At 40.4% G+C, this 72,089-nt stretch overlaps 2 protein-coding genes across 2 annotated transcripts; one reads left to right on the top strand and one right to left on the bottom strand.

The window, feature by feature from the left end:
* The first annotated feature begins 10,277 nt into the window (after positions 1 to 10,277).
* On the top strand, positions 10,278 to 18,225 carry LOC117430730 (FMR1-interacting protein NUFIP2-like). Its single transcript, XM_059001225.1, has 4 exons — positions 10,278 to 10,586; positions 12,730 to 14,430; positions 17,019 to 17,051; positions 17,638 to 18,225. The coding sequence occupies exons 1-4, from the start codon at positions 10,448 to 10,450 to the stop codon at positions 17,688 to 17,690; spliced, it is 1,926 nt and encodes a 641-aa protein (XP_058857208.1). The 5' UTR covers positions 10,278 to 10,447; the 3' UTR covers positions 17,691 to 18,225.
* Positions 18,226 to 26,189: 7,964 nt separating this feature from the next.
* On the bottom strand, positions 26,190 to 71,233 carry LOC117430731 (serine/threonine-protein kinase NLK). The gene is made up of 11 exons (XM_034051110.3): positions 69,516 to 71,233; positions 53,911 to 54,040; positions 52,856 to 52,911; positions 45,050 to 45,156; positions 43,717 to 43,802; positions 41,239 to 41,448; positions 40,272 to 40,373; positions 30,684 to 30,770; positions 29,299 to 29,497; positions 28,399 to 28,492; positions 26,190 to 28,003 (listed from the first exon to the last, which is right to left on the bottom strand). Exons 1-11 carry the CDS (start codon positions 69,962 to 69,964, stop codon positions 27,949 to 27,951), a joined length of 1,575 nt encoding a protein of 524 aa, XP_033907001.1. The 5' UTR covers positions 69,965 to 71,233; the 3' UTR covers positions 26,190 to 27,948.
* Positions 71,234 to 72,089: the final 856 nt, after the last annotated feature.

The raw sequence follows: 72,089 nt of genomic DNA, 5'->3' as shown, positions 1-72,089 counted from the left end.
GAACCATTCGTCTAAACTAATGGATTACCAACTGGGACAAGTAAAAGGAGGCTTCTGGGGGTGATTTACTAGAGCAGGGCTTTCCTGCTGCAAAGGTGCCACTTAACTGGTTTTGAGATCTGTCATTTTCTTTCTCTCGGACATTCTTTGCACCATTCTTTGTGTGTGTGTGTGTTTTTTTTGTTCTGCTGAACTTCACATTTAAAGACTCAGTATTAACACTTTTAAAACACGGAACTCAGATGTCTGAACCACGCGTGATTTCTAATTGAATGAATGTTTAATTGTATTTTTTATTTTTATTATTGACTGCACATTTTCAGTTTTGTTGGCATAAATTATTTCAAGGTGAAATCTGTCAGTCGAGTGATTAAACAGCGTTGCTGCAGGAGGTCCTTGTTTTTTCATCAAACATTCTGCCAAACAAATTTTTTGGAATTGCAAAATCTATATGAACTTTTGCAGGGACGTTTGCATCATGTTTTCATTGCTGTGCTGCACAAAACTAGGTTCCTCCAGCCTAGCGCATAATCCACTATTGTTCCTAGTTTCTTGCAGAGAACCATTGCAAAATCTGTCTGCAAAGCGTATGTGAACCCATTGGCTAACTTCAATCATTAGAAAACCATTAGCACTAAACATTGTAGGCCATTCGCAATAAAACAGGACAGGACTTGGATGTCCAGGGAAGAGGCTGCATTGCTGGAAAAAAAACCCCTTCTCCTCCTGCTTGCGCACTATCATTAAAAGAAGGCATTGCTGCTCTCGGGGAGGGATTTACAGCTTCTGTCCAAAGAACTTTCCTTCTAGCAATTCAGTAACAACCGGCAATCCTGAGGTTAAACCATTACCTGGCAATCAGGACTCTAATCATGCCCATTGTTGTTTCATAATGTGAAATAAGAGGTGGCCAGGACCCCCGTGCAATAGGTCACAAATTGGGCTGATTGGCCCTGGACACAGCAGCCTGATAGCCCAGTTCCTGATAGCATCAGCCGAGGAGATCTAGGCTTGCACTGAGCACCCCGCCCTGCAGCTAGGAGAGCAGCACTGCTTCCTCCATGGGACTCTGTTCTGTAACTGCATGGCGGGACACGCAGGTAACAGTGAAGAGAGACGAGAGCAGAGCTAAACAAAGTCTTCACTTGCATTAATGTGCACTGGTACTGCTGCAAAGGATGTGAAGGAGTCATGCCAGCCTACTCCTGTCAATCATCCCTCTAAATGTCGTTATGCATCGTTACCATGTCAATCTTTTTGCACGATCTACACGAAGTACACAATTGTATCAGAAAAGGGTTTAGGGTTAAGGTTCTGTCATGCAAAACCAATGTACACATTAAGTGCATTGTAACTGTGCATAATATCATTGTAATTATGTGTAAGTGCACATGGATTTAGTAAGTAACTACTATGTAAATACACAGTCATTAGAGACACCATGTAAAGTGGTACAGAGTACTGAACCTGGGACCCCAGACAACATCAACAAGAATCCTGATTTATTTTGCAGGACCATCTTTGCATTTCTTTTTTTGCAAAAAGAATAACAGATAAAGAGATACAAAATGAAGTACTTGGAAAGGGCAGCCCTGGACTAGATGAAGGACAGGACGATGTTGCAAATCAAGGGGCGTGTCATTGCACTGGTTCTGATTCTAGAATTTTATGGGATTGTTTCTGGGGTTATGGTTCCGCTGAATCTTTCGTTAAGTAAAAAAAAAAAAAAAAGTTCTGCATTTGCATGCAAACCGTGTGGATATTATTTAACAGTCTGTCAATACATATCCCAATACAAATTGAGCAATGAAAGATTACAACATAAATAACATGTCCCTCCCTCACCTCCTTGTGCAGCAGAATGAAATGTAATCAGCAGGTTGTGTAATTGCTACTCAGTACATTCTAGACAAGGCTTTACACTCTGTAATTTGTTATTAAGCAGCAGAGTCATTATCATTGCATACATGCACTCGCACACTTGCAGTTTGAAATAAGCAAAGAAGAGCATGCACCCTGGAGAAAGGCACGCACATGAATCTCACAACACTTGCAAAACTAGCAAACCAGCCAATATTTGTGTGCAGCGACCCCTGTACGATGTCTCAGTTTATACTGCTTGGAAGCACCGGCCAAAACAAAACCATGTCTGGGCTCTCCACGGATGTCAATTCTTTGTTGTAACTTCTTTAAAGGTATCAAAGGCAGGACGTTTCAGTTCTTCCTCAAGTTTGTTCCAATGCCTTTTTTCCATTGCAGCCTTTTGCGCTTGTTTCATAATCGGGGCTGTAAAATTGTTACCTTGAATACCTGTCTAATTACCTGTGCTGATAAACACAGTTCCTCTGTCGGGAGGGAGGAGGAACCATCATGGTCTCCTTAGCTGTCTGCTGTCCGGATAATTGCAGGCTCCGTTACCGCGGCTACAAGCGTGGGAACGTCAATAGAATCACTATCATTTTCAAAGTGGATACAAAGAGAGCTGAATTCCAGCGCACAGCACCGCCCGGGGCAAACACTCCTCCTGGGACATGCAGCGTTCGGAGAGGAGCACAGGGGTCCTGAAGAGCTGGAAACTCTTAACACTTTGCACCCTTCCAGACAAGCACTGCGCTCAATCTACACAGCAAACAACATTGATTTACTGTGCATGTGTGTACCACGTTGTAGTTTGTTTGTTTGTTTGTTTGTTTGTTTGTTTGTAGGATAATGCTGCCCCCTGTGGGTTAGGCGATGTAGTGCGATAGAAGCGATATGGAATACCGGATCGTTCTCTAATGGAGTTTTAGGGCTGTGATGTTCCAGCCCCCACTAGATACATGAATGCATGCCATATCCAATAACACTACATAAGACATGCATTTCCATTCGAATAGAATAGCTCCAATATTATTCATGAACACGATGCTGTGAGTGCAAGTGTATCCTCTCTAAAGAGTGTAAAACTCGGCACAGAGTTACCAAATCAGGACAAGAATCTGAGGCCTTATATAACAATCACATGAAGTCGGTTTCAGAGAACCAAGACTGATGAAGTAGTGACGCTCCCACTGTTACAGGACAACACTGTCCCAATAAAATGCATTTCTTTGTAATAGTTATCTAGTTATCCTATTGCTAGTGGAACTACAATGCTGCGTATAATTCGTGAATATATCACAGGAGCTGCCCTTTCCTTCTGTTATCTCATCTGAATTCATCCTGTGCAGGACGAGTTCTGGATGATTAATGAAGACAATCTATCAAGAGAGAATCACCCTGTCAATGAGGTGCAACAGCACTATCAGAACAGGTGAACAAGAAGATGTGTCCTGCATATACCGCTGGGCACCGAGTCACTTAGAAAAGTCTCCCACAGCAAAAGCACAGCAGAGTGTGATCAAGCAAAGTAAAAGCCTGGTAAAGCATAGGGAAGCATTGTAAAGCACAGAGAGGTCTGGTAAAGCATAGGGAAGCATTGTAAAGCACAGAGAGGTCTGGTAAAGCATAGGGAAACATTGTAAAGCACAGAGAGGAATGGTAAAGCATAGGGAAGCATTGTAAAGCACAGAGAGGTCTGGTAAAGCATAGGGAAGCATTGTAAAGCAAAGAGAGGTCTGGTAAAGCATAGGGAAGCATTGTAAAGCACAGAGAGGTCTGGTAAAGCATAGGGAAGCATTGTAAAGCACAGAGAGGAATGGTAAAGCATAGGGAAGCATTGTAAAGCACAGAGAGGTCTGGTAAAGCATAGGGAAGCATTGTAAAGCACAGAGAGGTCTGGTAAAGCATAGGGAAGCATTGTAAAGCACAGAGAGGAATGGTAAAGCACAGGGAAGCATTGTAAAGCACAGAGAGGTCGTAAAGCATAGGGAAGCATTGTAAAGCACAGAGAGGAATGGTAAAGCATAGGGAAGCATTGTAAAGCACAGAGAGGTCTGGTAAAGCATAGGGAAGCATTGTAAAGCACAGAGAGGTCTGGTAAAGCATAGGGAAGCATTGTAAAGCACAGAGAGGTCTGGTAAAGCATAGGGAAGCATTGTAAAGCACAGAGAGGTTAGGCTTAAATTGTGCAAAAAAAAAGTACACATTAAGTAAATTGTAACTATAACATTGTAATTCTGTGTAAGTACACATGTATTTACTAACTCCGATGTAAATGCACAGTAATTAGAGACACTTCATGGAAAGTGTTAGAGGTAAAGTCATTAATCACATTAATGTACTCTGTATCGCTACATAGTCAACATTAATAGCAGACATCTGAGACTATAAGCGAGGTAGTGTTTAAATTGCAACGCAGCTGCAGTGAAGCTCATTCACAGATAACCCCTTTTATCACAGAGACTCCACCATCCGTGCGTTACCTATCACCCGATGAACTTCTAACTTTCAACTAACCCTCCTGCCATTAAAAGATAAAGAGCTTCAAAAGAGGAGAAGGTGTTGTTTGCGCAATGTAATGCAATGTAATGTAATGCAGATCGTAATAATGGCCGCATCCTTTTCATGTGGTTTTTGAACGCCTCGTTTTTTCTCTTGGCCCCTCTAAATTCTCCACACCGCAAACATCTCCAAACCCGATTTCATACGGCTGTGATCTGAAAGGTATAAATCACAGCTGAGCCTGGAATAGTCACACTTCACACCTATAATTACCGCACTGATGTTCAGACGCTTCCTATATTAATTCATAATGGAAAGGATTTAGCATTGGAGCCCATACCACAGCACTGACTAATGCAGCCCAGCGCACAGACAGCCCGTTTTACATTAACTCTGATTTAGGGCCCGGCTTGGCTGATTTATTGACCCCTATAGAAAGCTTGAAGTGTGTAGTTAGAAGCATCCTTGCCCCTTTCTTTGACAGATGACAAGAAAGTAATAATTATCAGTCGCCAGGAATAAATCAAGGCTTTTACTGCAAAGCCAGTGACATCCTTGAAGAAACAACAGGTTTTAAAGGCAGTGGAGCCTGCCTAGCAGCAATCCCTGGGGTTTGGAAATCTTGCCCCTCTAATGAATGGTTGTTGGCTGCTTGTTATTAGAGGCCTGTGTAATATTTTATAGATACATAATTCCACAGGTATAGTTAGCCTAATAAGTAAGTACAAGTCCTGTTTGCTACTCTTCCCTTGTCAACGGTATGGTAATGAATACTTACAAAAACAAAAAGAAAAACGTGTTTTATGCATGTGTTTACTTACATTACCGTTTCTCCAAATGTTTTATTTTGTATGTAGTTCGATTTCTTAAACTGTGTTCTAAGCGATACTCTTAGAAGCTCGAGCGTGCATTATCAGTGACCCCCGCCCTTCTCTTGTGTTTCAGATATTTCGATTCTTTGCTTGTTCTGTTTATAAGACTCACCAGTGTAGATCTAAGGTTGCTTCTGGGTTTGTAATCCCTGCTGAAGGTCCAGTATTCATGTTCAATGCCTTGGTTTGCACTCTCTTTGGAGGTATTTTCTAATGGGTAGAATCACAATATTAACCAGCAGAAAATGTTTTGCAATAAATTACCAGCCTGGGCTGCAAAGATCCTTTAGAAGAAATGCAGTTTGAAAATGATGATTGAAATAGTTTTTTGGCTTGGCTGCCTAGTGTAATAAATCTTTGAACCTGGCCGAGGCGTGTGTATTCACAGGGTGCTTGTTTACCGAAGAAAGGACAGCAGTAAAACTCTCTGACATTCAAATTAAAAACTGAGAGATACCATATTGTAACTTTCAGGCTGGGGTTTAGTCACAGAATGTAATAGGAAGAAGAAACAACAACTGGAAAGAATGCCTCTGGTCTTGTGGTTTGGAAGCCTTTTAAGAACAAAGACTGCCCGGTGTATGGAATGCGTTTGATCATGGACATGAGAAGAGACAGACAAACACGTTCTAAGGGTTAACCTTGAGCATCCCAGAAACTACAGCTGGGTATTATTACACAGCTCTGACGAAATGCATTTTCTCACATATTTAAAACTTTTTATTAAGCATGAATGTGGACATATCAAAAAGTGGAAAAGTGGAATCCTGGTTGTGCTGAGTTGCCTGTCTTGGCTGTATTGGCTTTCGTTCTCACATGGGTGGATGGAAAGAAGACTCCCATTGCATAGTGGTTCAATCCATTCCTGGGTTTACTGTGGGTTTAATAAGACACACCTGAGCTTGTAACTTATACATACCGTGGCTAATCAAGCTCATAGCAAAACCTGAAACGGACTTAACTGCTATGCAATAGGAGTCTTATTTCCATCCCTGCACCTCATCGGATTTCAGAGACTGAGAAATCACAGGGCAGACTGGCAAAACAATGTAAGTACTGTGTAAAAAAAGTAACTAACGTCCACGCAAAGTTTAAGGACACTTAGGCAAGCGGTCCTGATGAGGTCTAGACTTCAGCAGCTCACAAGCTGGTCACCAACATGACAGTACCTTTGTGAGCCTCATGAGAAAGAGGACTGCATGTTTGAAGCCTTGGTTAGCACACCTTTAATGTACCAAAGCCAGTTTATTAAGGGGACCTGCCAAGTATGATTCTCTGTTGCTGTTTACCTTCTGCAGTAAAGCACGCCCTTGGCAACAGATCCACAATGGCTTCATCTCTCCGGCTGCTAGAAACAGGGTTTCCTGTCTGGGGAGGGGCCCTGTCTCCCAGCCTCCTGCCTTCACCAGCCGCTGACTCACACACACCCTTTCTCTTCAGTTTGTGTGATAGAAACACCATCAACACGGTGAGTGATTTATGAGGGCGATGAAATATACCTGCTTTGCTGCTGGAAGTGAATCATTAAAAGATAGCATCGGTATGAAACGAACAACGAGAAAGCCACTAGAAAGGTTTTAGCCATAACCGCTGTTGAAAAACGCAGAGAAGTGTTGTAAAGCTGAGAGGGTATAACTCTGAAAAGCATGGTGAAAACCATTGGAAACACAGAAGCACAGCAAATACACAGTAACAATGAAGAGGGCGCGGTACACTGTAAACACACTGGACCCTGCAAACGGACAACAGTCAGCAGGTCGAGGTCAAGATCATTCAACTAAATTTCTGTTCCAATATCGAAAATAAATGATAGAGCTATACCAATAATTGACCAAGCAGAAGCTAAGAGAAGCGTGCGTTCCCTATAAGCACTACGGTACGGAGTCACAGCCTGCCCAGGCCTCTCCTAGGTGTATTCCAGCCCTCTACTTTGGACTAGCCTTCATTTTCACAGAGCCACGGAGGCTGATTTATGATCTTGCTGACACTGTGGCCGTGCCTACATTAGTCACGACACAAAGAGCTACTACATGTCCTATAGTTACTCACAGCGAATGATGGAATGTAATCCCCCATCCCCCCCACACCCGGCAGTTTCCATGTGAAAGTCCTGAAACCATTCTTATGAGAGGGGTTACAACTCAGTGTCTGTGTGCTGGAGTTTAGAGCCGGAACACTGGGGACTACCAGCATTCCAAAAAAGAGCTTTCTTTCTTCACCATGCTTTACTACACCATGGTGTGTGGCTGAAAAAACTTTTAAAGTGTGTATCTACCTATCTATCTATCTATCTATCTATCTATCTATCTATCTATCTATCTATCTATCTATCTGTCATTCACTGTATATGGTTATTGTTAGTTAGACAGAATTTGTATAAGAAAATCGTATTTAAATGATGTTGTTTTCTGTGTTACATATATAAACTGTACAATACATCTCAAGTACAGCAGCATTGTAGTAGGTGTGTCCTATTTGTAATATCCTATGCTAAAAACATGAGGTTTGCAGCACATTGCTGCCCCCTAGTGGATATACTAATGTTAGCACATGAACCTGTGAAACAAACTCATTAGATTTCCAACTGTTTTTATTTTGGTAAATATGCAAAATAAATACATCAATAAATAATAATGCTGAAGGAGTTTAATCCCCATCATTGTTTTTCAGATATGCATTAAGGCATTTATAAAACTAGCAGTGGGAAGATGATGGATGCAGAGGACTGCGACCCCTGAACAGGATGTGGGCACGGCGCAGGAGCCCTTCCTAAATCACCGGGCTCAAACCAGTAAGAGATGAACAAGACTGAGGTATCTCCTGGAGTCCAGCGGGAGGCTCTCTGGGAGTCAGAGCTGTTAGTTCAGGGTAGAAGATGCCGTGTTAGAAATCTATTCATGACATGTTTATAAAGAGGATGTTTATGATCAGGCTTTCTCGCTGTTTATTAAATATGCGCGGTGCTCTTCATGCGGCAGCATTGCAGCTGGGGATGAAGTCTTCTTCTCCCTGTTTGCTTCAGATAAATAGTACCTGCCTTCAGGTATTGTTGTTAAATCACACAAAATGGACTTGTCTTCTAAACAACGACCTTTTAATGACATGACGATATTCCACATGCTGGTGAACCCAGAGCTCGCTCTAGATTAATGTTGCATTATCTTGTTATGCTGGTATAACTTTTAGTACTAATCCATTAAGTTATTTATTATCTTAATTGTATCCAGGCAGCAGTGTGGAGTAGTGGTTAGGGCTCTGGGCTCTGGACTCTTGACCGGAGGATTTTAAATCATTAGTTAGCTCTCCCTTACCGTTACAGAGCAGTACCACTATCTGACCACCAGGGGGTTAAGAATGTCACCTTCAAACTCAGTTAAAGGTGTAACCAAGTTTAAACAACATCTCCTTCTCATTGTCTCTCAGTTAAGGGAGGGATCTAGGAGCATGCTGTATATTTCAGATCATATATAAACGGAGCCACCCAGGCCATGCTGCAGGCTTACAAACCGGCTGCATCTGTATTTTCATGAGCTGTAATCAGAGACAGACTGATAAAAACAAAGATAGAGCTGGAACACGAATGCGCTGGATACAGCAACAGCACGATGCAGCCTTGGTCTTGTATCACAGCAACATCTGTGCTGTCGACAGGAAATTGCACAAGTCGGGGATTCATGTCAGGCACTAGCAAGCTAAATTTAGCAACGGCAGAACTTCAAGCAAGACAAGAAGAAAGCACGGCAGTTTCAAAGAGTGTGGATGCTGGCTAGCTCAGCGCTTATCTTAACTCATGGATTGCATTTACTGTGTATGGCATCTTCTGTTTCAGTTACCCTGTGGAGGTTTTTTAAGTGTACCGCACCCCTGTGGCTTCAGAAGGCTCTCCAGTGTGTCTTCTCTCCAAGTCCAGCTGATACACCAGAGTGTAACTGTTAAGCTGTCCCGCCCAGCCCACATGCAATGAATCAGAAAGCAACACCACACAGGACAAATGTAGTATTCCTTTACTCCACTGGGGGCAAAGCATCAATCGTGTCTACAAAAGGACTGATCTGAAACTGATCACTTTTACAGAAAAATCCAGTGGAAACACTGAAATATTTTTCCATGTCATGATTCACTGTTTGGTAAGGCCCTGACACACATGAACCAGCAGGAGTGAAACGGAACATTGCAGTTTGTGATGACCTCAATCATCTCTGATTGACGGTTGCATTTGTACTTCTTATGTAGCCCGACAGTCCAAACATGCTGTTTTATTTTCCTTTTTCCTTGCAACGGCTCCCCTGGGCCCCTATAGTATTTTACCATCCTTGCATTTAGGGTTTTACAAAGAAGTTTCAGCAAATCCCTTACTAGGGATGCTACAAAGATAGGGAAGACCCCCAGTGTGTTCTGCTGCTTGACAGATGGCAGGTGCTATGTCAGGTATTATGGGAAAGGGTGCTGGCACTGTATCTGAAAATAGTACAACCCTGCCAACTCATTTGGTACCAATATATAAGTGAACACTTCAGCAAGATTATCTTCACTTGTAACACTAGAGTCACTGAAACACACACACCCACACAGAGACACACATACACCCACACCCCACACCACACACACACACCCTTTGTCATAGGTCATACTGTGCTAAAATTGAATACTGATTGTCAAAGCATTCGGTCTCAGTGCTAAGTTTGTACATTAAAAAAATGTAAATTGAATTATATAAAACTACTGTATAAATAATAATAAAATGCATTTAAATAGTTCTTTTTGCGTGTGCAGTACCTACCGGATATAATTGTGTTACTGTACTGGTTGCTGTATTAACCGCAGGATCAACACGTGTGCGCGCTCTGTATTCTAGCTGTGACACTGATGGCTTACAGTAACGCTGCTTCAGTTAAACTCTTGCAGAATGGAGTCAGGAGTAGAGTCTGCTTTTGCAAACCTCCAGCAGTTTTTTTTTTTGTATTATTATTATTTGTTTTACAGTCGGCTTGCTGACGTTTGAGCCCAACCCTAAATGCATGCGAGGCGGCGGAAGAACATATTATTAGTAAAGATACTGTTGGAGCGGCGGCTCTTCTCTCAGTCGCTAGGTTTGTGTGGTTGGGCAGCCCCAGCAGTCTCCACTCGAGCTCAGTCAGCGACCTTTCAGTGCGCTGACTGGAGCCACAGATTCAGCTTTCCTTTTTTTTTTTTTTTTTTTTTTTGCACTTCAAATGGAGGAGCAGTCCAATGTGCAGGAGCTGCACTGCCACTATGGAGAAGAGAAAATCCACGGCCGCCCCCAAAAAACCCTGAAACATGAACAAAACCATTGCCAGTACCAGCGCCAGGAAACGCACACGAAGAAAACAGGTCGGCAGGTTTAGTTTTTTTTTTTTTTTAGATTGAAGAGACAGAAAACAGGGACAAGGCAATTGAAGTGGAAACTGAATGTGCTTGCGTGGAACAGCAATTAATACTATGGAGATTGACCTTGTTGCTCCGATCTTACCCGATTCCAACTCGGTTTGTGCACCTCCTCCTTTAGGACTGTGCGTCATTTGTATTAAAAGCGGATTTAAACGCGTTTTCTGGTCGACACAGTCAGTGTTTTTATTATAATTATTATTACTAGCCGGCTCTGCTGGAATGCATGAGAGCTGGGCTGCTCGCGACTACAGTTTCCTGTCCGCCATGTTGGAGTTCCCAGCACCGGGCGACCAAAAAAAAATGAAGTATTTTATTTATTTTTCAATTTTCCTGCCATCGTTCCCCTCAGATTTAACTTACACGTTTTATAAGATGTCTGTTAATTGTAACATGGGTGCCCAACGTTTCAGCGCTGTGTTGTATTGTCACCGCCGCTGTGTTTTTGAAGTAGCTCAGCCCTTATTATTATTATTATTATTATTATTATTATTATTATTATTATTGCTAGGCGGGCCTGTTGCTTTCATTAATGTTATGTAGCGGAAAGCAAGGTTTTGCTATCGTCTTTGTGCGGGTATCAAAACTGTTTTGAAATTTAAAATGTGTCCTATGTATTTAGACACGGTGTATTTGTCAAAGGAGAGGTCTTACGTGTCGTGTTTTTAAACGGAGAGGAGGCCAAGACATGAGGTTTGCTTTGGTGTGTGTGTTTTTTTTTTGTCTGCTTGTTGCCTCTCAACCAAAAGTGACACGAAATTTGTTAAATACAAAAACGAACTACTTCTTAATGTTTACTGTGTGTAAATTATTTTTTAATTCGGTGACCTAGTTAAGTTTTACTGCTAGTACAGTACTAGAGGAAAAATAATAATAATAATAATACTAAAAAAAGACCGATTATATATTTTTTATTTATTCTATTTGCTGGCCCCAGACCACGACAGTAAGATCTAGAAAGAGACGCAATGGATGACCTGACAAAAGTGACAGTATCTGACCCCGTTATTAAAGCCGTGGATGGTTACTTTAAATATAGCAATACAGCGCCGTACCTGCCCTTTTACAGAAACCAGAGTCCTCGTATTTTAAATTAGGTTGAAATTAAATTTACTGTGAAACTACCTCCCGGCTTTTGATTAGAATAACAACGTTTTAGTGTGCCATTCCTGTAATAAATAGTTTTAATTAAGTTATTCTCTTTTTGCGACCCAAATGTGTGATTTTTTTCTGAAGTCTAAACAAATAAAATGTCCCTTTTTGCATTCATGTACGTACATTTGGGAGCAAAATATGCGCCGTCAGGTGGAGTTAGTAAGCAGTTTTCAAGTTCCATTATGGGGTCGGTGTTCCTTTGACACTGTGACTCCCACAAACGATCTCCTGCTAGTTATTCATTAACCAGTGGACAGGAAAATAAATTCACTGCATTGCAGGGCAGTTACGCTTTGCGATAAATACATTTTCTGTTTGTCGGAACCTTTTATTTTATTTTTTTTACACAAAACAAACTTACAGTGTATCATGTAGGTAGAACTCCTAAAGTCATGCTAACTTCTCTAACACTTCCCCCCCCAAACACAACTGTTAAAAGTTTCACAACTGCAGTGGAACAGGGATATCAATGTTTGGGATCATGTGGTGCACGTTGTCATCCTTTTACTGAGAGGGCAAGTTACTGTTCTGTTGTGCATTTCAGTCTCTCCCCTTCCGTTGTTTTAACCTGTCTTTGATCTATCTGCACCAGATTGTTGGCATTGATTTCACATAACCAGATTAAACTGGCTTCGTCCTACACTAGATGAGCACTATACATGCTTTTGCTTATCCTGTATTTCATTTCTGTCTTATTTTTAAAGGTTTCTCGATTTCATCTTTAATCTCCAATTAAAAAAGGCAATGTATAAGGTTGTCTTATTTAAATCGAACCATGATGTTGGATCCATTTTGTTTACTTTTATTAATAGCTTGGGGAAACCAAATAAATCATGTAATATACTATTTTATTTGTTCTATCAACCTTTCTGATGACTTAATATCTCTTTTTTTACATCCTTCTAATGTTTTTTTTTTCTCATAATCTGTTTAGGAAATGGAAAACTAAACTGTAGCACTGGAGAGAGAGACAAGGTTGTTAAACTTCAGGACTCCAGCAGCCTGCTCTCCTCTGGCGTAGGAAATGGTAACACACATCGCCTCGACACTACCTTGAAACCCAAACAGACCGCTCCAGCAGTCCGGGTCAGCTCCCTGCACCTCAAAGTGGGAAGCAAAGCCAACTGCAATCATAAAAACAGTATGGACAGAAAGAATGACAAGCCCTCTGAGAGCAAGCCTCGGGGGGGCAAAGCCGTGGACAAGAGAGAGGCGGTGTCCCTTCTGAACGGAGTGGTGGCTCTCAATTCCGGTTGCATTACAAACGGTTACCCCGGCAAGCCTGCCGCGGACAACGATGGCAGCGGATCGGAGACCGGCTACACCACGCCCAAGAAACGGAAAGCGAGGCGTAACAGCGCCAAAGGCTTGGAGAACATGACCCTGCCGCTGGACAGAACCATGCAGCAGGAGGAGGAGGAGGAGGAGGAGGAGGAGGAGGAGGAGGGCGGCGGCCTTCATACAAAACGAGAATCTGAACTGTGTAAACCAGAGTGCGTTGAGAAAGCGGACAGGTGGCTGGAGGCCAGTGGCAGGGCAGTGAGAGCCAAGCCAGCGACAGCAATGGCTGAGATTCAGAGGAAGAACTCGGACGCTAAACTCCCTGCTGCTGCTGCTGCTAAAAAGCTGGAGGACAGGCCGAACAAAACCAGGCCTTCCGTGGCAACTAAAGACGACTCGTGGACCTTATTCAAGCCGCCCCCAGTCTTTCCTGTGGACAACAGCAGCGCCAAAATTGTTCCCAAGATAAGTTATGCAAGCAAAGTTAAAGAGAACCTCAACAAGGCAGCTGGGGAGGCATTCCTCACGCACGTCCCTGGAAGACTGGCCCAAGTTCCCATGTCCGCTATGAAAGCCGTCGCTTCGGCCGGTTTTACCAACGGCCCGCTCTCCAGAGATGGGCCTCTGCTTCATTTTTTAAGCACCGCTGCTAGTACCCTAACGACCTCCTTCCCAGGGGGAGGGAGTGTATCGTTGTCCCCCGACAGCAGCAGCACCCCTCCTTCCACTGCCACTGGCGAACAAAAGAAACCCAGCCTTTTCATCTATCCTTCAAATATGCAACCCGTGCTTCCCGGCGTGAGCCCGGGGGACCTGCCTGCCTCCGCACAGACAAATCAACAAAACCTGGGGGACATTTTCCAGAACCAGTGGGGGTTATCCTTCATCAACGAGCCGAGCTCCGGCCCCGAGGCGCGAGCCGGACGGTCTGCCGCGGGCAGCAAAGCCGGCGAGGTGACTTTTCAAGGGGAGTGCGCTGCTGCTTCGGTGTCCCAGGGTGCCCAACATCTCCTTCCCTCAGGACCGGCGTTTCCAAAGGCTTACGAACTGGAGAAACGGACTAACCCTCAAGTAGTTAGCAGTGCTTTAAAAGCGTGCCCAGCGGCACCCGGCAGCGCGCGAGGCCCTTCCTCGTTGGAGGTGCACGGTGGATTACAGAGGACGATTGAGGCGGTGAACCCGGGTGCGATAGTGTTTGCTTCTTCTATGGACCTTGGTGCTGAATCGCCTCAGGCTTCTCCGACGAACCCTATGTTGGCCTTGGCCAAAGAACAGAGATACCAGAGAGGCTCAGACAGAAGAGGCAGCTGGGGGGCATTTGATGTTAAAACTGCTGTTATTTATCACACTAAAGGTAATGCTTCTTTATAGAAGATTGGTGGGGGGGGGAATCATTGCAAAAACATAGAATAGAAGAGGGTCCATGAAGGGTGATAGTAAAAATGGTACTTGTACATTATCTTTCGACTTTGAAAGGGGTCTGATTTTAAATTAGATATATATTTTATTTTTTATTTATTTGTGCATAATCATGACCAACCATCACTCTCGTTATATTTTGAGCAACTGTATTGCGTCCGCTATGTCTCTGTATGGTTTGAATTGCATACTGGCAGCCGATAGCGTGTCATTTAATCATTCTTTCTAAGGCTAATAACCTACATCTTAGACTGCTTTTCTTTAACGTTCTTCAGATACATCAAGGTGGACCTTGTATTTTAAAAGTTTAGTAATGGCTTGTAGTTTTATTTTTATAAATTTTTTTATACTTATTATTTCTTTCTTGCTACTTAAATGTTATTCCTATATTACAGTACTCGGTATTCACAAGTGTTCTAGAATTGTCTGTGACCAGAGTGGAATCTTCCTGCTCAATTCTTATTGGTGCCAGCCTGCCAACAATCCCTGGCGGTTGGATAGACTAGCTGTCAATCAAAGTGTGGTATTCTTTAGACCTGGCCCACTTGCGTTTGAGTTATCAAGTGGGAACTGGTGCTTGGTGCAGCACTGCTCTGCAGTCAAGATGAGATTCAAACTACTTTGAAAGTGGAGGGTGAACAATAGCTAATGGAAAACTAAACAGCCTACAGAAAGAAAGAACAAAGTTAAAGTGAATCAAAGAAATCTGATTTTAGTTTTTAATTGCATGTTAGCTTTGACTTGAAATAGGTGGTGGAGGAATTAAAATCATTTTCACATCGTTAAACTAGCAAGATAGTATTTGACATTCGCGTGCTGCGACTCGCCTGCAGCTAACTTCTTACTAGTTTTAGTAGATCTCAGTTGCTCCCTTCCTCTCGGCGCTCTGGTCCAGAGGAGTGTTTTGCATGCTGTGGTTGAGGTACAGTGTGTCGGGACACTAGTAAACACTCACATTTGTTTTTTCAATTGAAATACTCAACAGAGTTACATGAGTATTTCATGCTGAGAGAGTCATAGGAGCTAGACGCTGGTAACGGACAGATTTCATCTGATCACTGAGCACCGGCACACACTGCTGTGAAGGAACCCTGACAAAGGGCTCTATCCCATTGATCTCTCTCCCGTGTACTGTACCCAGTTTGAATAACCACCCATTGCTGCAGCTTACTCGAAGAAGGGGGGGTTGTTTCCCCTATTTGAAAAGGTTATTAAAACTTTAAGAGAAACACAACAGCAAATAGGTATCTGTATTTTTTAAAATTTATGCTCAGTCATTTCCTGCAGGATATGTGTGTGTTTATTATTATTATTTTTTTATATATATATATGTATAGCATGGCATGGAAATGTTTTTTTGACCTTGAGTTTGCAAGATGTGCAGAAAGATGGGGTGGGGCCGGGTGGAGGTCTCTTTGAGTGATTAGTTTGAAAAGAAACGGAAATAAATTGGGGATGAGGCTGGGTTCAGCTTTTTAGCTGATTCCAGATTTTTTTTTTTTTTTTGCTGTCGTATATGTTTTGTTCTGATATAAACATGCACAGTTCTCTCGCTGCGTGTGTGTTTCTGAGAACATTTGCACCGTGACTTCTCTGCACCGTCGGCTGTTCTTCTTTGTTTGCGTTCCTGATTAATAATATTCTGTCTGAGAAAGTGTCTGAAATGGTTCACGTGGTTGCCTGAGCTGTAGCAATCGCTCCTTTTTAAATGCTTGATTCACAGTTCGAGACTGCGCGATTGGGGCGAGCAGACTGGTTTTTCAGCTGAAGATAATGGACTTTATTATGTCTTTGAAAGGGGGAAGTTGCTAATGCAGTGGCTACATCCTCAGCATTTTGTGCAGATCTATCCCATGCAGCAGGCTTTTTCTCAACAGCTGGCTCTTGACCTGCATACAGGGTTTAGGGCACCGTTTGTACAGATCGCTTCCTTCTAGGTGTGCTGCGCAGATCTAGGGAACCCTGACACTGTGGAACTCTTGCACGGGTTCCGCTGCCCAGGTTCTGGGTTAGGGGAACCAGTCCCATTCTGGGTTTGCAATCCCCAAGCCCAGGCTTAAATACTTGACTTCCCTTCAATATCGTTACCAGACTGTAGTGCTGCTTGTGTTCCGCTGTATAACGCAATGGGAATCATGACCGCACTGCCATATAACATGTTTGAAAGCATGCTGTGCTTTTTAAAACGACACAAGGTTATTTTTTTATTTTTGTTGCTGTTTTAGCTCCCATCTATTGATGCCTGGTCGTAGATTTTAACGTTAAATTCAGCACACGTTTTATAGAAAAGCCTGTGGGGTTGTCATGTGAAGCATTGTGTTCAGCCGCAGTGCCACCCTCCAGCAATGCTGACCAATCTTCCTATAATTTATGCTTGTGAAGTTCTGTCAAGTGTAGACAAACGTTAACCGTGCTTCAGAAAGATTTTAAATTCAGCAGCTAGGTTTTACTAGAAAATAAATGTTGAGTTGTGCTTTGCATAATAAAGCAGTTTTTGAAAACTTTCTTTTTTTTTTTTTTCAGAAATGGAATTTATTTTGAACTTGCAAAAACAAGGTAAGTTGTATAATTTCTTGGCAGCAAAAGATAACGGACTTGGAATTACTGAGTCATGTTTTTCCAACGCCTTTTTTGTGGCACATCAGGGTTTCGCTGTCAGGTACATGAAACGATGGCAATGGAAACATTTACTTGTTAGTCAGTGTATGTTCAAGCATTATCAATAACAGCATGAATGGAAAATCAATTTCGGAAATTAACACCATACAGTACATGGGTTGTAGACTATTCAGTCTCCACTGTAATACTAAACCAAAAGTGGTACTAATACTGCTCTTGCACAGCGGCTATAATACTGCTATTGCACAGCGGCTATAATACTGCTATTGCACAGCGGCTATAATACTGCTATTGCACAGCGGCTATAATACTGCTATTGCACAGCGGCTATAATACTGCTATTGCACAGCGGCTATAATAGTGTTCCAGGTATTACTAGAAGCTGGATTAGCCCCAGTATATAGGTAACAAGCTCAGGTGTGCCTTATTAAACTCCTAGTAAAACCAGGAATGGATCGCAGTGGGAGTCGTCTTTAATTGCTGTCCCTGTAAAACTCTGGTTTTATTTCTTTTTCTCTTACAGATCCAAAAAGAATAATCACTTACGATGAAGCCCTGGACCTGCCAGACCAATGAGGCTGAAGACTGAAGACACTTGACTGTTTTTTTTTTTTTTTGGTTTTTTTTTATTGTACCTTATTGCAGCAGTACAGCTGTGTTGGGAAGTTACTCCTTCAGCTGTGCAGTGGAACCTAGAAGAGGAATCTCACGACAGATACTAAAAACTACAACGTGTCATTTAAAAAATAAGACACACACACACACACACACACACACAAAGCATTTAAAAACAAAAGGACAAGCACACCGGCTTGAGCTCGCTTCAGACGGTTTAAGGAGTCGTGCACGAAATGCTTTAACTTTTAAATACGTGAGCTCTGGTTCCAGTGCAAGGGCTTGTGGTGGAAGCAGATGGTCTGTTACTTGTGGTTCTGAAAGTACTTGCTGGGGCAGCAGTGCGCCTCCCAGGGAGCTGGTCCGACTTCACAAGAGGAGGGTCTGGGTGGTTCGTGGAGAGACGAGCGACTGACCCGTCCGGCCGAAACGGGATGCTCCATCTCTCTTCTTCTCTTTTAATTTTTTTATTATATATATATATATATATATATATATATATATATATATATATATATATATATATATAGTTATATATATATATATATATATATATATAGTTATATAGTTTGACCCCTAAAAAAAAAAGTAACATAATATAATTAAAAGGTCGATCACGTTGAGCAAATAGAATGTTTTATTTTTTTTTTATGTATCTATAAAGGCCTTGACGTTTTATAGATTTCAAAATGTGATGATAATGTGGCAGGAGTCTAGCCGTCCTGTCTCTCTTGCTGCGATTGAAAACAAAAAACTAAGCCTTGGAACAGAGGAGGAGGAGGAGGAGGAGGAAATTGTCTTAATTGTCATTTTGGAAAGAAGGTCGCTCAGTATAATGCTAACGTTGCTGGTCATCTTGATTCGGTGACGCGTCGTTCCTCTGCACTGAACTCCAACGAGAAGAGCCTCGTTCACTGTCGCAGTTACCGGAGAGGAGCGAGAAAGCGAATGAAGTGACACAACACATTCTGATGCACAATTCTGTTTGTTTTCTACGCCATTATCTAGAACAACAACAAAAAAAGCCCTGCTTTGCTGTAGATGCTCTGTGTTACACTTGTGTTTAAATTTGAATGTGCATCTTTTTCCCTTTTCTAGGGAAGGGAAGGAAACTACATAAAAAAAAAAGTGGGGCCCTTACCAACTAGTTTAAATATTTTCAAGCAGTCTTAGTCACGATAACCAGAGTTTACTATAAAGCATATTCTAGCGGTCAGTGAGCGGTCAGCAAAGCTACTTGAATTTACTGCACCACCTTAACCTGCTGCCTCCTCCTTTGTGATGCAGCGTGTTTTTAGCAGCTTGCCGTCAGTAACAAAACAAAAAAAAAACTGAGCTTTACAAAAAGACACATTTTAGTGGCAATAGATAGAAAGAAATAGGGTATTGAGCAATTAATAAAAACTAAACCTCACTAGCTTGAATACTATAAAAAGGTTACGGGGAGGGTTCAAGTTTATGAAGAGCTGTTATTACTTGAAAACATTCATATTTACAGCCCCCCCCCCCTTTGTCTCTCCCTTTCGGTTTTATTTCTCCATTCTTCTTTCTTTTGTTGGGAATGTTCTGTGGGAGAAGATAATTATTAGTAGTGGCAATAGTGTTTTGTTTTTTTTAATAGTTTGTTTCTAGAGATTAAAAAAAACAAAAAATCAATTAGCACTTTATTCTAATGAGAAAAATATAATAAAAATATATATATATGTAAACGTTATGTATTAGTTGCAAATTGGTCTAAAATACTGACCCCTGCTGGCAATGGCTGTGAGCTGTTGATAATTGGGAGGATTTGAATAAGTCACTCAGGTAGAATTAGGAAAGCCATCGCTCCAACGAAGAGACCAGTATGAAGTTTTCTTGCCAAAAAATGTTTGACTCCCAGTCTGCTGATTTTTAACACCACGTTTACTTGCCCTAATAATAATAATAATAATAATAATTTGAGCGATTCAGCTTGTTTGAGTTCACATTGAGTATTCTGTGTTTCACGCGATTAGACAAGCTTTAGCTAGTGTTAATCGGAGGCTCTCTTTTTAAAATTTATTAAAAATAAATAAATAAAATAAATGAAGTTGCGTAGCACCAAGTGTATTAACATATTACTGAGGAGCAGGAATTAAAAAAAGAATAGATGCTTAAATAAATATAGAAATCTGAACTGTTTTTAAATGTCACTGTGAAGTACTTTGTTAACCAGATACTCTCCCGGCCAGCATGTTCAGGTTGTGTTTCTACCTATAATTTCACAAATGAAAGTGTTTCAGGCTGATCTGGCATTTAAAAAGGGTTAACCCTTCACTGCCCTGGGATAATGACGAATTCTTTTGTATTGTATATTCACGCCTAATTATTTTTGTTTCTTTTTTTCTTACTCTCGCTGTCTCGTCCTCACACAATTCTCCAATGAGCACTTATTTAAACAAATGTGTGTGTTTCAATTGCAGTTTGTTTATGACTAACTAATGTATTTAAGAAAAACAATGCTAAATTGTGTTAATTGATATAGGTATAACAAATTAATCTTTTTTTCAATTACTGTAGCGTAAAACCAAATTCAGTGTGGCACACCTTTTTTTTAAAAATTTTATTTTTTGAATGGAGGTGCATTTATACAACAAAACAAATGGAATGTTTGATGTGTGAACTCTGTATGATCGCCTGGGGCATACGTTTCCTGGTGTTCAGAAAATCCTGTTATATTTCGTGCCATGTTTTGATTCACAGAGCGCTTACTGTTCAACAGCAAGTTGTTTTCCAAGTGTAATCTTTCAAAACGGCACAACTAAGCAAGTTATTTCCGTCCTGCAGTTGTCCCTGTTTTGGAACAGCGTGGCGTCCTGCAGTTGTCCCTGTTTTGGAACAGCGTGGCGTCCTGCAGTTGTCCCTGTTTTGGAACAGCGTGGCGTCCTGCAGTTGTCCCTGCTGTGGAACAGCGTGGCGTCCTGCAGTTGTCCCTGTTTTGGAACAGCGTGGCGTCCTGCAGTTGTCCCTGTTTTGGAACAGCGTGGCATCCTGCAGTTGTCCCTGCTGTGGAACAGCGTGGCGTCCTGCAGTTGTCCCTGTTTTGGAACAGCGTGGCTTCCTGCAGTTGTCCCTGTTTTGGAACAGCGTGGCGTCCTGCAGTTGTCCCTGTTTTGGAACAGCGTGGCGTCCTGCAGTTGTCCTAGGAGTTACAGGAGTAGTGTTGCTGTTGTTTGTCTGCATGTAGTTGACGGGAGCGCAGCCTTCCCATAACCCCCCCCAGGTTACCAGCCACAGAGCCTGCCTGCTCCGGGCATTCCGTTAGTACAGCGGCTTCCAACTCCAGTCCTTGAGGTCCGTTCCAGTCCAGGACTTTATCCAGCCAAGTCCCTGAATAGTCGATTGATTGCTTGGCCAGTTCAATGAACCTGTTTTTATACAAAACCTGCCCTGGAATGGGTGTTGAGAGCCAGAGTTGGGAGCCAGTTGGCGAGGGTCTGTAGGGCTCCCTGTTGGCACATGTCCACCTGCTATTCACCAGCTGATGTTGGTTTTGAATTGACAGATAGAGTAATCAAGAAGTTCAAGCCATTCCAGACTTTACTAGTGTTTAATTAGCCACCAGTCAGTGGCTGCTAGTGTCTGATTAGCTCAGGTGTGACTAATTAATTAATTGAGATCATAGTTGCAGTGCAGGGATCCTCTTTATCTGTAACCCTGATTAAGCTATTGCCTGATTTTTGTATTTTTTAATCAACTCTTGACATCTGGTGACTGTTGGACTGAGAAGCAGTAGGCAGGCAAGTGATAATAATGTGGAGCCCTGGTCTGAATTTTTTCTTTTGTTACGTTTGGATAATGTTATCGTGATCTTAGCAGGTAACGATTGCCAGTTTGCGCTCCTGCGTGTGTTTTTATTTTATTTTAATTGAAGCAGTTTCATGCTGTTCTTGTAACTGTAGACCTGGGTTCAATAGGGTTTGTTTTGGGGGGGAAAACTCAAAAAATGCACCCTGTAGTTTCACTCTGTGTCATTTAAAATTGTACGTTTTTGAATGAAATCATCATCATTATTATTATTATTATTATATTTTTATATCAAGTTGTCTTCAAAAGAGACTCGATACAATACAGTGCAATGCAGTTTGCTTTTCTGTAGCCCTCTTCATGCAGAGCATCCCAGGGCAGTGAATCCAGCTCAAGAATAAGCTAACTCGCAGGTAAATGAACACTGGGTGGAACTACACCATGCTGTTTGGGGTTGCCATACATGAAACCAAACAGATGCAGGTCTGTCTTACAACCTGGAATTGAAAATTATATATATATATATATATATATATATATATATATATATATATATATATATATAATGTGTGTGTTAGTAATATATCCTCCTTCTTGAATATAATCTAGTGAGTTGCATTTCTTTTTAGATTAAAATGTATTATTATTTCAGCTAACTGGTTGGTAACCGGTAATTGTGTAACCTGAATGCTGATGTGTCTGAATAATTTGACTTGACTGAGATCCAATGCACAGCATACTTATATATTTTTTTTTTTGGTGCACAATCTGTTTAACGAATGGGAGGAGAGAAAACAAACTGACCTTCTGTTCTGCGAGACCGCATTCTTGCTACTTGCTGCTGCTCGTCTTGCGCTCCACGTAGTCTTTGTTTTTTAAAACATCATTGTGTCAACTGGAGCATTGCTTCTGAACCAATAGCGCTGTCCCAGCATTTGTATTTGCCTGCTGTGCCGAAGTGTGTCTGCGTTCTGAACATCACACTTTTAGAACTGTTCTCTATGATGCTGGGCAGTGAAATTAGTTTGGAAGCTGTATAAAATTAGGATGTATTTAAATAAATAAATAATTGCCTCTATACTGTACGTGGAGCGCAGGAGACAGCCACGGTAGTGAGACTGTTGTAAAAGTGTTCACCTGAATGTTTGAGGGGGAAAAATATTTAAGAGATCGAGTGTGTGTTCTACCATGCTTTTACACATTTCACATGTCCTTTTAAAATTTCAAAATAAAGCGTTCATTAAAATCAAAACCTATTTAAATTGTTTTGAAGAGATTTTTTAGTGTTTTTGCATTTGTTTTAATTTTATTTAAACTTTTTTGGTTGGTCTGTTTGTGCAAACACGATTGTATTCACTGATTGATTGAGGCTTTTGCATCACCTTAAAAAAGTGTATGTGTGTGTGTAATATATATATATATAGATGCAGATCAGTTTTCTACTGGAAATGTATGATTTTTTTCTTTGACACAAAAGTATTTACCTGGTGCTTTAGTTAAACTTGCACTGCTGCAGTGTGACAGCCTGGCAGCTGGAGGCCTGGCTCCAGTGTAATCAGTACCTCTGTGATTTCTGCATTGGCCTGTTTGCAGGGGCAGGGTGGGTTGGGGACCGGGCTGTGTGACACTAGAGATCTGAAGCTGCTACTTTAAAGATCTCCCCCAGGGGCCCTTCAAGTGCTGTATGTTGAGTGAGTTTCCGTGCTTGTTGTAATTAAGTGTGGTTCAGTTTGTTTGCAGGTATTTGTAGAGCCCCCCCCTCCCATCAAACAAATAGCTGGATTTCCACCCACCCACCTCTAAATCAACTGACCTCAAAATGATACTCTGTGGGAGTCGTGGTGCTTCAGGCATCATAGTGTGCTCCTTTGTTTCTGAGTGGACAAGGTGTGATTCATCAGGGACGAAATTGCTGAGATCATCAGACTTGTCTTGCTGGTGATCAGCCTGTTTTAAACTGGCTTTTGATGGTAGTGGATGAACCGGGGTCAACGGGGTTTCTTTAGTTTAGTCAGTATATGTGAGAAGCAAATTGAGCCACTCGCAACAAGTTAGTTTGGAAGCCCGGGTTTAGTGCACGTGAAAGGAACCCCAACTGGGAACAGAGTGTCCATGTGATCTAAACCTGAACAGAGCTCCTCAGAGTCCATTAACACAAGGTTATTAAAACCTAAATAAAAGGAGGGAAACTGGTGAGGGCTCCTCCTTAATTGATCTCGGCTGTCACTACAGTAATTCAGAATAACTACAACATTAAAACAATGTATTGTTTATGTAGCCAAAGCAAATGTGGTTCTTATCTTATGCCCCATAGTAAAAAAAAAAAAAAAAAAAAAAAAAAAAAGAAATGTTAAATATATTGCTTGGGGTGCTTTTTTTTTTTTTTTTTTTAAATGTTATTATACTAATTTCTATAAAGCAAAACCCAAAGTACACAATTTTCAGTTTTGTTGTTTTATTTATTTTTTTCATTTGGGATTTCAAATCTGTGTCATTTAAAGTGGGACTGTTGTTTTGATTGTATGGGAGAGCTGTTTTCACAGCTCCCTGTGGATTTACTAACTAATCCACTGTCTCAACTGAAGGGGTCAAGGTGGCTTTATGAGAACATTCGACTGGCCGTGCAGAGCAAGGTCTGCATTGGGTAGCTTTGGGCCATGTGTTCAAAGCATTTACTCCAGTCTTTAATTAACTCTTATTTTTTGAAAGCGGTCAAATGCCTGTTAATAAAAAATAAAAAAAAAATAAAAAATAGAACCGAGCAACTAGATAATGTAATCCGGCTTCTCTTCAGCACTCTCTCATTTTGTAACATTTGATATCATTGTTTTTTTCTTTTCTCCTTCTCAATAACTAGATAAATAACTTATAAAGAAATAAGAGTGAATTAAGTAATGGAAGAAAGCACTTTGAGGATGTGGTTCTTTTGGCTTAAGACAAATTGGTACTTGTGTGTAGAAATAACCAAATTAAATTAAGACCCATGTCAACCACATGTGTTAGAGAAGGGGTGAGAATTTAAACCTGGTCACTCATCTGCAAATCTTCAGTAATAAAATACAAACACAATTGAAATGAGTTTTTAATTAACACTTAGTGAAGGGCAGGCTTCTTGTTAGTTATGCAGACATAGTTATTATGGTGATGATTATTATTATTACTGTGCATAAAAGATACAGAACTACTTTTGTTTTGTTTTTTTGGTTTCACAATGTGTTTTGTATAGGCCAATGTCTAATCTTTACTGGCACAGTATTTAGGTTTTTCAATTGTATTTTTTTTTTTTTTTTTAATTTGTAAAAATAATTAGCACCTTGCTTAAAAAATGAAAACAAAAGGCTTACAATGTCTGCAACCAGTGTCTCAAATAAAAAATTAACTGTTGTCCTTCTGTTTTTGTTTTATTCCTATTTCCCTGCTGTGTGCATGTCCCTGTTTAGGAATGTTTGAAATACAAACGCACCCAACCCCAAATGCAAATCCTTACTCTACTCGCTGCAGATATACTTGTAGGTTTCTTTTCATAGGCTATTAAAAAAAAAAAAAATGTTTTTTAAGTGGATTCCTTTATTTCTCAGGGAGATGGTCTGCAAGGGTAAGCTGGTAAAAAATAAAACGATGATTTGCTTTTAACATTTTTTTGTCGTTCGTTTTAGTTACCCTTCTGAAACAGGACAGGTTCCTGAACAAGAATCCCTTCCCCATCTGTTTGCACTTGAGATTAAGTAGCATGTGCATCTCTGTACAGTACGCGGTCACAAGAGGGCGCTGTTGCATTGTAAACTTATTTCTGTGCCACTCATTCTGTATTATATCGTGTGCCAGCGCTTAAACAAGAGCATGATAAAATAAAAAAAGCAGTTTCCTTTAATCTCATTTAAGAGAGTTTAAATACTTTCATCCAGATGCAAGCTAAAAATTAATGATACATTATTTATAGCTGTCGATTTTATATATTTATAAAGAAAGATGGAATACAGAAGAAAAAAAAACAACTATATGTTTGGGAACTGACTTTGATGCGAGATTTCCACTCTTGATAACCTTTCATGAACTCCTTCCAGTTCAATTCCAGCACAGCCTGGTTATTGACAGTGCTGCATGACAGTGAAGCTTTACTTGGCACAGCTGCCTCAGCACTGCGTCCTGCTATAGTGTGAAGCTGGTATAGTGTGACGCTGCTGAAGTGTGGAACAGCTTTGGCCTGGCTGTATTAATGTTGTCGTTCCCTCTCCCCTGCATGACTCTTTTCATAAAGCAGGCAGTTAAACTACATTGTTTGCTGTGGGTGTGACTGCGCACAGTGCACCACCACCCCCCCAACCCCCAACACCCCTGTAATCCCCTGCTTGAGAGAGGCCCCGGACTCACCCCTCAAGTCAGGGTTGAACAGTGCTCAAGGTGAGAGTAATATCATTATTCAACACAATTTAAATTTAACACAAATCACAAGAGACACTTTTTTTTTTCAAATGTCACATTTAATGAGTTTTCACCACTGTACTTCAAATCTACATTTTTAGAAAGCGACCGGAGAACGTGCTACCTAAAATAACAAACCTCTGGAGCTGCTATCTCCCTTCTTTAACCCTTTTTCTTCGTCTTTCTTCTGATGAATGCAAACTTTAAAAAGCTTTGCTTATATAAAAGCCTTCAGTATCACATTTAATCACCCGTTCAAGTTTACTCGCAGTCTGCAGTGCTCGGCAAGCACGATGTCTCGCTGTTTTTCTTTCTTTTTTTTTTTTTACTTCATTAAAGTTGAAAGTCTCTGCAAGAAAGTTCTTAAATTCTCCAACTTTTGCTTCAGGTCACCAGGGATGAACAATCATAATTGCTCAATACAGCAGTCATAAATCCACGAGCAAGACTGGGTTATCATGTTTTAAATACAGCAGGGTGGTGGTGGTGGTTGGTTGAATGAATCATCCAATAGATTTCTTCATAGAGGTGAAACAAAAAAAACATCTTGTTTGTCTTAAATATAAAAGTTGGGACATTCAAGTTTTAAATCTCCACACTAAAATAAAAACTAGTGGAGGTAAACAAACCAAGTGATATACTCCAGGAGGTAGAGGCCTTCCAAACGAGTTCATTATATACATATACACAGAAGATACAGTTCAGTGTTCTTCTAAAACAGGAGGAATCGTCTAAAAAAAAAGAATATTCAAAACAAAAGACAAACAAAAACCTTGGTACTACTGTGACATTTCAACACTTCCACAGCTCTCTGTTAAAGACACAAAACACAATTAACATAATTGCTTACATGTGTGTGTTTTTTGTTTCGTTCATTTTTTTTTACACTTCTCCAGTATAATAAAAATCACAAAAAAATTCACAGCCCTAAAAAAAAAAAAAAAAGTGCAGGTTATATCACCTCTATACAGCAAAGTTTAAGGATTTTTGTCCTTTCATTTTATTTAAAATCTACCCATTATTGAAACTATTTACATATTATATTCTGTGGATCACGATGCCACATGCCAAAGAATGATAAGAAATAAAACTGGGGGAGGAACCAAACAAAGTCTTCTGAAATAAAATATTGGTTATGTTTTGCGAGGAGGCGCAGCGCGTGTGTCGGGGAGATAACAGACATTTAGCATTTTCTAACTACAAATCAGCCTCTCGATTTGTATTAAACCACTCCCCGAAAAAAAAATAAAAAAAACCTGCACGCGTCTCTGGAGAAGCCACCACTTGGATTTCCTTACCAGCTGACCCGCCCAACTCCACTATCTGCCACAGCCAGCAAGCAGAACACGACTGGTCGTGTGCTTGTTTCCTTATCTTGAGTCAGGTATATCATATCAAGGCATGGCTCAGGGAAACCTCTTACTCTGTAGTTAGAAGTTCATTCGGTTTGGTTCTTTTCTGCAGTATATATATATATATACGATGACAATAAAAGCTGTTAATTTCTCTCTTTCGCACAAACCAGCACTACATCTTCATCAGTAAAAATCCACACAGTAATACACCCATCTTATCTAGCAACCCTCGGAGTTAAACTGACAATGTATACATATATCTGTGTGTCTGAGTGGCAGTCTGGCGCCGAGGGGGGTGCAATTTATTTATATATATATATATATATATATATATATATATATATATATATATATATATATATATATATATATATATAAACTCTAAACACTCAATCAAGAGCTATTCAGTAATACAACAAAAATTAAATAAAAGTTCCAAGTAGACTTTTTTTTTTTGGCTATCAGTGTTTTTACTGTTGTCTACCTAAACGTAAATTATTTTAGTATTATTACTGACCAATAATATATACTCCTTTTTCTCAGCAGTGGTTGATAATTTAAAACTTCATTAGTAAAATTACAGTACACACATGTTAAAAACTCCAAAATTGCTAGTCCTAGACTCCAGTGAAATGCTACGTTTTTGTCTTCAGTAGTTAGGTGTCTGTCCACAGTTATTCCCAAACCAGAGGGGATGGGGGCATCTCAGAGGGCTGAGCCACTGTGGAACTGCAGAGATGAAGAAAAAACAACAACAGATATATTTCAATAATCTATAATTATTCAGCTTTATCAAGAACACATTCAAATCATTTCTTCATGAAAATAAGATAAGAGGTGGGTGTTCGATGCACAGGATTATTCTTGGGATGAAGAAAAGCCAGTTTGGTAACCAGAAGACAGGAAACCCTCACAGAGTAGGACATGTGTGGAACAGTCAGTATACTGGGTGAGGTTTGAGCATGTCACATGCAGGGGGTCACTATTTAACAGACAGATTCCCGAGTGTTCTGGGAGGGGCTACAGCGAAATCAGAGATTCAGGAAATAGCTGTACTGTTGTATTACTGTTGGTATGTGTTCTTTCTCTGAGATCGTTGGACAGTCAGGCTAGTGGAGGTGTACCTTATAAAGCTTTTAAAAGCAGCGGATTGTGGGTTGATACAAAGGGGCACTCGATTTCCTTTCTGCTGCTCCAGGACGAACTGGTGAATGATCTCTGCACAGGAGGAGGAGAAAAAAAATCATATCACGGTTAACAGCTTGTGCAATCTACACACCTACTTATCTATAAAATGTACAGTATCAGTATATATATTTTTCTCCCTGTATAACTTTAGTTATGCACTTGTGCATATTGCATTGTTAATTAACTATAAATGTGTGTGTTCAGCTCATTGATTCAGCATCTAACACTCGTATGGCTGGTTTCACAGACCCTGATTGGCACAAATATTGGGCTACCTAATGTTAGTGCTAATCTGGGTCTGTGAAACCAGCAAGTGGGGATATCCCCCTTCGATAAGCAACTTCCTGCAAGCCTTCAGTGTTATACAAGATGCTTAAAGGTGCAAGCAGTTCACTAAAAACAAACTGGGCTGATCCTACTGTGGAAATAACTGCGAAAGACAAGGCTATTTTTGGAGCCTTTATCAATTCCACTGCATTTCTATTACTTACTGAGAGCACACTGACAACAAAGCCGGTCTATTATAGAAGGGTGAAGAAACAAACCTGGAAAGGAACTGTTTTTTTGTTTTTTTTTTAAAATGAGATCTTGATTTAGCTTTGTCTTTCTGGTATTTTTCTTATTTATAATACCAGCGTCTCATATATTCAAGAATGCAAAAATAAATAAATAAATGTGCCAATGATAATGCTAATACAAATATACACCACGCTGTTGTCCTTGAATGGCAGAGACAGCATTTCTCATTCATACCAAGCAGTGGTTCTCTGCACACGTACATCCATCCATTCAGAAAGCACGAGTTCTGCACACGTTCCATTCATACTGAAACGCACCTTTAACCTGCCGAACGGAGGCGAGGTTCTTCTCAAAGCCGTCGTCGAATTTGGGGTTGGTGACGGGCTCGAAGTCGCTGGTGTAGACGCGTCCGGAGGAGGTGGTGTAGCAGCACTTGCACATGCAGGTGTGATAGCGCAGCCTGCCCTCGTCCAGGTACGGGTGAGCCAGGGCGTCCTTCGCAGAGATCCTCTTCGACTGCGGAAAAGAAGGTCTGTTTAACCACAATTAGGGGCCCGTTTGGCATGCTGCCCCACCCAGCAATAGTCCTTTAGTTTAATTTCATTCAAGCTGTGTTATACTCGTGCGCACCACCCTTTACTGCAGAGCCGCAGTTTCATTGTAGCATGCATGGTTAGAGGTTCGCTAGCTTAAACAGTGGAACTTATCTGGGGGATGACGACATCAATACTGTTCAAACTCCACAGACAAAAGGCTGTATTTTTTGCCACAAGAGGGGGATCAGCAGCACAGTCATGTACTAATTATTTATTGATTTTCTTTCAGCTCTTGACTTGACAATGTAGAGAGAGAGACCCTGGCACTTAGGGGATGCATTTAGCCTCTGTTTCTGCATCCACATGCACTTTTTAAGTGTATTGTGTTTATATATATATATATATATATATATATATATATATATATATATATATATATATATATATATATATAGTTAATGTCAGAGTGTTCAAACATCATTATAGGAAATGTTTTCGTGGGGTTTTAAGAAGTAAAGTGATCCTCCTTCATGCAGCAGTGTTTCCAGTCAAGCTCATTTATAAAGGGAACCCCTTTCCGACACACTGCACACAGTAAACAGACTGAGTTCTGCCTTGCAGCAGTACAGAAACACTCAAAGAAACATCATCAATTCAATGACAAACGTTTCGACCTGAAGTCTTCATGAAAAGTCTTCAGCAGTATAGTTTATCAAAGCAATAAATAAAAAAAAATAAAAAAGACAATAATAATAATAATAATAATAATAATAATAATAATAATAATAATAATAATAATGATAATAATAATGATAATGAAACTTAAAGAGCTCGATACCTAAATATTTCAATGCGTGTTAATATAAGATCACAGAACTGGCTTTACATTGATGCTCTTCAGTTTGAAGGAACATTGCTGACCTGTGGAAGTGGCCTGCTTTCTTCATAAGCCCCTGCATTCAAGTGTCCGCTCCCTGGTTAACTCCTCCTGGTTTGAATTCACAGGGGACCTCACGGTGCTACACTGAGCAGACTGCGGGAGTACAGCCCTGTGTGAACTCGTAATCCTCTAAAGCTTGCCAAACTGTGAACTGGCAGCAGGCAGCACTCGCCCCTAGAGACTGAAGAATACTCGCCCCTAGAGACTGAAGAATACCAGGACTCACCGGATCAAAGACCAGCATCCTGCACAGGAGGTGAACCGCTTCATGGGTCGCCTGGCTCGACAGAGTGTACAGGACAGGAAGGGATGGCTGTGAATCCAAGAGATATGACATTACAATAAGAATAATAATACTAATAATAATAATAAATACAATCAAGATTGAAATTGCTACATTACACAGTGGCAAAGGAGGTTAATATTGGTAGAACTCACAGGAATCCTTCCAATTCATGATTGTTTAAGTCTTTAGAGTTTCACCCCCAAAAAAAGATAAATGTCACACTTTGATGATCTATAATATAAGAAATGTGTGTCGGGACCAAAGTACTGACTTGTTCATCTCTAAGGACTGAAGACCTTTACCCTTGACTGACCATGGGGTTTCTGACCCCTCCTCAACATTCTGTCCTTGTAGTAAAATAAATCCTTCTTTAACAGTAAACTGCAGGGTGGACTTATTTATTCATGTTTATTTTTGGAAAGCCTGAACTCTGCCCCATCAAACACACACAAATCTATACCAACCCTGTAGTAGCCTCTGAATACCAAAACATATAATAATGCACATGAATTAAATCTGATTACTGCGTGTGCGCCTTACTGCATGTGCTGTGGCATTTCAGAACGTGGTGACTCTCATTCAGTAAGTGTTGCAATACTGCTCAAGATGCACACAGACTCCAACACACGTCTTAAACCTGGATTAGCAACAGGCTTTAGCAGCAGCCTGATTAGGAAGAAAAGCATCATCCGCCTTGATGAGGCAGATCAGATTAATACCAGCGATGACTCAAGCACGGTATTAAGAGAAACGGTACATCCCCTGTAGCCTGGGCTGCATTGCCAGTGTTTTACAGTAAAAGGGATTAAGAAGGCATTAGAGATGTGAGGAAGGAGCAGAGCCTGCTCTGTCCAGCAAGGCTTGCCCCAGGCTGGCACACCTTATCCCAGCTGCTTATTGAATAACCCAACCCCCGCTAACATTATTACCTTTTTACAGCTTTCCACTAATGGCATTTCAAAAGAGACACAGGGATGCATTTACAGAACACAGCTGCTGTAGTAAATCTCTTACACCTGTCATTATTATTCTTTAAAACAAACACTGACTTTCTCACTGAACATGTTGTTATTTAGCCAATTACCATCAGCTCTGCAATTTTTTATTTCTACCTAGAGCCATTCTCAGCTATTACAAAGTCACATCTCAATGTTGTATTTTTTTTTCTGTCCCTGTAATTGGGCATTTGCTCACTTAGGCAGTGTAGGTATTTTAGTTAAAATACTGAGTGTTGCTCTAGTCCTGGGCTAACAAATCAATTATTGCTTTTAGAAAAGCACTCCGGCTTTCACAAGGCGTTCTCATGTTGCACATGGTATATAGACTCAGCATGCGTGCACTATGTCATGGACAAAGACATGCAAAGTCCAAAATAAAATCCACTAAATCCTTTTGTATTTCAGACGCTGCCAACGTACGCTCATCAATGCCCAGATTTGATCACAACACACAGATCCCTCTAGTGCAGTAACTAACACAGAAAACTGATAAACTGCTGTAAAACCTCTAAATACAGGAAGAGACCACACATGCATTAACTGTACAAGAACAATACATTTTGCTCGTCACTGCCAACAAGCATGTTCAGTCCTGTCGTTCTTAGCATCGTCCACTAACTTAGCAAGGGCTAGTACTCAATGTTGTGCCCAGCCTCTCATTCATTTTGGAATTATGAAACGCAGTGCACTGTTCCTTGCTTTACCCGCTCATCCCTCTGCTACGGCTGCTGCCTGTTTGAGTGCTTCCAATCCCATTATGATCCTGCTATATACCACAGGAGGGCTTCAGGCATCTGGACTGTTCGAAGAACCTTCATGCTCAAACATGCCTACCAAGCCTGGACTAATCACTTGCACCATTTGCCCGATGATAGACAGACGGCAACATTTTGAAAATGTTTTATTTTTCTGTTTGGCCTCTACTACAAAAAAACAAATTCCTTTGAAAGCAAATATGGAGCAAAAAAAGACGGATCCTCAGAGTGTTCACAGTGTGTCTGTCTCAATAAATAAAAAAAATAGGTAGGCATTCAAGATATTTCTTTATTTGGATGATGTGGCAGACTCATCTATAGGGGAAGCTACTTGGAAGACGTCTGCCTTAAAAATAAGGCTTCACTTAATCTCCTCTGTTTGTGAGGTGGCTTCGCGAGAGGTCTACAATGTACTCTACCTTTCTGGAACATGTTTGCTAAAAAACAGTGGCCTCCAAGTTACTGATGGCAGCCTCCTGGGATGTGCTTTCTTTATTGTCTAAAGCCATGACTAAACGCTGAGACAGGCAGGCCTGGAATCTCAGAGTGTTGGGGAAAGAATGCATGTTATTTTTAGTTCTGCACCACATTTTCCATTTGATTGGTCTGTCAGCTCTTGCTAACTAATACCCTTCTGACAGATACCATCATTTTCCTTTCAGAGCTGAAGCTGTTAACATGCCCTACCCGCTGGGATTGGTGAGTTATCGTTAACAACAGTTATTAATAAGCAAACAGGAGTGCCCATTACAATGGACCCAAGAAACGTTCTCATGTTTATGGAATCTAGATTTTCATTAAGGAGTTTAATCCAGTTTCATCACAGCAGCCCATTTAAAGTAAAACACTGTGTTCCCACTGACTCGTACTGCTTGAGAGTCTCTGCTTTGGTCCTGGATCTGCGCTCTTACACGTGAATCAAGTGTGTTTGCAATCCTTTCTGCAAGGACTTGCTGAGCCGGGACTTGCACGTTTCAACCTGGTGCAGAGAATCTATTTATTTATTTATTTTTTAAATTGGGGACACAAAATGCACTTTGTAAAGCCACAATTAAAAAAAATAAAAATAAAAAAATCCAGTTAGTAAATCATTATGGACATGTAGTGCAGAAAACAAAGGCAGTCCAGTAACCAGTGCTATGATCCATCAGCAAACACTGTCTTCTTCAATGCTTTATCTGCAGGGAGCGGAGCGTGCACAGTAAGAAGCACTTCTACTTGTTGTTTGACATGCTTTTGTAAAGAAAGGCTTCAGCAGGAGGGATTACTTACTGTACTCTATTTTGCTCTTATTTGAATTTGCTCTAATTTTCTACTGATTTAATTGTATTTTATAACTGCTCTTATCGGCAATGTGATATTTTGTAATGTGATACTTTGTAACAACTGTAAGTCGCCCTGGATAAGGGCGTCTGCTAAGAAATAAATAATAATAATAATAATAATAATAATAATAATAATAAATAATAATAATGTTGTAAAACACACTCAACTCACACTTTAAAAGCGCAGTAGAGTAACAGTATAGATGTTTCATTCACTATGCCTGGAATTACAAGAGTCCTAATGCTTCGCCTACTTTTATTATACCCCAGGGAAATCATTTTAAGCTTACTAGTTTTTTTTTTTTTAATCCGGTGGGGAAATGTAAGAATTATAAATGATTAAACAGAAAAGAAAAAGGTGAAAATATATATATTTTTATATATAATCTTGGGACAGTTGAGCTTGTCCTGTTCATGTGTACTGAAGCTTATAGATAGAAGACCAGAATTAAAGGACAAGCAATCGAATAACTAATTTTAAAGGATTCAGTATCTTAGGCAATTGTGTGTCATGTCGTATGGCTAAGAGCAGAAGCCATGGAGGGGATGTTTATGAAGTTTCCGTTCCAGCTGCTGGAAATATTCTGTGCTAGCCTGAGATCGCCGGTTGCTGCTAATACAATATCTTCCTTTAAAGTAATGATTTTTTTTTTCAGACCGCGGGTAAGATGAGACCTTCACTCTGGCTTTTCAAAGCATGGAAGATATTGATTCGTCAGCCATGCCTTCCTACACACATAGCCTAAACATCTGAACATTAATAACACTTTGCTGTTCCTTTTTTTTTTTTTTTTTTAAAAGGCACAGGATAAAAATACATTAAAATAAATTCAAGGTATCAGAAGATGCAAAAAAACACACACGCACGCGCACGCGCACACACACACACACACACACACACACACACACACACACACACAGGATCTTTGAAGCGAGAATATATAAAAGAAGTCAGACTGGGGGGGGGAGTTTGTAACGGTTAGTGCAAGCATGTATTACTCATTTTTGGACCAAGCTGAATTTACTGTGCTATGCACAACAATATGACCTAGATAAGAAACCAGGAGCAACCGCTTTTGTTTTGACAGTTTCTCTGCCATGCTTTGGCTGAAAATGACTTACAGCAGCAAAGTGCTTACGTCACATCTATCCAAATGAGGAAAGGTCGTTGCAAAGAAAAACACTTTCATGGAGACCAGTTCAGAACAAGATAGGTTTGAAACGGTTTCATTTTTTTTTTTCTGTTTAAGACATAACTTTTTTATTTTAGGGGAGTGGTAAACAAGTCATCTATTTTATTTATTTTTTAATTTTATTGGTTTTACAAAAGAAACATCAGCCTAACGAGTACTTAACCACACAGCAAGTTTCTGTCAAACCTGCTGCCAGGTTCCTTCTCAAACACAGTGAGTCACACGTACTTTATTTAGCCACAAAATGATCAAACAAGAAATACCACAGGGGCTAGATCAGTCGCACTCTCAAGCTATCATTGGTCTCAGCATTTTTTTTTTGGTTTGATTGAGCAATCTGTACAAGTATGCTGGTTCTTAATATGGATCACACCGATTATATAATTATAATACACTGCAAATGTGCCCCATCTAATAATCATTGCATTTCCCACTGTCCGTACCCTCTGATGGTCAACGGGTCAGTTACTTGCAGCAAACAAAACTTGAATCTTCGAATGTATAACTTTTTGAAATCCTTATCTATGGAATTCACAGTTTTATAAATTTAAATTAAAAATACCCCCAGCCCTTTATTTTCTCTAGACGAAAGGGGTGCAATTATTTTAACCTGCCCTCGCTGCCTGGTTGCCTTCATATGCAAGTTACCTTACCTGACTGGTTGACAGACCCCAATTAGCACAAACCTTGGACTACAGATAGTCCAAGTTCAGTGCTAATCAGGGTCTTTGAAACCAGATTATTAGTCATAATTATTTTTATTCACGCATTCACATGAGCTCAGTCAGAGGTGGCAAGATCATATTTAATCCTTGTGCGATTAAAAACTAAACATAGTGCATGATTCCATCAGGGGGTCAAGCTCAGAACAGAAACAAATAATAGTTTGCGGTTTGAAACAACTGTTCTCTTAAAACGCAGAAGCAGCAGCTGATGCAGCCCTAGTCAACACTGCCGGGGCAGGCAGAGCCAGTCTGCAAGTCAGAGGATCATTACTCTAGCAGCTACATTATTTTCAGGCACAGACAGACAGCTTAAGTGAAATTTGTGCACAGGCATTTTGTTTCAATAGAAAATAACGGTGGCACTAAATGATCCGCTCAGACGCAGCCTTCGATGGCGCCACTGTATTCCATCCATCTCCTGATTATACAGCCCTGCAGGACTGAGCGAGGACAGCAAGGAACGCCCTGCTCCTTCTCGACTGGACCATGCTGTATTTTAATAGGTGTGGGTGCTTGTAAGGGTATTCATCCATAGATCAATACAATGCAATGCTTCTCCTCCTCATTGCAGTCCTGCCTCAGCATCTCTTTAGGGGTAAGAGTAGTTAAATCTACATGCCGATCTAATCCTTGACCTCCGAGGAGGCAAAACATTATAGAGTTGTCTCCAATTGGAAACCTTTAAAATTCAGCGTAAAAATATCTGTACGAAAATGCACAGATTTGAAATAAAGACAAATCTACCTAATGGAATAGGGGAATGAAAGTAAGTTTTTTTTTTTTAAAGAAAGCGTTTAATTTAGAAACTGGATGCTTTGCAGATTGACGACACATTGCTATTGCTTGTGTTTTGGATAAACAACAATACAAATCGGAACGGATAGGTATGAACAGGTTCGTTTTTAGACCCTGCCCCCTTCTTTCCCACTTCCCAAACAAATATCAGACGTCAGCTTCCCTGGCTCCCAGCAGCTCACTCCCACCTGTGTTTTGTTTTTACACAAGACCTGCTTACAAGCAAGCTGAATCAGGGCCAGGCACACAGCATTCAAATCCAACCCCGAGAGCTCACAAACAAAAGAGGAACAGCATCACTTGCAAGCCGAACTGCTTGTGTGGCTGTTACTAAGTAACCTCTTTCCGGCGAGCTTCAACCACGGGCTAAAGACACCGGGAGAGAAAACTGGGGGATTCTAAAGGTTCCTCGACTCCTTTGAGAACCGAGCAGCAATGCAACGTCATCAACTCCTGGGTCTAACACCTGTACACTGTGCAGTGTCGGACAAAAGGTTAACGCTCACACTGTAATAATGGTTGTGTTCTCTGTACTGTGTGAATTGTTGTAATTTCCTGTGTGATTTCTCCCGGATTCCCCTGGAAACAATGCTGACAATGATGCATTCCTATAATTGTCACTATGAAGTGTTTGGGTTAATTTAAAAATACTTGCAGTTTTCATATCTGAAGGGCAATAAGGGTGGATTCAAGTCCAGATTCCTTTCAGAGAGTTGACAGGCTTAAATGATAACTGACACTGACGAAGCTGGTTCTGACAGAATTCATCTCTGCAACAGTTCACAGATAAATAGCAAAATGTCAATTTTGGGGAGATTAAAAAAAAACAAAAAGAAAATAAGCAGTGTTGTATTGACCAGCTTGTTCCAGGCAGTAAATCATAAAAACCCCACTCCCAGAGCCACAGACATTGTGAAACCTCTATCCACCTAAAGCTGCCTCAAACGTTCACTTCATTCAGGTTTCACTTGGTTCGCTTGCCTAGTACGACTCATTGCTCTGCAGTAAAACAGTGGCACCGTTTAAATAATTGAAAGAGGGCAGTCTATTCCCTTCGCATGGACGGACAGGATGATGGGACGTTGCATGCAGATATATAGGATTTGCCATCTTTTTTAAAATGTCTCTTGAACAGTGCCTGTGGTCATGAGCAAAATAATTAAAACCATGAGAACCGAACTCCATAATAGAACAGAACCAGCTGCAAACTGTTCCAGCACTGCAGCAGACCAGCAGAACAGGAAAAAGTGGAGCAAAAGTCCCCAGGAGCTAGATTGCACAGTCCAGCGGCAGGGACTGTCGGACTCAGTTGGTGTCCTTCACTCAGGCTTGGTGTCATATTAAGGAACAGAAATAACTTGGGGGAACAAACTCCCACAGGAAATCCTTTTAAAATTTTACATAACAACGTGTCAGATAAGATTCAAATGTAAACACGTCACGAAAGCTGCAGTCTGGCACGCACAGCATCTCAAGTTTAAATGATACATATTTCATTTTTATTATTACTGCAGCTATTATAATAACCAACTTCAGTAGGTCAAGAATGTGACTTTTTTTTTTGTTGCTTCAGGCTGGGTTAAAAATATTATTCTGTTGTTCATTCTCGATTTCATGTGCAACTTCACTAAAACAGCCATGCAACATCCATCTGCCACAGATTCTTTGCCTTCCCTCTGCATATCGACACTGGAATCTCATAACACAGACTTCAATCACGCACAAAGCTGTTTTCAGGGCCCAGGGATGCGAGAGACAGAGACACATGGAGGGTATTACAGGAACTAAAAGCCCTGTCCTTTATGTGAAGCATGTCTCAGAATTAGAAGAGGTAATGAGGTCCCCAATGTGGAGAGCAGACAGTATCGTTGGATGAAAACAACCCTTTCCATGTGGAAGCAGCAGAGCCGAGAGTGATATCCCCTTCACTGCTTTGAACTTTCCATCCCAGTGCCCAGTGTTTACACAAGCCCCACTCGCTGCTTTGAGAGGAGAGATCCCAGGTCCCAGTGTTTACACAAGCCCCACTCGCTGCTTTTGAGAGGAGAGATCCCAGGTCCCAGTGTTTACACAAGCCCCATTCGCTGCAGCATTTAGTCAAATTGCTACCTGTTCCTTGCATCTTCTGGACAAAACAAACATCCTTCAGCTAGCTATAAACCCAGGAAACTAGCACCACCACCACCAACATTCAAAGCCAACTACATTTTTGCATCAAGTTTTGAACATATTATATACTAGAGACCAGAGTCAGAACCCAAAGCAGAGAATTACTGCTTCAGAACTTTAACACTTTATAGTGACAGTTCAACCACTGTATCTACATATATACACATTATATATACACACACACACACACACACACACATTATATATACACACACACACATTATATATATAAGCCAGAGCAGCGTGGAAATTCCGTCTGCGTTTAACGGAAACACGTTTATTTTATCTAAAAAAATCTGCACGTTTCTAAGACAAAACAGTTAAAATAGAAACCAAAAATAACATTTTAAAAACAGATATTTTATTACTTTCCACTGATCGCCGATAACATTGCCAAAACGGTACAGAGGCACTGAACACCCAAACAAGAAAGAATGAATAAACAGTTCGCTTTCCATGTTAATATCTTAAAAGCAAACCAAGTGCCTGGCAAACTCTTGCAGTCAAACCTGTCGATAACAATTTCAAAACGAAACCGCTGGCGGAAAGGGGGGTTGCTTTTTTTCTAACAAAACCAGTACATCTGCCGTTTGTTTGACTTGCACTGTAAACACACCCCAGCCCTCATTTATTTCCATGTGATCTGCCAATCAATAGCCATTACTAATACATTCCACGTTCTATTGGTTCCATCGGCTAGCTGCAAGGTCAGCCAAATGTCAAGAGAAGGGAAAGGCAGAGTGGATTTAGGAGCCAGGGCTGGAAACTCAGCTGGCAGAATTAATTAGCAAAGTAGCTGCTTGGTGAGCAGCTGAAGATCCTGCTCTTCAAACTTGACAGAAGCTGGAGCTGCTTCAATATGCTAAGAGGCAGAGCTCGAGCAGAATCGATGCAAGTCAGGAACTCCAAGACCACAGTGCTGGCACAGCACAAAACTGAGCGCAGAAAGAATGCACTACAATGCAAATGCATTTTTATACTGCGCCCTTCACGCCACGGCATCTGTACAAAGTTAAGAGCAAAAACAAGAGAGATGTACAATACACTCCCGTTACAACCAATTATATAAAAGCATGTTAAAAAGCTGGAATAGAGTTCCACGAACGAAGTGCATGACAGCAAAATGCTCTGGCTCCAGTTGATTTAAGACGACCTTCGAAGTCAACGACGGAGCACAGCACAGTACAGCACGGTAAGGTACAGCACAGTTCAGTACAGCACGGTAAGGTACAGCACAGCACAGTACAGTACAGCGCGGTAAGGTACAGTACAGCCACCAGCACAAAGAACTGGTTCATATTTAAGACAAATTATTGAAAACTGCTTCCCTCCCTCTACCCAAACAACACCACAATATACTTCAACTATCAGAAAAAAAGGAAGTGTTAATATTCTACCTGCAATGTAAATTTCTACAGACCTCAGGTAAGCTTGGGTAACACCTTGTATAATCAAATCAGGATTAAGTTCCAGCCCTCCCATCAAATCCGTGCTTGTGAATAACAGCATTACTCAGCTACTGTTTTGCAGGAGACTGTCTATAGTGCAATCTGTAGAGGAACATTCACCTGTTTGTGGGGACCCCTGAGTATGTGAGCCTTGGCCCCTTCACATGCTGTTCTCATGGCTTCTAGAGACGGTGATCCCAGGAGGTCTGTGATCAGATCCAGCTTCAAAAACACAAAGACACAGGGACTCAGCAATACTAATGCATCACAATGCATTCACACACTGTATATATGAAGCTGTTGCAAATCTGTCAAGTTATTTCTCACCATTTAGAAATAGCCTGACAGATTGCATTTTTCATTTTAACTAATGCCTCCTCAACAGGCATGATGTTTTGTTACATTTCGCTTTGCACACACGACTGGAAAAGGATTTGGTGGCTATAGGAGGCTGTGTGGTCCAGTGGTTAAAGAAAAGGGCTTGTAACCAGGAGGTCCCCGGTTCAAATCCCACCTCAGCCACTGACTCATTGTGTGACCCTGAGCAAGTCACTTAAACTCCTTGTGCTCCGTCTTTCGGGTGAGACGTAATTGTAAGTGACTCTGCAGCTGATGCATAGTTCACACACCCTAGTCTTTGTAAGTTGCCTTGGATAAAGGCATCTGCTAAATAAACAAATAATAGATAAGAGTGCATGATTTAGGATTTGAATGAAGTGTGAGTGAAAAAAATATCAAATATATTATTTACTCAATATTACTATTTGTTTCCTTATTGCAATGTGCCATTTTAGAAAGATCCATTTTAGGCAGCAATATAAATAGTAAACCTTTTTTTTTTTTTTTTTACCCAAAAAGCCTGACTCATTCCTTTAAAACAAGGCTCAAACAGAGGAAGAACAGGTTTACCGCAACGAAAATATTTGCTAGAACCAGTTTTACGACCCTAAGTAAGATGGGGAGATCACTATTGATGAGTAAGTGATTCAAATGATATTGTATTTAAGTAGTTCTTATTGCAATTACTCAAATGTTATTATTATTATTATTATGTAATGCTTGATGTATAAGATACTGAACCCACTACCTGTTGAATAGGGCTTTGGGCCTGGAAGAGTATTCTCCTCCCCAGCAGCTCTGCGAAGATGCAGCCAACAGACCAGATATCAATGGCGTTGGAGTAATGCCGGCTTCCCATGAGGATCTCTGGAGCCCTGTAATACTGAGTGACGACTTCCTGAGTCATGTGACGTGACTCATCAAGCTCTTCTACTCTGGCCAGGCCAAAGTCACAAATCTGAGGCCGGAATTAAAAAAATAATAATGAGAAAGAGAGAGAGAGCGAGAGGGAGAGAGGGGCAGAGAGAGAGAGAGAGAGAACAAAGTTAATTAAATACAATTATGAATTCCCGAACAAGTTGTTCAGCTGCAGTCTACACAAGCAGCCATCATTCACTGATTGCATCTCAATTACAGATTCATCTGCAAAGCAACTATCAGCGAGACCCGCGGGCTTATGCATATTTCAAGAATAAGCAGCAAAAGCAATCGAATACATGCATTTATTAAGAGAGCAATCCACTGCATCATCTTGGAGAAATAATTTAACAGCTGTGAGATTTTTGCAGAAAACAAAGCTCCCACTGTGAAGCAGTTTAATGCATTTCAGTTTTTACTGTGAGTTTAACAAAACACACCTGGGTGTGGAGGCAAGCTTGGCACAGTAAAACCTGGAATGGATTAAACTGTTATGCATTAGGGGTCTTATTTCCTTATCTACATATGGGGACAGCAGAACAGCACGTTCTAAAGCCTGTATTGTGCAAAGAGCAAGTGACACATTCTGGTAGCCTACAAACTGGAACAGGAATGGAAATACGATTCCCATTACATAGCAGTTTGATGGTTTTACTATGAGTTTAATAAGACACACCTGAGCTTTTTACTTATACACTGTGGCTAATTAAGCTCGTAATATAACCTGGAATGGGTGAAACTGCTGTGTAGTAAGAGTCTTACTATTTCCATCCCAGTGGAAGACAGGAAGCAATGGAGCACAAGTGATACAAGCCTGCCCCCAAATGTATGCCTTTGAGAAAAACATGTGGTGCATGACAGAATGTCAGACTGTGATGCCCAGGCAGTAACATACTTAACCAAACAAACTAATTACACATAAGTGATAATGCTAGTCACTAGATTACAGAGCTTGGTTTTTTTGTTTTGTTTTAATGCATTTCATCTCGGAGGAATGCTTTTTGTCAGCTTCCTAGGAGATTTGTCCTGACAGAGTATGCATGTCAGAGGCCCGTCAGCTAGAACCAAATCAGTGACTCAAGGCTCTGCTTAATCCCTTCTAAATTGTAATGGCAGAGATGGAGAGACATTAGCAGGTACATTTTGTATTACTAATGACAGTCACTGATGAAATCAAGGTTTTAATTAACCAACCTGCTCCCTCTTGCTACAAGGACATATTACTCTGTGGAAGACAATACTATTGGGCTACACTCCTGTGTATGCAAGTGACTAACATGGGCTTGGATTAAATTTAATTTATAGCACTGCTATAGCCATTTCATTAAAGAAGATGGTTTATTTAAATGTCACAAGGCAAAACCACGGCTTGTTTAAATGCTGTTAAATTTTGTTTTATTGAAAGGCAAAGAAAAATACATAATTTTCAATACAAGATTAAGTGAACTACATCTAGTTTAATTGTAGATGCTTTAAGACACTGTGAGACGAAATGACAAATATTAGTACATTTACCTGTTTATACACCAAAACTTTTGAAGTAAACTAAATTAAATTAGGTGCTGGTCATGTTATCCATCAGCCCAAAATCATAACGTTTCCCAGCACGTTCTGAATAGCAACACTAGCTATTTGAAGTTGCAATTGATCACTATGTATCTTACAGCTCACCATGCAGCTGCACAAGATCACAAAAACAAACTGTACTCATCACAGTGCAAGCCCCGTTTGCTAGGCATCCAAATTCAGATTTATTTTAATGCAAGACAGAAATATATGACAATGAGATTGAACACAGACCCTCCCCCCCCAGCCTGGCGGTAATCCAGGTGCTCAGCCAAATGAGCTACTGGATTAAAAGACAACAGGTTGGCTTGTGCTACAGCTTTGAAGCAAAATATAAATTCAGATTTAGGTGGACTGAAAGCTGGCCCAGTACCCACTGTCTTTCAGCATGCTGTGTATTATTAAATAGATCATGCAATAATGGGTGAGAATTAACCGTGTGGTTGCAACACAAGCTTAAGAGAAGCTAGATGTTTATTGTATGTTGACAGCAAAGTAAAATAAAACAGCAAAGTAAAAAAACTCTGTTTAGGCAGAACTGATGCAAATGGTTTATGCAAACTGTTCTGCACATTGCATAGGTTTTTTTGTGACACTTTCTTTTGGTAAAGCTCCTTTCAAAAGAAAAAAACCAAAGCAATAATAAGCCCAAGATTTACCAGCATTTCTATCTTATTCATACTATACACAACACTACTTGATAGTTGTTGAGAACAGTACAAGTAAATGCCGAATAACCAACCTTGAGGACACAGTTGCTGTTAACAAGGAGGTTTCCTGGTTTTATGTCTCTATGCAAAATGCCAGCCGAGTGAAGATACTTCAGTCCTAAAGATCCAAACACAAAACATTAAGATCAACCTGGTTCATGTCAGGACTTGGACGTAAAATACAGTACAACCTGTAGGTAAGGTGACCTGAACGAGCCCCTCCCTCCCAACACAAATAAACCTTGAAGCAGGCTGTACAGTACAAAGTGATCCCTGAAAGACAAGCTAATTATTCTTTTTTTTTTATGGTTTTTTTTTTATCTGTCAGAACTGCATGTACAGACTGCCTTGTCTTATGGCAAAACAAAACAAACAAAAATGTTCTACAGACCAATATTTTAGTATTCGTGCGACAGGTCTGCACATTATGGGAGAATCTCCAGTTTAAACACTTACTAATTACTGGTCGCCGCAGGGGACAGTGTGGTGGAATGGCTCATAGCTTGGGGGCACAAACACAGTCGCCATGTTAACTCAAGCATTAAGGACTATCCTTGTGCATTACTGTCCAACACCACTGACAACCCAGAGCCATTCTGTCAGAGTGGGTCCTGAAAGGGCACTCATAAAACTCTTCTGAAAATGTTTTGAATGAACTATCAATATAGTGCAGTATGACAATCCTAAAATAGTGTCAGGTTCTGAAAAATAGCAAAGGATTGGTGGAACAGAATATAGGTAAAGAACTTGATATGGGTTCAAAATGGACAAGCGAAAGGATTTACTTTATAGAATAAAAAGGGTGCTGAGAATCAGGAGGGCGTAGCTTTACTTCTTTATGAAACAGATAGAAGGGATCTAGATCTCTGCTTCGGGTCTTGCTCCTATCGTTTCTCTCCTTAACCCAGCAGGATTGAGCATAGATTAAGAGTGGAAACAAATATTTATTCCAAACAAATACGTCTTTGCTCAAAAGAGCCAACTTCAAACGTTTCAGTATGTTTAACATACAGAAAGGGAAACACAAACAGATATGAAAACATCGTCCTTTGTTCCAGCAGTGCCCATCTGAATGTGTTTTTATTCACAAAGTACACGGTATGTCTTGCAGGTGCTTGAACCTAGAATTCACTTGTGGAAGAACACACACCAAGTGCCAGCACGGATTAAAATAAAACTACAGTGTATGATTTATAAATGAAAATCCCAAAGTCTATTTCATTAATGAGTAATGAGGATAAAACATTCATATACAAATTCGATTTTTAAAAAAAATATGATGCTGCGGGAAGTAAAAGGTTAAGATCACATGTAAAAAACAATAGAATATATAGAGATATATATATATATTTTTAAAACACTTACCTCTTAAAATCTGATACAGAAAAACTTTGACATGGTCAGAACTAAGAGGCTGAGGGGACACAATGATCTTATGAAGGTCGCTTTGCATCAGCTCTGTGACGACATAGCTGAGGAGGGAAGTAAGTCAAGGAAAAAGAACAAGCACACACACACAGAATCAGCACCCTCTGTACTGAAACCATGGCTGTGAGCCCAGGAGAAAGAAGAGCACTCCTCTTCTGTTATTAAAGCTGAACGCTTAACAGGGTGAATTGCAGCTATTTGTGTCCGGCCAAGTATAGCACAACAGAGTGCACTACTGAGGACGACGTTCATTTTCCTTTGATAATTCAGGGATTTCTTTTTATTGTATTAATATACAATATTAATTTTATAGAACTTTTTTTTTTTTTAATCCAAGCTTAACTTACAAAAAAATACAGAACAAGATTTCCATGAATTAAAAAAAAAAACAAAAAAACGTATAGCAGCTATCCTTTGCCAACAATGAAAAAATCGAATCTGCCTAGTCTAGTGTCAGAATATTACAAGAAGCAGACATCAGTGAAGACGCTATTAAACTGCAATTATGTTTCAGTCAACCGGCTACAGTTCCTGCCTTGACAAAGGGTGCCAATTAGGACAAATGGCACGGTACACAGATGACAAACTGTGCTGCCACATCAACAGCAAGGGGAGTTCCTGAAATAGCACAGTATTAAAGCCCGATAAATTGTATATTCAATTCTACTCACATGTTTACAAAAGCAAGCCTTGCTTTACTGTACATAGGGAAATCCTCACATTAAGATCTTACAAAAGAGCACACACAGTAAATGTCTGTCCAAGTCGTATATGTTCTATCCACTGCCACCATGGGCTAGATTCTTAAAGCTATTTACTCTAAATCAAAGTCATTAGGAAACAAATACAAAAATAAATACATAAACAAATTATAGCAATAAAAAACAACCTAAGGCTATTAAAGGGCCCCTAAATTAAATATCTGAGTTGTTGGTTTTGTAACTTAATTGGGTACGTTTGTCTGCTTGATTTGGAGTAATTGGCTTTTGAGAAATCTGACCCTGCCACCTTCTACCGTTGCCCGAGTGATGTGGGAAGGACACACCAGCAGAGCGGGTCAGTGTCCCCCAGGCTGGCGTTATTCCAAAGGGTCAGGTTTAACTACCTAAAAATCGATCTGGAAATGGATCCGGAAATCCTGAGAATATGATCTCATAATTACTGTATGTCAGCCTGTGGTATACCTAAGTGCATCTGCAGTTCTCTAGTTAATCTGACTCCATCTATCCAGCACTTCTGCACTGTCAGCGAATACTTGTATTCCCCTTGGCTACAAGCTCTTAAGAGCAAGATTAAAATGTAAACAAATCTTGGCCTGCAAGATTGATCGACGCTGATATCACATCATTGTACGATCTGGCTATAATACACCTAAAACGGACTAGATTCGTAGCGCAGCTGAATTCTTCTGTGTATGTGTTACAAGAGACACCCTGCACCACAGCAATAACAAATCTGAGCATCTAATAAATGATTTAATGATCAAATCTTAATAACCTGGTGTCCACCCCCTTATAAAAATACCAAGCTCTCTGCTTCTGTTACAGAGTTATTCAATACCAATCACCCGCTTCCCCAGCGCAGCTCCACGCTGAAATACAATACTAAACTGATTTAAAACGGCATGAACTTTGCACAAGAGCTAAGTGATGAGAGGAGTCAAGACAGACACGAACAGATGCATTGTTTAGAAGACGCGATACAAGCTGAGAAGATTCAATCAGTTACAGAAACGAAGCACTAACAAAAGTAGCACCACAATTAAATCAAAACATCCCACGAGGGCTTCATGCTGCTCAAATCTCTACATTCCCAACATCAACCTGGCAGAGTAACCGAGTGACACAAAACACTGCACATCAATTTATCAATTTTAGAAGATAGCAGAAGTTGAGAGCCATCTGCAGTACTCAAATAGGAAGAGGGAGTTGGTTTGGCAGGAGGAAAAATAAATGTGTGTCTGAACATTTCCTGAATGGGAACGGATGCTCTCCGAGGTCAACCGAGGACAAAGCATGCGTCAGGAACATTTGAATCTTCTGAGCAATAATCAGGGTACATGTTGTTATTTACCTAAAGGCAAATTACCAATAGGTGTGTTCTCACAAACCAGGCGACAGAAAACAGGGAAGAGTAACTGAGGTTACTGTTTCAAGAGTCTCCAGTGGCTTCATGCTGTAGTTCAGTGCCCTAAAGTTACACAACTGCTGTTGAAACACACAAGCTACTTATGTCAATAAAATCTTTGTGAAGTTATTTTACAGTTATGATGCAATTGTCTGCCACCAACACCAGAAACATATATTAAAAAAAAAAAAAAAAAAAAAAATACCCAACAAGAAACAGAAGGAAAAAATACCGCCAATGAGAAATATAGGAGGCTGTGTGGTCCAGTGGTTAAAGAAAAGGGCTTGTAACCAGGAGGTCCCCGGTTCAAATCCCACCTCAGCCACTGACTCATTGTGTGACCCTGAGCAAGTCACTTAACCTCCTTGTGCTCCGTCTTTCGGGTGAGACGTAATTGTAAGTGACTCTGCAGCTGATGCATAGTTCACATACCCTAGTCTCTGTAAGTCACCTTGGATAAAGGCATCTGCTAAATAAACAAATAATACAGCATTAAGCTAATATTTTTCACAAATGAATGCTCGCATTACACAGTAATGCAGTGTAATACTTCCTTTATTACCAGTATATGCAGAACCTTCTCAATACATTTCACAAACACTATTGCTGTGCAGCTTTGCACAACTAACGTGAGAGGTCGCAACGTTAATAATAATTAAAATACTGACGACACATGTATCGCAACATATTAAGCATGACCCATGTGGAGGGACCTTCATTTGCCCTGAGCAGTTCTTGTCTTGTTATAAGTCCTCCTAAATTTGAATCACTGGCACAACATATCCCAGATGTCTGAACTAGTAGTTGCCATGCCAACTAAAGCAGCTTAAATTAAATGACTGGCTGAAAAGCACCTGCACTTTCTCTCTCTCTCTCTCTCTCTCTCTCTCTCTCACTTGACAGAAAGGCTCAGAGGTGCCATTAACTTCAACAGAAGCCTTCTGATTATTGTAGGGATAATTTAATGAGTGTTCCCAGGCCAGTGTGCTTTTTCACTGCTTGTGTGTCTATGTGCACACACAAATCTGTAACAACCTCTCCAACAGATGGGGGTGCCTAAGTATGTCATTTCAACCTCACAGGCCTACTAGTGTGCAGAGACTAGGATTATCACCACTGGTAATAACGTCTAAAAACAGATTTGCAATTTGTTTCATCCATTGCTGAACATCTTACAAAAAGCTGACGTTATTACGATAGCAATACTGTACTGTGTCTGTTCCCACTTTAATAAATCACTACAGACATACAAAAGGGTTGAATAACTTGTGACTCCCACAAGCATCCTTTGATCTAAAAGGCTTGCACACCGGTTTTGACACATAACTTACTGTAGTTTTATATTGCTGCTGCCAATGCACATGGTCGGTGAATTGCTGGCCCTACAGTGTGATTTCAGCACCAAGTATTTTCAGAGAAAGTCTACCTCAGGGTAACTATTAATTAAATAAATATTTTAATGTTTTATACTGAAAAAGAAATAATAAATGGCCGTAGATATATATAGCATATTAGATTACAGTACAGTACGGCTGCAGTATTTTGAGTGGAGTTATCTTTGCTATACTTTCAGAGTGGTCTGCCGTTTTGAGTGGAGTTATCTTTCCTCAGGTAACACCTCATGTTAAATTAATCAGTAACATACTTCCTTCGGCATCACTGTAAATTCAAAATAAGAGCTACCAGTATCATGAACAGGCACAGTAGATCATCATGAACTACATCTACCATATGTTCAACAAAAAAAAGAGTTTAGGAGTAAAATCTAGTTCACAGCCTCCCACAGCGTTAATTGACCTAATTATAAATACCTAAATACAGAGTGAGCGACGGGTGTTCATATTTCCTATGTTCTTTCGTTCAAGTTTAGTCAGTAACGATATGCAATCTTGTACAATTATGACTTACAAGCATCGTTTCTACACACAGGCTGCTTAATCTGACATTCGCTTTTTTTTTTTTTACTAATTAAAACACTTTGCGCTATGAATATCAGACATTTGATAGCTACATTTTAAACACAAATTAAAATATGTCTATTCCAAAACTTGCCAGTTAACACTTTCTTCTATATGTAAAATAATAACAGCATTGGTAAAACTTTGAATTTATTCCAGGCTTCAGTACAGTATAAAAAGTATACATTTCCAGATAGCCTGCAATATTAAAAGGCCAGCAGAGTCGACCACATGAGCATTTGTGATACCCTCCACCCCATCCATTTAGATAAGGCTTTCCACAAAAGACTGTGGGTCAGGGTCACACACTGAGCTAAACTAATGGTGAGAGCCTGGTCTGAGGCCAGCACTGCAGACTCAATAAACAGAGCAGGCAGCTCGCTCCCCTGCCAGCACTCTGACGGCATTACGCAATATGCATGCACTTGTCTAATTACAGATTGTTTGCTGCATCGTATATTTCAGCACTGGTCTCTGTGTCTCCAGCAACCTAATCTGCTGCATTTGCTTTACTAATGGCTAGGCAAGGCTTGCAAACCAGGAGCAAAATGCACAAGGTCTGCTTTCAAATTGATATATATATTTATTTTTTGGACAAAAGTAATTAATTATTAGTAATAGATAGAGTGCAGCAGATACTTCAGAGCACGGACTGTGAGCATTACATTTAACATTTAGCAGTACTCTCGGTTTACAATTGCTCATGTTTACAAATTAGTAGAGTGTCTGTTCTTTTTGGTTCAAATCAGGACTTGTGGAAAGTATTAGGACTACACAGCTGCAACCAAAAAAAAACAACTATTGGAACAAAGTGCAAAACTCCCTGCCTGGTAGACTGATCGTACAGTAAACAGGACAAAAAGCCAAGGACCTGTTTTCTGAGCTTCAGGGAGTATGCTGAACCTTGCACCATTAAAGGGAGCCCCACTGTCTGAAAGTAATCTCTGACACTGCAAAGTTAGACGGCTGGAATTCACTACAAACCATGCATGCTACTCACTCTCTCTTCTGGAACAGTTAGCAAGGCTTATCAAGTCATGTAGCCCAAAAGAAAAGGAGAGATCCCTTTAAAGGATAAAAATATACAATCATCAATCTAAATCTTCACTGTGTTACAACGTTATGGAACACAGCATTGACAGTTGTGTTAAAACGTATGATTTCGACCTCAACATTTGTTCTGGCATGCTACTGCTGTACCTTCGTTTGTGTGAACGGAATCCCAGAAGCCACAGACTGTGGAATTCTGAGTTAGTTCCATGTGGCTGACTTTGCTTTGCAAAACCTACAGTACATGTGTACCCCAAAGGCATGTACACTGGCACATTAAAAAACTCTATTTATTTGCTTGAAGCATAAATAAATTTACATTTTTTTTATTTAAAGCAGAAAAATGGTAATGGCCTTTTACAACACTATCCTAACAGGGTTCTAATAATGTTACTGCAGCAATATTCTGTTTTCATCATCCATTATGGTACAGTAGGCTTCTGAAATCGGCTTCAATAACAACCCTAAAATTACTTCCTTTAACTTTTACATTGCCACAAGTACCACTTAGCATGCAGGTGGATTCTTGTTTAATGAAACAATACCCTAGCAAGCACAACAAAGCAATCTGTATATTAAGCAAACACAGCTGTGATCATTTACCCAAGCATACCGCCATACATAAAGCACTTGTTGCACGCATATTTAATATTACAGTAATGCAATTGTTGATGAGGAACTAAAAAATTGAAATAAAAAAATAGTAGAAATGAGGATATAACGTATTGAAAACAGGCTACATTTATGGCAAGCTTATATGTCCCCCCCCCCGTGTTGTTACAACTATTTAAATAACGTACCTGTCAGTTTTCATTGTTAACATCCTGACAAAGTTTTACACTTATAACTTTTCTGTTTCAAAGCTCTTTTCAAAATGTCCACTCTGGGGTTTGAGATCACCTCTAAATCACTGCAGGAAGAGAGATTAAAAAAAAAAAAAAACATCACAAGTGCTCTGGCTTTTCTGTTCCTGGATCATGGATCGTTACTGCTGTGTAAACTATTCCTACGGAAAAGAAATAAAGTCTCCCACACTTGAAATGCATTGTACTGTATTTATTCCTTTAAATAAATACGCCCCTGACTGGTGTTCTGTAATTCCCCCTCTATCAGCGCTTTCTTTTACTCTAAATGCTCCACTGACACCCTGCTCTTCCCTTCACAAGCTCCGTTTGTCTTTTAATGAACCCACACAGTGTCTTGTGCCTGAGGAAAAATTCATGCATTGAAATTTCTAGAGAAGAACATTGTTTCTTCAGTTATCAGAACTGACACTTGCAGTTCCTTGTTGCTCAACACAATCCTAATCCCTGTGCTTTGCAGCAATAAATGTATGATCTTCTATATAAATCATAAATGACTGAAAACATCCAAGGATGTCCAATGCGTCACATACATTAATTACAGGCTAAATTGCACAATAAAACATGATCTGGTTCTAAAAATAACACAGCACTTACGTGACTAATATTGTTCAACAGAGCCCTAGCAAACTTTTATCATCTTTCTGATTAGTGTAATGGGTGTCTTAATAAAGATTTTTAACCGCACACACGCTTGTTTGTTTTGATTACTGTACTGGTGATTGGGGGTCATTCTGCATGTCAGGTTATTGTGTGGGTGTTTATACCGTCCATCGCTTACTGCAGGTGAATCATGTTAACACAAACGCTCCCTTTCTAAGCGGTGGCGACTGTACTAGCAGACAGTAATTTTATTTTTTCTGAAGAGGGAACAAGCTTTGACAGCAATTATGTCAACTCATTTAAAATCTACCACCTTGTGCTTTTGTGCCCTTTAAAAAACAAAATCTGTAGCCTACTTATGTAATAATTTGTAAGTTGTTGCAGCAAGGTATGACCATGGCTAAAGATATATGAAGGTAACAGTTTAAAATGAACATATGGAAGGAAAACAGAAAAAAAGTAGCATTTTTAACACAGATCAACCTGGCTTTATAGTATCCATATGCAAGATCTTTAGCTTTTAAACCCTAAATACCATAAGCACACACAAAAAAACAAGAAACCAGCACAAAGAGGAGCTTTCAGAGATCTCCGGCCCTCTGTTCTTGTTACTGTATCTCACAAAGAATAAAAACAAGAGAGACAATATATCAGTGGAAAAAATCAGAGCCTGCAGACTCTAACAGCCACAGGCTATCAACGCCCTGAATCAGCAATTACAGCACTTCCTCCTTCTCGAAAAAAAAATGTAAGTAAGCAATGTAAGCCACGGGTAGAAGCAGCACGCCATGAAATTCCACAGTTCGAGTGCACTGCAGCCCTTTCCCTGGGGGGCACGGAGACTCTACAGGAGGCACATCAACTCCTTAAAGTTCATTATTCTCTAACAATGCATTTGGCAGTTTCTTTTTTTTTTTATTGTGGTTTCTCACCTGCTGTGGTTGTCATGGACAATTTTCAGAACATTTTGTTTTTGTATAAATCTCAAGACCACATGGCAGTAGCGAAATCCTATTAAATACTGTACTAATCTCGATCGGGAGACACGAGTATTATCATCCACTGCGCAATGCCCCGCGCGGGGCTCACTTCATGATCTATGTACTGATGTACTGTATTTGTTCATTATACAAACAGGATACATTTCTTCAAAGTAGTCAACGTGTGGCGGCTGGAGTATATCGAGTGCAGAGAGTACCTGGTGAAACAAACAAAAGAAAAAAAAAAAGTTTTAGAATCCTGTAAAGGCAAAAACAAATAAACTATGAGGAGCAAATATCAAAAAAGAGCAACAACATAAAAAACGATCAAAGTGACTTTCACATCAAAAACTGGAGCAAATGCAGACCCTTGCATGACTGTGCCTCAGTAGCTGCTCAAGGGCTCAGTCGATTCCGAGATGCGTAACATGAACCGCTTTGCTATTGTGTACTGTATGAACGGATCAGTGCGCCCAGGCGTCTCAAACCCCTCTCTCAAAACAGACACAATGTAGTTTCTGGTCCATCATTTTCAGATCCCGCGACAATAAACGGCACCGTTATTAATTTTGAGGTATCAAATCTGAGTTTTATTGGGATAAAAAAAAAAAGCATCTCTCTCTGAAAATCACAGAACAGTACCGTAGACTGATTTACGTTTGTGCTCTTCGTGTCATTTCTAATGGGCATGACTTTTCTCGTTTACTGAAAAGGTCAGACGATCTTTTACGATTAAAAAAAAAAACTTATTTAACGTGGACAGACAAACCAATTAGCAATAAAACCTTTTTTTTATAGAGGGAGTCTGAAGACCTCTGTAAGCAATGAAAAGGGGATATACAATCTCAAAGCATGAGCAGAACAAAGGTAGGTTGTTTGTTATTAGGAAAACAGCTGAATAACCTGAAACATTTATTAGGCAGGAAAGGGTGGCGATAGAGAAATACAAAAATACCCTCCCCCAATCGCCTCTCTAGCTGAAGGTAAAAGAAACATGGATTTCAAAAAGCCTAAACTTTAATAATAACCCTCATTTTCTGAAAAGCCTACTGGCAGCAATCTGCTGCAATATAACATAAAACAGTCCTGTTTCTGATATGTAAGTAAGGCTCCCATTGCATGGCAGTCTAAAAGAATTCCAGGTTTTATTCCAATCTTAACTAGAGGTACCTTCACCCCAAACCTGGACCTGCACTTATCTGTCTTCCTAAACTTACATTGTCATGCTTAAAAAAACAAAGCATCTTCAGCTCGCGGAAGACCCTCTTGCAGGAGACCAGATTCTGGAAGACGTTGGGCATCTTTTTAAGGGCAACCCTCTTTCCATCCCTGGGATCCGTCACGGACCTGCAAGACAAAGAGTTTGAAAACTGGTTATAAAGAGGTTAATGAGATTCACAAATCAGTTTAGATCTCCCCACTCCCACGTTAATATTTAATATTAACCGAAGCAATACAGTGCTCCTCCTGTACAAGGGTGACCTTTATACCGCAGAGTCGGTTATCTCCAGGCTCCAATTTGCCTCGTAATGCCACTACAGCAGCACTTTTATACCCATTATAAGGCAGAACGCAAAGAGCAGAATAATGGTGGATTATACAGTAATCGTTTCATATTTGAATATCTGTTCCAATGTCATATATTCACGTTCGCTCTCCGATTGAACGACACCCTGACATAGAGAACAGGTCATATAAGGGTGAATTAGAAGTTGTTAGCAGGGTTAATTTCTGACGCTCTGCGATCCAAACAAAATAATGTGCTTTCACACGGAGGCCCGTGAGAGGGGAAAAATGGTTTACAGAGGACAAGCTGTGACAATGCCCCTCCTCTACACTACACTCTCACACACATTCTAATACGAGTTGTTATCAGTGGCCATGGGGCCACATCCTGTTCATTTTTAAGAATTTAAAACACAGTTAAGACCATTCTGAATGAGGCGATCACACATTATCAATTTCATGCTCAGGTTCTCTCTGCTGTAACAACCACTTGCTCTGACAGTACAAGTCCAGGCAGACTGCTTTAAAGTACACATTCAAGCCATGTGCGTTACTGCACACCACGGCACCTTACCGGCGTTTAGTTTCAAAAGAATGCAAAGGTGCTACAGTGACATGCTTTACTTTTTGTTACAGCCTTGTGTTTATTCCCCAAAACAGGTCGTCCCCTTCTTTAATCAAACAATGTTTGCTTCAGGAGTACGGTACGCGAGTACTCAGAACCTGCACACTAACATTTGCCTCCTTTTCAGTTGGGAAGTTGGGTGTCACCACTCATGTTAAACCCTTACCCTTACTGGATATCCCTGCAGTAGTAGCAGATGTCCGCTCATATCCGATAAGCATGGTGTTAAATACTGGTGTTAAATATCTGGGATACAAAGGGGTTGTGGTCTGGTATGCAGGATAACAAAAAAAAAACAACATTGAACACTGCAGGCCAGCGCCCACAGCATGCATATGAAAAAACAAATACCAAAAGGCCCTTACTCAACACAAGCCCAGCACTGGCACAGCGGCAGGCTTACCCTCCGAGGACCGGGCGCTGCAAAACTCATCAGAATCACAGACACAAGCGAACTTCTGTGGGGACTACTCGTAGAAGTGTGAAACACAGCAATGTACTGCTACCCATGCGAGTTTCTCTTTCATCAGACCTGCATTTGCTCAGACCAGAGTGTGAAATAGCATTCTCTCTGGGATCAGGCTTCGAGATTAACAGAAACCACAGAGAGAGCAAAGCAATCGCACATTTAAAGCGTGAGCTGACTTTTTTTTTTTTTTTTTCCATCCACCACACAACACTAACAAGAAGCTTGAAAGACTGGCCTGTTGTGGGTAGCCTTTCTACTAGGATTTTTTTCCATTTATTTTTTATTGTTTTTAACCAAACCTGTCCAAATCCATGCCTGTGGGCCCCTAAATCTCAGCTGAGCCTCTCAATTAGGGGGAAAAGTTTGGAGACCCCTGTTTAATATATTCTCTCAACAGTTAAATACTCATCATAATAATAATAATAATAATAATAATAATAATAATAATAAATAAATAAATAAATAAATAAATAAATAAATAAATAAATAAATAATCACAAGGAATGCAGGCTCCTCTTGGGTTAATATATATTTAGCTTGTAATGAAATGCAAATGAACAGTAGTGGTGGTTGAGAGTAATTTCGCTCATTGTTGATTCTGATCCCGCCTCCCTTGACATACCAATAGCAGCGTCTTAAACAATGCCAGCGTGCAATGATAAACACAGGAATGCTTTTGTTGTCTTTGTTCTTAAAAAGGCACAGTGTGCACAAGTTTGACTTTTGCCATGACAAGTTAAGTTATCTCATCCGATCTGCTTTAGCTAACGAGTCCAAGACGCCAAGAGAGAACACAAGTTTTGTGATAAAAGCAGCTGGGTTTAACTGCAACGAAAAGTGGAAATGACTCGCTCCATTAATAGCACAATGTTCCTTCAAGTGCACTGCACTGTACAGTCTGTACCGGATGCAGCAAACTCAAAGCACTGTAAAAGCACCCTGTCAACTTATTATTTGGATTTCGTAGTAGTTTTTAGCATTATAAAAAGTTTAGCTGCATACATAACGTTTGTAGGTTTTAACAATTTTGTTTTGGATCGCTGCCCTCACGGCCAATCTCTCTTGTAAAAATAGATTTTATTCTCCTGTAGAGAGAATTTTATACTTCCCGTATTTAAATAGGTTAACAATAAAATAGCTCCTATTACCAGCATAGTAATAGTTTGGTATAATATTAAAGACATATGCCTTGTGGATCTCTTCCCACTTAACAAACCAGTATCACAGCATGCTCATTAAAACGTTTATCTGTCTAGAGTAGGTGGTTATTAACTGATCGTTTCATGCATTCAAATTATTTCTGATGTTCCCATCTCTTACTCATCCTGTTCTCTAGTGTGCACTACGAGCTGCCAGGTCTGGGTCAATAATTAGTTCTAGATTTAAATTACACAGCTGCTGTATTTCGAGAATTAGTCGTTACTGGAAGCAAGAAGATACCATAGTCACTGCATTGGTATTAAAAGGTTTTTTTTTAGTTTTGTTTTTTTTTTATCCTGGATAATTTGAAAATAGTTTTATGTCTTAAGTAGAACTCTGCTCTATCCCGGATACCCAAAATAACCTTGTCTTTTGTTAGTGTGAAACTTACATAACGCAAAAACAAAAGAGAAAGCTTCAGAATAAGTCATATCTCAGATAAGTCATCTCAGATAACACGCCGCAGAGCAATCCAGGAAAAAAAAAAAAGGGTAGGCTGCTTTGTGAACCAGTTCACAATGCATTGGTTTATATAAAAAAAATTGACAGTGCAGTAATTAAAAGGGAGGGCAAAATATTTTTCAGAACAGTAACAGATGTTCCCCTGCACAAATATGCTGCAGCACATAGATATTACTAAAATGATATTGAAGCCAGGTCTCCTGCTGAGCCTAACTAGCAATATCAAACTGTAGGCCTGCGGTATACGTCACTGCAAAATTAATTACTTAAAATGTGGGGTGTTACAGCAAATGAGAAGATACACGACTGAAAAATATAGCACCACACTGGGCGTGCATGCAGGCCTGTAGTCTCACAGACCGGTTTCCCTGCCCTGCCCGCACCTCCTCACATCACTCCAGGGCTCTGAGCTCTCTGGAAGAATAAAAGCAACAACATGACCCTACCGTTGTGCCTGAAAAGACTGATGCCACGATCCGTCTTATCTATCAAGCAGCAGCTGCAGTGCAGTTAATCCAGAATATCCAGACACCACGTGTCGCAGGGGAAAATGGATAACGCACATTACAGAGATGTCTGTCAAGAGAAACTGCCCTCTTTATACAAAATGAATGCTGCTTGAAATCCAAGTACGCGCTGTCATTTACACAAATCGCTTCCAATAAAAGGATGGAGCTGCAGATTCCCTTCTATTAGCAACTGTAGGTAGCTGAGCAACACGAACATCTGAAAAACGTACAACAGTACAAAAACACAAAAGTCTGATTCGATTTATACAGAGTGCAAGGTTTTGGCCAGCAAGAAAGTTCTGTTTCCGTGCAGTAGGAGCTCTACATTCAAAGTGAGTTTTTACAGGATTGTATTAACAATATCTTTCATTTATTTGTATTTATTTTTTTGGGCAGACATCGCCGGGTTGTTTTTTTCTCGCAAGTCCACGAGGGTGACAGCTCAGCAGGTATGGTGGTTTTTGAAGAGGAGCTCTGAACCAGAGCCATTGGGATTCTCAGAGCAAGTTTAATTCTCTGTCCATCACTCCCACTGCCTGTCCATTCACAGGAGAACACCACGCTCCAGGGGGCACACAGACACGGAAGCAAACACAGTCCTGCTTCACTACCGTGGTTTAAACATACCATGCCGTGAGACACTGCAGCTCAGCCCTCTCCATTCACGTGTGTTTCTCATCCTTGTAGGAACGCCAGATGCAGTTCTGTAAATGAGTAGATGCCTCTCAAAAACATATAGCCTACTGAAATCAGTCGGATGCTGAAGTGCAGTCTCAGGTGTTTTCCTTGGGAATCTCTGTGGAGCAGCAAATAAAGCCACTTCATTCATTTCTCAACCCTAACAGACCAGGACTTTGTTTATTCTTTCACAGCAGAATAAAACCCCAGAATATGATTCATGGGCAAACCTGTTACAAGACACCTACCTTGCTTGCAGCTAATATATATATATATATATATATATATATATATATATATATATATATATATATATATATAGGTTCAATTTATAATCCTACACTATCTGCCGCATCCCCATGAAAATGTAGACAGGCTGTATGCCTTGCATATTACAGTGGAGCTGCAATTACCAAAAAACAAAAGGAAAAACAATGTTCTGAAGCGAACAAATACTTTGTGGCTGAAACCCCAGACAATTATGAAACTGTTTGAAGAGTAAAACAAAAAATGGGTCCTTTTTTACCTTTGATATCAAAGTAGCAGCAGCAAGCAGCACAGAACAGAACTGTCTTGATAGCAGCTCCCCAGGCATCGTTCATCGTTTTGCTAATTAGTCTACACATTCGAATACTCCCTATTTAACATCCCGTCTGCTAAAGCACGAAGCATTGCATTTCTGGATCAGGCAGTGTATTGCACGGTACAGTACACTACCGTGCTTTGAGATTTCTTTCTGCACTTTTACTTTTCTCTATGAAACACAGCTACAATAAATTGCAGTAAGCTGTACTGCCTTGAAAATTGTAAGCAGAGAAGAATGACCAATGTTCCCTTTTAAAAAACAGGAGCAGGTAATTCCTGTATCGAGATGTTCAATTGGAGTGGCTTCATCCTGTGTAAATACTTCAAATTAAATTGCAACAGTTAGATAAAATGCAATGTCATTCGTTTTTGCATTCATGCACTATTATGCATATTGGAAATATTAGGATTAAAAAATAGAAAAGAGGACAGATATTTTGCCGTTTGTATCTGTCTGCCTTCCAGTATAAGCACAAAGCCTACTGTTGAAGAAGGCTCACTGTCCTCACCCTTTGAGATTTCTGTGTATTTCAGGTTATCAGCTAGCACTGCTTTTCAGCCCTGTTAAATTCTGTTAGACTAGGGGAAAGGGGCTCTGGGGCATGTAGGAGCATGCAACACTTGAAATGGTTATTATATATTTTAGCTAATTTATTTTTCCATATGATCTTGACCACATAGCTGCAAGGCAGGAAACGTGACTACAATGCTACCCTCTGCCATGCTGTAAATATCACTCTTTACCAAGAGACTCTGAAGTCATTACGATGACTGGCTCATGCTTCTCCCCCCCAAAACAACATGTTATTATTTAGTGTAGAACAACAATCGTGTTTCGTTCTTAGACACGGACTGATCTTCAGTACTGTATGAGACAGAGAGCCCCTCTGTGATCTGAAGAAGGATTAGCAAATTATTATACAGCCTTTTGCATGATTTAGATTAATTGACTTAATCGCTTCAAATTAATTAGGAATTTCAGAAATTTGAAAAGCATGTTACAATTCAAAGCCAATCATTTTTGTATTATTATTAATGCGTGGAGTTTAATTTAAATACAACCTGTGACACACTGCTGTACATCTACTTAAAGCATTAAAGAAATTACTTAGCTGAACCATGTCACTGTGAATACCCTACAACCTGGACATGGCAAAGGGCTGCAGAGTAGACCACAAACTGACTGACAGCTAGAGACTGTAACAAAATAAAATGATTCTGTACAAATAACTGCTAACAAATGTACTTCAATTCTGAAAAAAAAAGAAAGAAAAAAGTAACATGTTAATCCAAGGGTGATACAACAGGGATGGAAATAAGACTCCCATTGCATATCTGTTTGACCTATTCCTAGTTTTACTATGAGCTGAAAAAGAGACACCTGAGCTTGTTACCTATACACTGTGGCTACTCAAGCTTGTAGTAAAACCTGGAATAGGTGACACTGCTATGCAACGGGAGTCTTATTTCCATTCCCGTGCAGCCTATGAAGATACAACAATGGTAAGGTTCATCTGTCTGAAAAGCAAAGCCCCTAGAGCTCAATTTGAAGGGTCTCACTGTAAAGCACAAAAAGACGACCGACAATACAGACATCAAAGGCAGCTCCGCAACTGACTACAAAGGAGATGGAGAGCCTGGGCAAGGCCTGCATAATGCTGTGAATTACATCAGAGCCAGGAGCTGCCGGCTTTCAGCCTCAGCCTCAGCCTCTTTCCTTTATAACACCTGATTACTATACAGTACACCCAGCATTACTTTATTGTATTTTTGCCCAGATTCATGAACACTGAGATGAAGAAGGAAATCACAGAATATTAAATATTTTAAAAAGCTGAACTACACACCGCACAGTACTGTAAAACTGAACACAAACCGCAGTTAATGTTTCCCCCACACAAACTAACAGACAAATTGCCTCCGACAAACAAAAGCAATGAAATATTCTTGCTGTAATCTTCCGAGAGATTAATTCATAAAGTCTATTTATGTAGGGAGCCTGTGACAGGTCTGTAGAGTTTGAAGTGTTTACAGTGAAATTAAGAATTTGCTCATCGAAGGACTTCCAGAGCCGTGTTACAGTACATCAGAGAAGACGTCCTTCGAGACACTTCATAGTCATTATTTCTTCTGCTACTCTGCATGCAGAAATACAAAATCCTTCAGGAGCAAACACGGGAAATGGAAGTCACATTCAAAATACCCCCATCCACTCACAGGGGCTATTACTCGGGATCCGGACAAAACTTGGGGAGGGGGCAATGAAGAGAGTTGTTACTGATAGCATACAGAACCTTGGGGATAACGAAAGTTCTATGAGTTAATTAACATTTAAGAAACGTTGGTCTGCTTGACTTATCTATGAATGAATCTACTTTTCTTTTTGAAGCTATAGATGGATAACTGTCTGAAACTAATCATTAAATGGATTAGTTCCACCCTTTAACTGCGTCCCTCTCCGGGCTTGTGGATTAAGAGTCGATGAACTACAGTAGCAACAGCAATGAAGCAGTTAACCTGGCTTTTCAGAAACCGTAGAGGGCTCTCCTGTCCATCAGGGACTAAGGTGCATTATGAACTCTGACACTGCTGCTGCGCTGAAGGCTCAGGGTTCTGTCTCAGGCTCGCTTACACTACAGCTCAGACCCTGCTGCAAAGCTAAAACTGCTTCAATGTAATGCACTGAACCCTCAGGCTGCATCCGAAAACCTACTGCTATCTTTCACCCCGAGCCTCCCTTTGCAAGGAGCGTATATTGTAGGCTGTATACTGTATGGCATTGTTAAGGTTTGTGTGAGTGTACGTGTGTGAGTGAGTGTATTTTAATGTGTGGGTGGGTGGGTGTGTGTGTGCCATTAGAAGAAAAATCCTTGTCAGCACTGGAGGTAAACCGGATCAAGAAGGCAACCATATGGCAGCCTAACACTATTAAGAACTATGGAAACGGATTTTCTGCTAGGACATATGCTTAAGACACACAAGAGCCTTTTCAACAGTGGCCAGTAACGGGAGAGTTGAATGTTAGAACTCCTGTACTTCAGACCAGTCTGAAAGCCTATGGTTTTAATAATTTAAAAAAATAAATAAATAAAATAAAATTTTATATATTATATATATATATATATATATATATATATATATATATATATATATATATATATAGACACACACACACACGCGTAACCAGCATTTCAATGAGCTACACTGACTGCTGCCCTGTCTGCAGGGTTTTTGCTGCTTCATACTACAGTTTTTCAAGTCAAGTCTACAGCTAGGAGTGGATCTTGCTTACTAGGAAGCTGATAGAGGCTAATGTCACAGTGCCAGTGTCATACCCGTGGTCACTTTAAGGCATTTCCTTTACCTTTAGTGCTGCATGGCAGCAATTCAACAGGAAAGTCATTTAACCGTAGACTGAACGTTTCTACACTCACACATTAAGCCTTGTTTTATGTATGGTTCTTTAACCATACACAGTAAAGAGGTCTGAAGTGCTTTCATAGTGGAGGTGAGTTTTGCACTTTGGTACAGATAACGAATACAGATTTTTATTTTTTTTTTTTAAATTAGGCATATATGGCCTAGCTGATTCTGAGAGCAATTCCGGTTAAGAGGCGAATGCACACAAGCGGCATACAGTTTAAAGTGTTTTTCAAGTTCCCAAAGCCCAAGCACACAGAAATTCATACAAGTTTACATTACAGATGCAAATGCAAGCATGATGGCTGAATGCATGTAGGTTGGAGACACTGCACAGACTGTACAGACATTCAGCGAAAGCTGAGGTTTATTCAGTACAGCACCTTCTTGTCTGAATGTATATGTGACCCGGCTTTATTTATTTCATTTTTTTTACCCTAATGAGTCCATCGTTCCTCTGAAGCCCTTTATTAAGAGACACGAAAGTACAGATTTAATTTACCTTGCTAAATCGTTAGACAACTGTGTGGATTAAATTAATTAATTATAGCAGATGTTAAATTATTTTAGGCACCAACTTCCAATCCGGCCTCCAAACAATGTACAGGCAATTAGAAGCATGCAACAAGCCTTCAGATTTTTAAATAGGTGAGCTGTTTCTGCACTCTGTACAGCTGTCTCTGACAACTCAATAGCCCTTTATACTGCACTCCTGTCAAAACATTTCACAAACATACATAACCGTCAGAAAGGCAAGGATATTTATTAAACAATAAAAGAAACATTAATTAGAGCTTTTTTTTTTTTAAATGGACATTGCTTTCTTGCAATCTGCACTAAGACTGTATTTAAAGCTACTGCAACATGCATGCCAGGCAGGGATGGAAAGAAGACTCCCATTGTATAGCAGTTTGATCCATTCCTGGTTTTACTATGGGTTAAGACACAACACAAGATCGTTACCTGCACAGTGGAGCTAATCAAGCACATATTAAAACCTGTAACGGGTGAAACTGCTATGCAATAGGAGTCTTATTTCCATCCTTGGAACAGAGTGCATATAAAGAGTCCCGCAGCAGTGTTTCTTCATGAACAAATCCCCCTGCCAGGTTCTAGTCAGGGGATTTAGCCCCAGTACAATATGTAGGTCAACGTCATGAGGTGTGGCTGGGAGGTTCGGCAGCAGCCTCCATCACATACACCCTAATCTATTTATGTAGCCGATATTTAAAGATTTTCAATTGAGTACATTCTCATTTATAGAAAGCGGCTTTCAAAAGGCTAATGAGTAGCAGAATACCCCAGGAGAAAATATCAACTCCAAAAAACTCAGGTGACCCCATGGGCTTTCAAACGCCAGGCAGTGTGGGTTTGAGAGAGAGAGAGAGAGAGAGAGAGAGAGAGAGAGAGAGAGAGAGAGAGAGAGAGAGAGAGAGAGAGAGAGAGAGAGAGAGAGAGAGAGAGAGAGAGAGAGAGAGAGAGAGAGAGAGAGAGAGAGAGAGAGAGAGAGAGAGAGAGAGAGAGAGAGAGAGAGAGAGAGACTTTCCACTGCGCTTTGGGAGGACGATCAGTATCGTATTTGCATGTTTACACACTACAGTACCAAAACATCACAAACACTGGCGTCTTCAAACGTTTAGAACATCTACGCTTATTACTTAGACTCATTAAATTCCTAAAATATAAACTAAAAGTCTTAATCTCTGGTTGTTTTTGTATTGCGTTCCTGAGTCAATGTCATTCAGGTCCATCATTAAGCAGACCAGTTTTAACATCAGGTCTGTAGTTTTGTTTTGTTTTTTTACACATACTTTGCTCTGCAAGTCTGTCTCAGGAAACTACAGCTTCCACAATGCAATGGGCTTCAGGCATCCTTCCAAATTAGCAGCCTGGACTGACTTGGATCACTGTAAATATGGAGATTAGGCACCTTGCTGTTTTTCACGATGGGACTTTTAACCAGAAGTTTCTCACTCGCACCATGGCAGTCAAAAGCTTGACTATCTGTGACCCTGAGATCTTCCTCAGACATCGAACACATGTTGTGCAAATGTGACTGCACAGTTAATTGCGTTATGAAACAGCTATGAAAGTCAAAATGAGAAAGTACACCACGTGAGGAGGATTGGTTGCTGGAATTAATCAGATTCACCATACAACTATTCCTGTAGGAACAAAAATACAGCGTACAGGCAGATAATGCATTAGATAATCCCTGTCTGCCTGTGATCTGCATGAAGATCTTATGACAGAGCGTTATGCAGGAAATAAATATTTGATGTTGAAATTAGTTCAGTCCCGTTTTCCTCAAGGTGCTTTTAATTATACAGCTAACATAGGGATCTGTCATTCAAAAAGTTAAAACACTCAATTGTGGGAAAATAAGAAAGTAAAAGAAACAGTAAATTCAGTGACCAACGTTTTCAGCTAAAAGTCTTTCTCAATGCCTTGAAAGGTTTGTCATTGAATGTACTTTCTAAATAATACTCTTGCATTATCTTGGTTGTGTGTGTACGTGTCTGTAAACGAGAAAGTAAAAAAAAAAAACACATCAGCAGTTTAAGGGCTACTCAAACAATATGCAAACTATCCGTATCTGTCTGTTCCACATGCAGCTTTTTTCTTTTTTTGTTTCCATCACAGCCACAGCACCTTGTACATCCTTCAACATCAAGGGTAAGCTAGCTGCCTCCTCTAGCCGATTCGTGTGCAGCTAGCTGCTAAACACAGACCTCGTAAGAGCTGATTTTGACCCTCTCTAACCAGCCTTTTATGCAGGAGGTTCTAAAAGCCCTTCAGCATTTGTACTATTATCAGTAATGTTCTAAAAACAGAGATAAAAGCCAGACAAATCGCTGGACTTGAGCATTAATGTTGCAGTGGCCCTGATGATGTGAACAGAAAAAATATAAAATAAGGAAAAAGATGAGATGATTTATCTTAGAAATCCTAGGGAAAGCTTGTTTTAGATGCATTGCAGTCTCAAGGAGCTTGATTATACATGACGTAGAAAATGATTCTGGGTTACTATGTTGCGGTACACAGCGGATTCCAATGACTATACAGTATTTGCTGTAAGGCCAGTCTGGTGCCAAACATTAAGTAGTCCAGTAGTTTTCCCTTGTAGAGCATCACGCTTTTTGTTTAATCTAGACTAGAAAGCATCTATTAAATAAATGCATTTTCCTTTTAATATGTAAAGCCTAATTTTTCATAACCTGCAAAAAAAAAAAAAAAAAACCTTTAAACTCTCTGATATTTTATATATGTCCACCTACCGAAAGCCATCTTCTAAATAACAAGAGCATTGAGGAAAATAACCAGAGTCTGATTTACAGCAGAACATTTTCTTTATTAGTGTGAAGCAGCTCAAACAGCGGTTGCCACAGTGCTGGGGATGCTAAATTACCATGTAGTGAGATCTTGTTTGGTTCACGTTTGCTTGATCAGGAAAAAATAAAAATAAATCTTTGATGTTTCTTGTCTAAACTAATGCCTTTGTAGGCAGTGCAGCAGCCCATTCATCAGTGCTGCTGATCCTGTAATTAGCAAAGGGCAAATGAACTGGCACTGCCAATGTGCTGACTGACAAGACAGTGTGGAATGAATCATCACAAGAACTGGCTACTCTGCTCCTACAGTAAAGAAAGAGCCTAAACTTCCTGAAAGGCAAACCAGGGAGTTAAGCATCATACAAAAATAAATAAATAAATAAGTGTGAAATATACATAAAAGCTCTCTCTAAAATCAGTGGGGCAGCGGTAAAGCCCTGAATACCTGTCATGCAGTAGATTAGTCACAATCCAATCTAAATGTGCATCTTAATCTGCTCTCCTGTACTAAAATGCATGCTAAATGAGTTTTGACCTATGGTAATAGAGCCACCTATTATAACTGCTTTATTTTAATTTCTATACTAAGTCTCGCAGTACATGTTATCTGCTAAAAACACTACTCTGCAATAGTCTCCAGTGACTCTACCAGTGCCATGCAAGTCCCGCAGTCTGGCTTCAGTGCTTTCTTTGCCTTACTAGAACATCTGTTTCTGAAGATGCTGAGAAATGTCACCAACAGCTGATCTCCCAGACTGTTTCCACCTTTAACCTTGTCTGTTTCCATCTCAGCTCATGAGAAGTACAGGATCACGTGTAGATGCAAGTCCTGCATTGCAAACAGGGATTCCACTGCATTAAAATCACACAAACAACACAGATCGTTCAGTTTTACAGATGATGAAATCTCCTTGTACGGTAGCTCTGTTTTTTTATTTTATTTTTCCCCCTATAAGAAAGACGCACATATTATGGTAAAGTTGTATTTGATTACTAATTATTATTATTTTTTTTTTCTTTTACCGGACCTGATAGATACAACATGGGACACTGATATTCAAGTTTGTAAATTCGAAAGAAAACCTTTTTCCCCCCGGTTGCAGATCTTGTTACCCGCTCTCCCTCTATCAATGCTCCACTTTCATCGTTGTCCCTTCCACAACATTTCTGTCACCAATAGTTGTCAAGGACTTGTTTACAGTTCCTCATTTATCAAACCGTCCTATCTGGCAACTCTAAAATGCCCTCCATTCAGAAATTTATTTCCAGGAAAGTTGTTTTTTCCATCCTGTGCTGAAACCTGTGAAAATCAACCCCATTGGATTGCTTATTTCCTTCTGCATTGAAAACAAACTGTAACTAAATGGGGGAATATATTAAATCTGCAATCATCTTATCTTTATTCCTTGGTTATGCACAGATCTATTACAGTATAAAATGCATACATTTAATTAAACTGAACTGCCTGGACAACAGCAGGTTCAAATGTACCCTTACTTCCATATCCACTATAAAAATGTTTTCCAGCAATACTTTAACCGTCAAAGCTAAAATTGTTTATACATTTTTGTAATTTATCACAGTCATTACTTCCAGACAGCTTTAACCAATTAGCCTCCAGACATTTCACAATGCTGTCCTTCCAGACCAGCTGTTTAGCAGCAACAATTCAATAGCCTCAGACAACAAACCCCATGCATCTACCTGCCTTTTGTACCAATTAATCCTAGCATGTCAGTTACAGGAATGGAAATACAACTCCCATTGCATAGCACTTTCATCCATTCCTGGTTTTCCTAGGAGTTTAATCAGACACACCTGAGCTGTAACCTCTATACTAGGGTTAATCAAGCTCGTAGTAAAACCTGGAATGGGTGACACTGCTAAGCAACAGGAGTCTTCTTTTCATCCCTGCTGTACAGTAGGAATTTGTAATGCAGAGGGACAGTCTTCAGGCAACAGAGACGAAGGGGTTCAAATGTTCATTTCTGAAGTGCTACTGCAATCATTCTGCGACAAAAAATACTCAGGAAACACATGGCTCCATGTTTACAGCCACCCTGGCTGCAATTAAAAAACAGACTGATCTACGGTGACACGACGCAGTAATGAGTAACACACACTTAGAAGTTACTGCTGCACTGTCATGAGTTGCCAGAAGATGTTCTGTGCCCATTTCAAAGTCATTTCTATGGAAGATGTCCCAGTTCAACTCACAACTTCTTACTAAAAACTTTGGAAGCACTGCTTCAAACTAAATTAGATATAAATGCCAGTACACAGGCTTATGTTTTACAGCTCTCTCATAACTTACACCAGCTGTTACACATAAAAACACACATCTTTCCAAGGTCAGTAGTAGCACTGACTTTGAGTCAATTATTTGTCCTGGTATGAATAAAACCAGAGGCCTTTATGCTTGACGGTTTTCTAGTAACACTGCACAGAGCTAAAATATTTAAAAGAAATGTTGGAAGCATTTCACAGCTTTACACTGCAGTTTAACCCAGTCTGCTCAAGTGAACAGGAGAAAAGCAACCTACAAGTTTATGTTTTTTAACTTTAACACAACGCCCTTTAGAGATCTGTATGTTCTGGAAACCAAATTTGGAGGGGGCTTGGATGGTGAATTAAATCAGGTTGAAAAGATGACTTGCTGCCTCAGAAAGAAAAGGAAACAATGTCTATCTAGGTCTCCACTTATAAAGGGTCTATAAATAGCACAAAACCTACACAACAGTTATGACTAAAAACAGATCTCCTAAACAATGAGCAACAGGAAGTGATTTGAAGAAAGGTCTGGCTAAGAACACAGCACAGCACTCCTGCTTGACACTGATAATGAGGTCTCCTCCACTGACAGTCCTGATAACTAATGGCCCACATTATTGCACCAGCTTTCAACAGGCACACTCAATACTGTATCTCCATGTCAGTACATTCAAATCCAAGGCGCTTGTATCCAACCAGGTCCTTAACTGCTTAACACAACACCTTTCAAACAGAACTGCTGTTCTGCCTAATAAGTGTGGACGCTTTCTCTTTTTCTTTCTTTCTTTTTTGTTCAGGTGGGTTTAAACTAGACTGGGGTAAAATATTCCTTAACTTTCAAAACCAGCGTGGCATCATGAAACCCAACCCCATTCAAACCAAAACAAAGGATTTTAAAGAAACTCAGCTGCAGCATCATATCAACCTTGATGGAAAGAGTACAGTTCATTTGAACTCGGTCTCTTTGTAGTTCAGGTATAAGCGTTGGTAAGAGTTTTTTTTTTTTTGTGAAAGCTGCAGCTTCTCAAATGTGTGCAGCAGGGCCCCTGCCAAAGCTTTCTCCAGAGCGACTCTCCTCTCCGCTCTGCTCCCTTCCTACCTACCTATAAATAACTGCCTTGCTAGCGCTGCCAAACTGACATCATAATGCAGCAACAGCTAAAGCTGCTTAAAAAAATATGAAATAAATAAAGGAAAAGCACGGGTTTGCAAATTATAAAAGGGGGGAGGGAGAGAGAGAGTCCCTGAATAAACAAAACAAAACAAAAAATAAACAGTCTTGCTCAGGAAAAAAAGAAACAGTACAGGACAACTTAACACTGTGAAGCCCAGGTGCTGGGCCAATTTATTCTCTGCCCAAGTCATTAATGAGAAAAGAAGTCATTTGAAGGCATTCCAGCATTATTATTATTATTATTATTATTATTATTATTATTATTGTCAATTAATTGAAAAAAAAAATTAGACAACAGATTGGTCTTATCAAGTCCATTTATCATGACCTCTCAAAATTCCAATGCACTACAATACTGTAATAATAATAATAATAATAATAATAATAATAATAATAATAATAATAATAATAATAATAAATGGACAGCTTTATTAGCCAGTAGCAGTTTTGCTGTATTTTCTGCACTTCACTGCTGTACTACAACAAGTGTCACTCAAACAACTGAGCAGCTTCGCATTTACAAAACAGAAACAACCACAGCGAGTAAAACAGCAATCTACCCAACTACACGGCGCCTTGATTTCTACCTACCAGACCACTCCGAAGGCTCCGTATCCGATGGGTCTGTCGGGCTCGATGTCCAGGTGTTGCTGCTGGAGGTGGTGTGCGTGTGGGTGATGGTGGTGCACCTTCACAGCGGCGGCCGCTGCAGCCTGCAGCTGAGCCGGGGCGACTGCCGCTGCGGGACCGGGAGCCTGACCCGGGGCCGGCGATGGGAAGTACGGTTGCTGTTGGCCTGGATTTAGCATGACAGCTGCAGCAGCTGCGGCGGCCGCTGCTGCAGCCGCAGTAGAAGCGTGTTGCTGCACCGGGTGGACAGCGGCGGCCGAGCCGGGGTGCAGGTGGTGCTGACCGGGGTGGTGATGGTGGAGGTGGGGTGGAGGGAGGTGTGGAAGGTGGTGATGGTGCGGGTGATGCGTGGCCACCGCCGAGGCGCCGCCGTTGTATGCAGCCATCATATTTGATCCGCAAAGTGACATTCACAGACACACACACACAACAAGAATGCACCCTTTCTGATTGTATTGAACGAAGAACCCAAAAACGAAAGGGTGGGAGAGTGGGGTTGTCAAACGGCCATCTGGCTACCACACATCGGACAGCAGAGAATTACAAAAAGAAAAAAAAAAAAAAAAAAATTAAACCATGAAACCTGTCCTATTAACACGACACATTTAAAACAGCACTCAGTACTTAGTAGTAGCATTTCATCTTTAACTAAGAAGACACCTGACCTACTTGATTTTATTTTTTTGCTTTCTATTTTTATTTATTTATTTATTTGGGGGGGGGGGGCTACAGATACACGATTAAAATGTACTTTCGTCAAAATAAAAAAGCGAACCAATAATTTTGACGACACAGAAATGACCCTCTCCCCCCACACAAGAAGCGTTTGATCAACAACCCTACTAAAGCTCCCGCATTTTGGGATCTGTCATACCCTCTCCACATTTAAACTTCACTTCGGATCTGTCCCACCACAACCTCCTCAGCAAATACAAATAAAACTAATAGGTGTGTAATAGTATATTTCACACGGAAAGCGGCGCATTCGTCAATGGAATCGCTGCATATCAGGTTTAAATTCACTGCTTCTTCCTCTCCCAACACTACCGTCTCTCCATGAACAGCTCAGCTCCACTCCACTCCACGACAGGAGTCAATGTTTTTTTTGGGGGGGGGTGTTGTGATGTTTTTTTTTCGCTCAAAAAAAAAACTGATAAAGATGACAGCGGAAAGGCCCACAAGTAAACCAGCAGTAGATCCACTAGCAAAAAAAAAAAAAAGCCGGCGAGCTCCTGTGTTGTTGTAGAGACTGTCGTTTAATAATAATAATATAAACTCAGGCAGTTTTCTCTAAAAACACAGCAATTTCCGCAACCCCCGTTCCCATCGCACTGGGAATCCAAAACATGTTTTCATTTCCTTTCCCGGGGAGCGAAGAAAATAGCAAAACAAACTGTGTGTTGGAGTCAACTTATTTTTTTCCATCTGATGCAGTTTTGTTTTTGTTTGTTTTGCTTTCCAAAAAAAAATTAAAAATAAATAAATAAATAAATAAATACCACCAGCCCGGCGATAATTCACCTGTCAAAAAAAACAAACACCCTCTCTCACTCTCTCACTCTCTCACTCTCTCACTCACTACCCGACCTCTTCGCAGCCCCGCTCGAGACTGCTGCTGCTACGTTACAGAGCAGGGCACACGCGCAGCCGAAGCCTCAACGGTACCGCCTCTCCGGCGAGCGTTTGAACCAATTGTTTTAGAGACGCGAAACAGAAAGCCAATAGGCGTGTTCCAAACACGGCCAGCGGGGACTGAGTGACAGGCCAACGTTTCCAACGAGGTGCAGAGTAAGAAACTGACGCCATTTTGGCTCTAACCAGGAGCAACTCTTCCATAGGGAACCCTAAGAAATTTGAGCCAAAATGGCTGACACACAGATTTAGTTTCACAACCCCCAGCCTAACCAAGCCAATCAAATCGAACTAGGGCGGGGTTGTTTTTATTCAATGATTTACATCAGCCATAACCAATGACTGTAAACCTATGCGGGTGAACGGTTGCGCGGCATTTGGCATGAAGCCCGACACCTTCACTCAAAACAGCAGTCTTTCTGTGCTGTGTGCTTTTAGAAGGGGGGGGGGGTCTAGTGTAATAATGCCAGTTTGCCCCTTTTTTATATAGAGGTGGGAGTTTCATAGTGGGCCATGTTAGGTTGAAAGAATAAAGCTATCGGCAAGCACTAGACACGTGATCAGTGTGACGCGTTCTGTTTTGGCTACTCGCTACACTGCAGAATAGAACCCATGCTGTTTAACGCGTCTGCGTGAAAATAACGACAAATACACAGCACTGGAACGGCTAATGATACCGAGGCAAGCATGCAGCTGCTGAGAAAACAATTAAAAACACCGGGGACACCGGCTGTGCGCACAAGCAGGCCTGCTTCTCACTGACAGAGCTGATTAGTGTTGTTCAGATGGAATTCCTGACGCCTGTTTTCTAATGCGTGATACACACACGCTGCATATCCCTGTTGCCAGCTGTGGGCAATACAAATAATAGGCTACACCTCCACTGGTGTCAGAGGTTTGAGG

The sequence above is a fragment of the Acipenser ruthenus genome, chromosome 26, assembly GCF_902713425.1.
Source record: "Acipenser ruthenus chromosome 26, fAciRut3.2 maternal haplotype, whole genome shotgun sequence".
NCBI lineage: Eukaryota > Metazoa > Chordata > Actinopteri > Acipenseriformes > Acipenseridae > Acipenser > Acipenser ruthenus.
The sequence above is the reverse complement of the archived record's forward strand: the minus strand, read 5'-3'. Positions and strand labels throughout refer to the sequence as shown.

What these genes read in the sequence shown, in the direction of transcription:
- LOC117430730 (XM_059001225.1), top strand. Translation starts at nt 10,448, where the DNA reads ATGGAGGAGCAGTCCAATGTGCAGGAGCTGCACTGCCACTATGGAGAA. An exon ending in TGTTATTTATCACACTAAAG is followed by an intron (nt 14,431 to 17,018) that starts GTAATGCTTCTT and finishes TTTTTTTTTCAG; the next exon opens with AAATGGAATTTATTTTGAAC. An exon ending in TTTGAACTTGCAAAAACAAG is followed by an intron (nt 17,052 to 17,637) that starts GTAAGTTGTATA and finishes TTTCTCTTACAG; the next exon opens with ATCCAAAAAGAATAATCACT.
- LOC117430731 (XM_034051110.3), bottom strand. Translation starts at nt 69,964, where the DNA reads ATGTCACTTTGCGGATCAAATATGATGGCTGCATACAACGGCGGCGCC. An exon ending in GTTTTTTTAAGCATGACAAT is followed by an intron (nt 52,912 to 53,910) that starts GTAAGTTTAGGA and finishes TTGTTTCACCAG; the next exon opens with GTACTCTCTGCACTCGATAT. An exon ending in GCTTTTAAAAGCTTTATAAG is followed by an intron (nt 28,004 to 28,398) that starts GTACACCTCCAC and finishes TCATCTCTGCAG; the next exon opens with TTCCACAGTGGCTCAGCCCT.